The sequence below is a fragment of the Cimex lectularius genome, unplaced genomic scaffold (genome assembly GCF_000648675.2).
Source record: "Cimex lectularius strain Harlan isolate CLEC.00 unplaced genomic scaffold, Clec_2.1 scaffold115, whole genome shotgun sequence".
In the NCBI taxonomy this organism is placed as follows: Eukaryota; Metazoa; Arthropoda; class Insecta; order Hemiptera; family Cimicidae; genus Cimex; species Cimex lectularius.
In genome coordinates this window covers 1,255,285-1,326,399 of record NW_019392707.1, presented here as the reverse complement: position 1 = coordinate 1,326,399, position 71,115 = coordinate 1,255,285, and the positions used below count along the sequence as shown (strand labels likewise).

Below are 71,115 nucleotides of genomic sequence, written 5' to 3'. Positions count from 1 at the left end.
AATACTTCTTTGAGAGGAGAAAGACATTGACTAACTGTTAGATATTAACAACATCAAGGCGCACTGGCCAGAGAAAAATAATTTACTCCCCAAAAGCGGACTGTATCATGTTCTTAACACAGCCTGTTGGCGAGCTTCTCATCCAGTGAGCCAATCAGAGGTCAGAGGGCTTAAAATAAGGAGAACAGATTTGAATATTAATAAGAATTTTCATTGACTAATTTTTAATAAGAAAATAAAATTAATTGTGCTTCAGCATCAACATTATCTTTAAGTATAGGTGTGTAGGTTCTGGGCTTATAAGTCTTGCACCTTATGAGGATTTGTTGTCAGTGCAAGCAGTGGAAGAGAGGGAGACTAAAGTCATCAGAGATCCCGGAGAAAAAAAAATGCATCTTTCAAATCTTTTACTCCTACAAGCCTTTATTCAAGTTCAGTTAATCTATAATTTTCTCTTAGTGGTCATAATTGACTATATTAATTATTCTTTTTATATAAGATTTTTGGTTGAGATGAAAAATTAGTACCACGAGCAGGATTTGAACCCATGACCTTCAGCTTAATATGCCGCTGCTCTAACCACTTAAGCTATTGTGACTTCTGAAGGACCACTTTATGACCTTGCGCTACCAATATTGATCGATTGTGCAATTTCCATTATTGTTTAGAGCTCTTCGTTAAGCTTAAGCCTTTTGTTATCAGATCCCAAAGATTTGATTCTTGCTTCCTATCAATATCTGCACAAGCTTCTGCTCCTCCGAGTTGCACATATGCCTCTCGACTCTAATGCCCAGTCAGCAGTCCTGTCATTCTACTCCTTACACGCCCTAGGTTTAGTAGTTCTGACATTAGTTTTTTTATGATGGTACTTTGATGAACTTTTTTGCATGTCTCTGTCCTTGACCTTCCCTCTCCCAGGAGCAGGATTCTTCTGCGTTAGCACCATCAGAAGACAGGTTCTGCTGTTTCTTATTCTTCCTGACAATATCTGCTCAGGCTTCTGCTAAGTCTACATACACTTCCAGAGTCTGAAGTATCTAGTCAGGAGTCCTAATATCATTTGTAATATTTGTAGTTCTGCTATTAATTTCTGTCACACAATTTTTTTTTTCATGTTACAATTCCATATGCCACTTTTGTTAATAATGATTTCAGCTATGATTTATCAATGCTTGTCACTACAAAGAGACCTTATATTTCAGGTAATTTGCTGGTAATGCCCTTTTACTTGTCCTCTTAATCTTGGATATTGCCTATTGTTTGGAATGATTGCATTTTGTGAAAATAGTGGCCAAAGTATGCAAATGATGAGTGGTTATGCTTCTTCTGATTTTACTTTTCTTGTTTCCTTGATTCAGTACTCAAAAAACATTCTCCTAAGATATACTTGGTCTTTTCTGAACAATTTTAGTTTGCCTGTCCTCACTGTTTTGGTCTCAAAGTTGTTCAGCTTTACACCATCACTGCTACTAGTTCAACAATGTCCATTTTATTGGTGGTCTCACGAGTTTAAAAAATTATAACAAATGACCAAGGTAAGAGTTCATGGAGAAGAAATCTGAAAATTTCTCAATGTTTCCAGACCATCCTATGGGTTTGTTTGTCATCCTGCAAACTAGTGTCTGACTTATCCATCAACTGTCATCTGCCAACTTTTTTCCTAGTCATTTGTATAAATTTTCTTACTGATGAAATCAGCATATAATTAGTTCATTACACCCTTTTAGGTTCACAATGGGTTCTCCAAATTTTGTTCCTTAGTTGTCCCAATCCAGCTTCGTTAACCATTATTAGACCAATATAACCATTATTTTGTAAGACTATTCCACTAGTTTATATCATGGTCTAATCTTTGTTAATATTTTAGATTTGGGATTATGATGGTTCAGAATCAAAGCCATGGAAAAGTGTAGCTGTTTGGAAAGATGCGTATGGCACTGTATCCCATTTGTCCTGGGGACATCCACAAATAGGCCAATTCCTTGCAATGTCCTGCTGTGACAGAAGAATCATTATTTGCAAAGAAATGTGTAATGTATTTTTTTAATTGTTATTAATTAAAGTTTATTGATAATTAATTAACAAAACATAAATAATTACGTTTTTTAAAATATTTTTTAGCTTCCAAGTCTAATTCTATATATTTAGAGCTCCAATCGTGGAAAAATGTATTTACAATTGTTTTACCACATTTCCCGGCTACAGATATACAGTTTTCACCTATTGAAATGGGCTTGATATTAGCTGTAAGCACAACAGATGGAAAAATATGGCTGTATAGTGCGCCTTCAGACAATCTGTATAATTGGGAAATGGTTCAATCGGTTTATATTCCTTTCAAATGTACAAAGTTAATATGGAATCCTTCATATAAAAGGTACTATTTTAAGAATTCTAATAATAATTAACTTTAAATTAAGCTCAAAGCTTTAAAATTGTTAGATATAATTGAAAGTAGCTATTAAAAAAAGTTACTTGTAAGAAATTATCAACAATACAATCAATTCCTTCAAAAAGTAAGGAATAGTTTATGACATTGATTCGAATTCATGAAACTTTTCTTAAATGTAACAATTTTTATTGTTTAATCATTTCTAGAGAAAAACTCCCGAAAAATAGATCTATTATTAAAGTACATCAAGAACAAAAGAAACGCCCACTTCCTAGAGATTATATAAGGAACGCTTTGAGAATAGGAAGACCAACAAGGTAAATAAATTATACAGACATTATCTCACAGGACAAAGGATTTTGTGGTGATACTATTCGAAAAATATTAGACATGTGTCAGAGCATTCTTGCCAATGGCCCCCAGGAGCTAAAAATATTATTGTTGTTTTAGCATAATTCAAGTAACATTTTAAAAATATGGCTTTTTGCCATTTTTGTGTGTATGTATTATATATATATTTTTTTTAGTTTTACGCACCCTTTAATACAAATTTTGATAGCATATAAAAAATACACATTTTTAGAGTCTATTAGCATGTGGTAATTTTTTTTTCTCAATATCCGTAATTCTGCGTAAAAATTAATAACTCCAAACTCCACTAGATTTTAACCAAATTCAACAGTATTACATCCGTTGTAAAGCTGAATATCTCCTCTTTTAGACTATTTCAACAATGTTTAAATTTTAAGTCATCACAAATGAGAAAAAAAGACAAAAAAATGAAAAAGGTGTTTTTCTACCTATATTACCTCTTTCTTGAGCCCTCCTCATGGCTTCAACAAATTAAGAGAAAACAATTTTTTAATTTTTTTTTTTAATTTTATTTTTATTTATTTTTTAGAACAGCATATGATCCTAATGAGCTACCCAAAATGCCATTCGTCCCCACTGACAACGACCAATATATTTTAATGTAAGTAAAATTTATTTCATTTATTCACATGATCCTATTTACAATTACATAAAGTAATTATTACAATTTGTGTAAAATTGTTAGGCTATTCTAATTTTTGAAATCATTACTAAATTAGTTCGTAAGATTATATTCATAAATCTTTCATTTGCATCATACTGGCAGATGAAGTCAGAAGATGTAACACTAGTAACTGGCAACATGTAATAAAATTTAAAAAAAAAAAACCCCTAGATTGCTTGTACCGTCCTTTTTTAACAGGCTTTGTTACTAAGCGATATCGTACCCAAGAGCAAGTTATACTACACGAAGTGACTTGACAGCTTTGAATTCAGCCAGGTATATAATGTAAAAAATGATGCAGTACATATTTTACCCCGATTTGAATCATAAGAAACCTGGTTATCTCAACATTGTCATATTTTTGTTGTTTCATGTAATAACACTTGAGAATATTTGTTTCAGCCCGCAACATCAAATGTTAGCTGCTATATCTGATGAACCTTCCAAAAATGGCAAAGGCCTAATTAGTTTTGTTCAGTACTTCCCGGCAGCAAAACAGTGGTACCCTTTGTCTGTGAAATTCGATGGAAAAGAGCCAGTTTATGATCTTTCTTTCATACCGAGGCTAAATAGGTGTTACGATATGTTTCTTGTCGCAAGTGGTCAAATTCATCTTTACACACTGTTTCAAATTTTGTAAGCCATTCTTTCTAATTGTTAATCTGTACACACCTTATTATTCTATAATGTATCATTTAGAAATAAGAATGGCGTCGTTCGCTACCAACTCAATTTAATCAACACATTCGCCAATGAAAAGGAGGGAATATTTAAAGTTAGCTGGGACCTCATTGGTAGTTCTGTTTTCTCGGCTGGAACCGACAAAAGTATACGCCTCTGGCGAGAAAGTGAGTATCTTATTTTCTCATTATAAAATGTGTAAAGCGCTATTTTATTGGACGGCGTTATTTCAGATGAGAAACACAAATTCATTAATACAGCTGTAGTGACACCATCATAAGGCCAGCTCAAGAAAAGTTAAATTTAAACTTAATTATTTTTTACTGTGTAAAATATATAAGGCCGGCTCAAGAAAAGTTAAATTTAAACAATTATTTTTTACTGTGTAAAATATTTAATATGCAAAACTTTTATTTTTTTATTATTACATTTTGTAATTAATCATATATCATCATTGTCATTTTCAACTCTAGTTTTATCTTTTTGCAGAAAGCTATTTGCATTTTGTTAAATAAAAAATGATAAAATGCGATTATATATTTTTATTATACATTTGCCCCATAACAATGTTCATTCTTCAATCTCACCACGTCTTGCTATTAATAAGATAAACAATTTTTAAATCAACTCATAATAAAATTACAAAAGTGTCAAATATTTTCTATTGCATTATTATTTATATTCCTATCTGGAGATCAACTATGCTGTAGGACTGACTTCACAGGAACAGACAACCTGCTAATAATATCTCAGTTGTATCAATAACAACTAAATAAATATGGATGGTTCATTATTCTTACAACCTGTATAAAACCCAATTTAGGTTCAAGAACACAATTAGAACCGACTACTTAGGCCATAAGCCCAAGTAAAACTATATTAGTTAAAGCAATCATTAAAAAACTTGTAAATCTAATTTTATGTTTTTGGGCTGGATATACGATTTCTAGTTTTTTGCGTTACTGGGTTGTCTTTATATAATGATTTAGTCTAGGGTGGGTTTGGTTAAGTAAGCTTAAGCTTAGTACGCACTGAGATTCTTTGAATCGATTCATGTTGCAGGGCAGAGTCGGGGCTGCGTAGATTCATTGTTGCAATGCAGCCCCGACTCTGCTCCGCGACAAAGAACCATGTCCAGACCAAGATTCAGTTCACATTCATCAGTGCCTGCGAAAATGACGGAGGAATTAGCTCTCAGGAATTTCCCTTGCTCTTTTTTGCATTGTACGTAGTGGATCCAATTGGAAGTGCATTAAAATACTGTCCTTTTAAAGAGTGCATTTTTTTTCAATTTCGGCGATGGAAAAACTGAATTTTTGGGTTAAACTGTTCAATGTTTGGCTTTTCAAGTCCCGATTACTGTATTCCATGAACGAATCCCACAAACACCGATGGGAATGCATGTATTCAATAAACTGTAAAGTCAACTCGGTACTCCACAACATACCTTTATACAAGACAGTATCAAAATCTTCAAGAAAACACTAGAATGTCAACTAAACAAATGAAGCAAGAGTGCTTGTTCCAATTCACGTCCGCACTGGCAAATGTTGCGCAACATTGAGTCAAAGAATCCCACATCGGATGGGATTCAAAAGAGTTCGAAAATGCTAGCCCGCAACACACCAGATTCATTGCAACAATGAGTCGGGGCAGGCCCGGACTCAGGCTAGACGCAGCTGAGACTCTCCGGAGATTCAAAGAGTCGCCTCAAAGAATCCCAGTGCATACTAGGCCTTAGAATATGGTGTACATAAGGTAGACAGGCTATAGGTTAGGCACGCTTGTGATATAGGTTAGCTGGCTTACTTACAAAGGAAATGGCTATGATACCTGGGAAAACCATTCTACAACCTCACAAATCTTGCTATTTTCCTCTGAGAAGAATTCTATACTTCATAAAAGAAAGGAATATCACCTAGGAAATCCATTAGATGGGATTGGCACAACAGACAAAAGTTGTGGCAAACAGAAAAGCACTAAAGGAAAATATCCTTATGACTCCATACTGAAAGGATATTGATTAGGGTTAGGTTAGGTAGGCTTAGATGATGTATGAATTAGATTAGATAATACTGATTATTTAGGTTAAAAATTTATGTAAAATCGTATGTCTAGGCTAACAAACCATGTAGCTAGTGGTGGTTGTTGGTGTGCAAATTGGTGAACATTCATTTAACTGGTCACCACTTGATCACTCTACTGTCTTGTCCACATAAAAATATTTTGGCTTGTGAAATGCACACTGAGTGATGATAAGTGAGAGAGTAGACAAGCCCAGTAGTGATAAAATGCCGATCATTGACATGTAAAAAAAAATTTGGTTCAAAAACTCTGTAACATAAAATGTTACATTAGTAATTTTACTAGTAAACAAGTAAAGTAATTTCTGTTGTACTGGAAGGTTTAATTACTCATTGGTTGTATTGAACAAGGGGCCACACTTTTTGATTTTTTTTTTTTCAAAATAAAATTTGAAGGGTTAATTTAAACAACTTGGCCTCCGTACCTCCCCCCCCATTTTTCCAAAGTAAAAACGGATTGAGTGGTTGCAATTGGAGGCTACTTTAAAAAAATCTTGAATTTTTGAAGATAAAAGAAATTTTTTTGGATGGATAAAGGGAACTGAACATTTTTCATAGTATATCTTAAAATAAATTTAAAAATAATCTTCTTTTATAAATATTTTTTTTTACATTTCACATCACACCAAAATTTACAGTATATGCTTTAGTAATAAATACTATATTGGTGCTAAATTTTGTCAGTCGTTATCAGGCTTGAGTTGCTCTCCCTCCTCACTTATATTCCAACTATCATCTTCCAAAAGATATTCACCATAAAAAACCGAATCCTGTAAACAAAGAAATAGCAATAGATTAAATACATCAAATGTTATCTTACCTGATAAAATACTCATTTATATCAATAAATAGCATGCAAATGTACAACCTGTTGCACTGACTTTTCATAGTGACTCATCTCTCATAACAAAAAATGTGCCAGAATAAAGAATAAATCAAAATTAGAAATAGGCGATGTTGATCTTGAACAAAATCAGATTCTACTTAGAACCTGATAAAAGAGAACCACCTACCAAGAATGGTTAAATAATGGTACCTATGTCCTATTCATCTGACAGATTTTCACACTGGAAAAGGTCATTTGAATTAATTCGGTTGATGATTTGATCAGTCGAAAGTCTATCGAGCCAATTTTAGACTTATGTTGAGGTGAGCGGCCCCAAAAGAGGGCTTCTTCTGCTTGGGTTTCTCCTGGGGCCGCTCACCTCAACATAAGTTTAAAATTAGCAATTGATTATCCAACGGCCGACTAAAACAAGGACATGTCTATCGAGCCATTCAAATTTCACAAAAAATGTGTTTTAGCCAGGACCAAAAGTATTGATAAATTACACTTTTTAGTCTCAGATTGATTTTATGCAATTTTACAGCTATATTAAAGGATAAATAAAATATGTAGTTTTCGAGTAATATTTTAAGCTTTCGCAAGAAATAAGCTTTTCACATTAGCGTTTTTTAAGATGTTGAAGACCTTTAACTTCAACCACCAACTTGATCACAGTGCATCAGGAAGAAACATCCTATAAAAATAGTATCCAATTATTTTAGAAAAATTGAATTTTTTAATTAAATAAGATGAAAAATGGGTCCAAAAATATATTAAATAATTTCGCTGGATATGTAAAATTATTTTTTATATTTTCAAAAAGTTTTAACTTAATGGTGACTTGGAATGGCTGATGATTATGTGTTCTAGTTAAAAACAAATAACAAAACAATATGAATATAAAGAAATATGCTGTTTCAATGTACATAGGCAAGTCCGTTTAATTTTTTCTTTTTTTTATATAAACAATTTTACTTGAAACAAATTTCCTATTATAATTTTTCTTCTTTATTACGAAAAATATGTATGCACATACACCTGTATGAATGTTTTTTTTTCTTTTGAGAAAACAATACAATTTAGAAAAACAAAAACCATCAAGAATGAACAATAAGAATTTAAAGAAAAAATATATATTTTTCATAAAGAATATAAAAAGAATGAAACATAGCAAGCTAAACTAAGGAATAGAATAAAATGTGAAATCGTAACAAGATCACTGATTTTTTCTTTTCTTTAACAAACATAAATTACATAAAGCTTTAGTTTCCAATACAAAAACATTACACGATTAGAACACAAAAAAATTAAGCGAATGAAAAGTACATATAGCATAAATTGTCTTGTATGTACATATAAATATGTATTGTATCAGGGAATAATATAATTTATGCTTTTGCATAATGGGATTATTAGATAATCATATTAACAGAAAAATATTGGTAAAGTGAAATTACATTTAAAAAGACAACAAAATACAACACACACATAAGGAGAGATATTTAAATAATCTGACCTTATGGGGTAAAATAATTATCTTCGATGAAATACTCATCGACTTTGTTGTCGATGAAGGACAATAATTCATGGAGTAATAGCATAAAGTGCTCTTCCGTTGTTTCGTCAAATTTGCTGAAACCTATGGCCCAACCTAGTCTGACGAACAGTCTAAGGAAATGCACGGCACCATAAATTTTGGACATTTCAGCATCTTCTCCATGCTCCCTTTCAATAGCGTTATATTGAGCTTCCTCACTCCGATACATTAACTGCGGTCCGACCATTATGTCAAAATATTTTTTAACACCAACTGCCATCTGCCGCCTGCTTAACGTTATATCTTCTGGTTCGCCTTGCTCTTTTGCCTCGGTAATCTGGAGGAAGTCTTGTAAGATTTGATGCACCGTTATCGGTGGAGGTAGTTTCACGAGCATCTTCTCTTTATTAATAACCCTCCAATCTTCAGCGAGGCAGCCAATCAGGTTTGCTGGCAACTCGATATTAATCGTGTTTAAAACCTCATCATCATCCTCCGAATCTGAATCAGAATCAGCTGAGAGAAAACGATCATCAGAATCATCTACTTTATCTTCATCAGGTGGTGGCGAAGGTGCTGGTGGCAGCACCGCATATTCTTCCACCAAAGCTCCTCGCTGAAACCAAAAACAACCTGCTATTCAATTTATTTAGAATATTATCTCATGTGCTTGTGGCTTTGTCAATTTTAATTTTCAAGCAGGTATAACAGCCACATCAAATTTAAGGCAAAATATATCTAATTTATATAACTCATTTTTCTTTGTCACTATCATAGGAAAAACTTCCTTGATTAATTAAAAATTATTTCCGTCCTCCATTTTTTGTCCAATTAGTAAAAAAGAACAACCAATATTTATCATTGTATAAAGCATAGCTGGGTGATTCAAAACTTAAAACCTAGGCTGGGCACAAAAATTGCAAATATGATATAACTGGGGATTTTTCTCACAGAAGATTAACACTATTTTCAAAACAATTAATTAAGGTTAGATACGCCAGCCGAAGATCGTGGGTTCGAATCCTGCTCGTGCCAATAGCTTTTTTTCATCTCAACTAAAAACCTTAATTAATTGTAATGATTTAATTGGTCAAGCAGACCACGAAATTAGTGAATTTATTTTCAAAACGTTGGCACGATAAAGAAAATGTTTTTCTGAAACCTACATCACACCAGACCGCATCTCACGATTTCTGAATAACTATTTTCAAATTTACATTTCAAGAAATGAGTACAAAATAGAAAAGTTGAAAAATAGAAATGCAAGCAAAATAGAAACCTATTGAGAAATTCTACTAACAAAACTATAATTAAATATTATGAACACAATTTAATTAATCAAGCCATGAGTACAGGGTGATCACTACTCATGCAACAATGTCAGGCTGCTTCTACAACTCAACTCCAACAATTAAGTTTGCATGAACCATGGTATGATCTCAACCCTTTCACAGATATTCATCATTTTTTCAACTATCTGTTTTTCGTCATAAATCTACTCATAGCTCAGTTTTACCACCCAATCAAATCGTTAATTCTGTATACTGCAAACAAATAGGGCAAATAAAGTCAGCGATTGAAGAAAAATGACAGGCTAATCTCAAGGGGGATCGTTTTCCACCAGGTTTTCATCCTCACTCTTTACAAATGCGCCAGAACTTAGAGCTTAGTTATGTATTCGATTTTGCCATTTCAAATTTTTCATTTATTCTTGGCTCTGTTAAAATCTTCTAATCGAAAAGCTTTAATTCACATGAGTTCTTCGCTCAAAAACCTGAGAAGTTCTGTGAAGGATGGACTTACAAAATTATTGGAAAGATGGTAAAGGTATTGGGTGTATGCATTAATTTTTTTGCTTTTAAAAACCAAACTTTAAAAAATATAAATGTATTTTATTTTTAATCCAAAATGTAATTTCCTTTGTTTATCTATAGCATACTTCCAACATTCTGATAGCAGAAATTCTTTTTGTAAATGTATGATAGTTTAGACGAGAAGAAACCTGTACGTCTGATTTTCAAAGCATTTTTGTTCAAAAATTCCCCTACATTTTATTTGGTTGTCTAAGGAGTGGAATAAGATCAAATTGGAAGAGCGAGGTCAGGAGTGTATGGAGGGTGGTGCAACCGTTGCCAGCCTAACTCGATGATTTTTCTCTGCGTGTAGCTGTATGTGGCCTGGCATTGTCATGGTGAAACAAATGTCGGGTCTATTCACCTGGGCAGGACACTATTCTTACAACACTGCCCCAAGGCACTAAGGCCCTAGCTGCACACAGTATACCTCTGTTGTAAGGGTTTGATTATGTGGTAATAGTTCCTAATACATTATTCCTCAAATATCCCACCAAGCAGACAAAAGGCCCTTACAAGTGGGCGATACTGCTCATTATGTTAGCATTTCATTTTTCTTGCAAACAGTCCTTCGGCATTTAACATTTTTAACATAAAGGACCCACTTCTCATCCCCAGGACCAAAAAGGAAATAAATCCTTCTGATCCAAATGCCACCAACTATACGGTCTTTCTTGTTCCTGAGGCAATTCATCACAATGTAACCCAGAGATAGAATTTTTCTTTCTATTTTTGTGTGATGTACCTGACATCTCTCTGATAGTTAATCTGTCCTCATCCTCCAATGCGACTAATAAGTCATCGCTTTTAAGCTCCATGATGATGCTGGTCTTTGATTTGTCTCTCTCCATTATGAAAACGGAACCACTGTTAACACACTTCAGCTACTATGTTTCACCATAAATACTACATAAATTTCAACTGGCATCTGCCGCTCTATGTCCCAGATCAAACTTCAACTCAAAATGTTATCTGCTTCCAGCTTGTACAGTTTATTCTAGACTGGCTTTTGACATCGACTTTCTTAACAGTCTCTTTCAATAGAGCTTTTCCCACGATAGGGCTAACAAGGCTAGTAAGCAATAATTGATCGTCTTTGTAAGGATGAAAGTCAAAATTTGAAAAAAGAAACAACTTATGCAAACACCCTAAATATATGAATTTATCATAAAAAACAAGACTTATTTTACAACCCGATACTTTGATATTACTTGTAAAGTGCATTTTAAAGTAATATATTTTTTTTTGGTCTTTTTTCTCTCACAATAACAACCCTAATTTTCCTTGCTTAAACTACAGCTAAGCAAGGTTTTCATTCAATCTTATCAAAATTGATCTAAAACCGTACAATCAACAAAAAGATTTTTAAGTTCGTACCGTATCTTAAAATGATTCATTTTAAATAAATTAAATAATTAAAGATTAAAAAATCAATCTGAGACCATACTGAAATCATTTTATAAAAGATAAGAAAACGATATGATAATGGTTTCATAAGAAAACTTGAAGTTAATAATTAAGTTGAATTGATTTCAGCTACTAAACATTTATTCTACTTATTTTTAAAATTATCATCAAATGTTAAGATGCACTGGTGGGATTTTACTATTGAAATATTGAAAATTACACATTTTTTATTGTCTTATATTTAAAGCAAAGCATTAGGACTACGCTAGACTGCAACGCCTCTAAAATGCAAAAATAACTTTAAGATACTGAATGTGCCATCAAATAATATAAACATTGTTACACTATTTTTTTCTTTCAAGATTTATAATTGTTTATTGCCCGGAGCCTCCCTTTGATGGGCAGGGTTGCTAGTAACACTAGAAAGTAACAATGGACATAGTTGTGTGTAATCCTTTTAAAAAGATAGTTCTACTCAGAGTAAAAAGTATTAAAGTTTTACTGTGAGTAGGAACTCTTTTTAAAAGGATTGAACACCGCACTCACTCTACCATTCATCATTATATCCTACTCTCAGACAGTAACCAACAACACAACACTGATAATGGTAGAAATTAAAATGGCATCTGGTAGTCAAAAACTACCAAGCAATTTTCCCTCAAATTCAAAATTTTCATACACTAGTCTTATCCTTAATTGAATTAAAGATGAAATTCATAATGGAAAAGTGAGACGAGTTAGCACCAAGTTTACTTTTTTCTAATAGGGTCAGTAAATTAGCTGTTATAGATAAGCATAGGACTGACCATACCAGGAAGAGAAAACAGAGAAAGCACCTTTTCATAGATCGACCATTCAGAATAACTTGTCATATCCTTGAATTGTCCAGATAGTAGGCTAGATAGCTAAATATTCCTCTTGGGAGAAAAATTGTAACACTTTCATGGCGAATGAAGTGAAAATTGCAAGATGGACAATTGTGCATTTTTTTAAAATTTTTATTGTGGAAACAAGGAACTGGAGAAGTTCCCCATGAGTACTGGAGCTTTAGAAAATTCAGGTTCTCTTGAGACCCAATCCCACCGGACCTTTCATTCAATTCCACTCTATTTTCATTGTGGCCACCGCTCCCCTTAAATGGTGAGAAAAAACACAAAAAAACAGTGAAAATTAAACCACGAACGCGAAATCTACTATTCAAGAGTCGCCTTAACCACTCGGCTACTACGGCTCCCTTCAACCAGAATATCCTTTCACAACTAGATGAATGAGCAAACCGACATCATAGAGTTACCTAAGTTGAAAATTAACCAAGCTTGTTTGTTATGATATGATAAGATAAGCTAAACATCAAATTGAAAGGGGAAGTTTTTAAAATCCCTGACATAACAGAAAGTTAGTTTAACTGACTTGCATTAGTCCTAGGCATGATTAATGTTTTTGTTAGTCATGACAAAAAATGCTGTCATGGGCGCCAGATTATTTGAAAGATCAGTTTATAGGTAGAAAGTAGGTGTTAAATGAAGTTGAAACCAAAGCTTGAAATGTTTAACTTGACTGATTTTTGCTTGTAAGTTAAAATTAAAAAAAAAAAAAATAATAATAATGGTGATAATGTAAAATATGCCAAAATATGAAAGGAAATTGGTAAAAGTGAGCAGTTTTGAGTTACCTCTTCTTCGTCTTCCTCTGACACTTCGTCGGCATCCTTTTCCTCGGCTGCGATGGACGGTCCCGGATTCTGCGGCTTGAAAGCTGTGATCCTCAGCCGTTTGTGCTTGTCCAAATTGGTCAAGTTCCTCCTCATAAGCCTACTCTCAGCCATCCACTTTTCCCAGTGGCGTCCGGGCCCTTTGTACGAGACCCTGCACAGGATTTCCTCCCTCTGCTCGTCGTACTTGGACTCGACGCAAATCGCCTCGCAAACGACGGCCCCGTGGAAGCAGAGGACCTTCTCGTTCGTCCTGAATTTGAAACGGATCTCTTCCATGGCCGAATCTATAAAAAAAATGGTTGAAATCATTTAGAGGCTGGTTATAGACGAAGACGGTTTTAGTACTGCCTAGGAAACTACCTTATCAACGTCACAAGGGCTTTCGGATAACGCACAAACTAACCCAACCCCAACGGGAATGAGACGAGATCCCGAATGAAGAAAAGCAACAAAACGACCGCTAGCAACTCTAACGCAAGCCGTGACAACTAAACACCACTATTCCTAACAAGGGTTACGATATCGAAACAAAGTATCGAGAGAGTAGTATCGATACGCTTAATAATCCTACCACAAAGTATCGACACTTTCCAAGCATTGCATTGAATGTTTTCTTATTAATTTTGTTTTTCTATCATCCACATTATTAATTTGCTATACTATTTAGTTGAGCCGTTTGAGAAGGAATAACGGGGAGAATTTGAAGGTGTTTTGCCAAGTTAGCAGTATTAACACTTCAGGTTCTTGGATCATTACTTAGCCGAATCTTTATCTAGGCGAGTAAAATAATTGCGAAGAGTAGTAAAGTTCCGTAATCATAGTAAAATTAATTTCATTTAATATCTCTTCACTAACTCACTTACCACCCTCTCCCTCACAAACTTCCACTCCCTCCACCCGTACATAACCCCCTACCCCGAACCCTAAACACATCTTCTCGAACCTAACCCTAGCATCCTTAACTTCTCTACCCCGAACCTTAAACCCTACTCCCCGAAGCTAACCTTACCATCCTTAACCCTTCTCTACCCCGAACCTTAAACCCGGCTCCTCGAACCTAACCGTTCTCTACCCCGAACCTTAAACCCTACTCCCCGAAGCTAACCCTACCTCCTTAACCCTTCTCTACCCCGAACCCTAAACCCGGCTCCTCGAACCTAACCCTACCTCCTTAACCCTTCTCTACCCCGAACCCTAAACCCGGCTCCTCGAACCTAACTCTACCTCCTTAACCCTTCTCTACCCCGAACCTTAAACCCTACTCCCCGAAGCTAACCTTACCATCCTTAACCCTTCTCTACCCCGAACTCTAAACCCGGCTCCTCGAACCTAACCCTACCTCCATAACCCTTCTCTACTCCGAATTGTAAATCCTACTCCCTGAAGCTAACCTTATCATCCCTACCAGCTAACCTCCCCCTACCAGAACCCTAACCCTTCCCCACCTCGAGCCCTAACCCTTAAATTTTTATTTCTGTAGTCATAACAATCCTAGCAGGGGATTGTAAGATCACATACACACTTAACAAACAGCGATCGAGAGGAGAGATGCTGGCCGGCGAGGACAGGTAAGTGAGTGAGAAGGAGAGAGAGAGAGAGAGAGTGAAAGAGGTAGCGACTAGCGTCATATGAAAGACCAAGGCAAGCTTATATTATATCAATTTTCAAAAATTTCTTTTGTCCAGTTAATCCCTAACCTCCTTTCAGTACTAGAAAATAAAATGTCATTTCAGTCTACAGTCTACATTTTTCTTGTATTAAGTATGACATACCTACTGTTTAAAAACGAGGATGAAACAATGTAGAAAATTTTAAATAAATTATTTAACAAAAACAATAATAAAAACTGATTTAAAAAAAAAATCAGAATTGACAATATTCTGATAGGTTTTGTGTATGCAATAATAATAACGCGTTGTGTTGATTTTTTTTTTACATTTTTATTTTTTTAACATCCTCTGTAATCCAAATTTTTCAGTAATATGAATACTCCCTCCTCCTCCACAGTGATTACGTAGCATTACTAAGACAGCAGTGATTTGACCCCTTGTCCGCGATACCTTAATAGGTGGTTAGTTATAAAATCCTACTAAGAAAAATATTTTAAGAAATAAAAATAAACAAAAAATAAGGCAAAAACAATTATTTTATTGATATCATATAAATTTGTGCCAATACCTAAAATATGTAAAATATTTTTTTTTTTTCAAAATGGTTAATTATGCCAAGCCCAGAGACTTGCTATAATTCAGTTTATAAGGTCAGGTATGAGTGACAGGAAGAAAAGTGAGACAAATGTCCATGCCATGGATAGCCAGTTGTTTTGTTGTGGAGCTGGAGGGTTTCCATTAACTTGTTCTTCGTCCGCTGGCCCTGCTCCTTCCACAACAGGTTCGTCCTGAGGCCCGTATCTTAGTCTGTATCTTTCAATTTCAATGTAAAATCTGTAAATTTCAATTTATATGGAACTTAAAATATTGAAAATAGTAAAAAAGTTCACTCACAGTAACACCATCATAGTAACAACCAACAAGAACCGGATCGGAGATGAATAAAAATAGACAAACATAAACAAAACTCCAAAACGGAAGTATATATATATCCATTCAAGAAGATCGCGGTTAAAGTGTTCATCTTCCTCTTCATTTTCCCCTACAGCTGCAGGCTGGGGGTGAATTTGAGCAGCACCATCTAAAATTAGAGATTCTGCTTATTCTACTGTACATAATTGGAAAAAACCTGACATTTTTTAACAATATAGGAAAATACTTAGTAAGTCAACGCCTTTCCCAAGAACACATAAATAAAGTAAGCACACAAACTTTAGTCAGTTTTCTTTATGTAGATTTCTTGATGTTTTCCCAAATTTGAAAGAAAAATAAAGCCAAATTTTTGTATATAGGGTAAATTCATGTCTTACCATCTTGCTCAACTCCTGCGGGCCTTTCAACAAAACCTTCTCCATCTGTTCCTGAACTAGTATCATCAGAGTCGTGTGTGAGGGGAATGTTATACATCAATTCAGTCCTGATAAAAATTAAAACTTTTTTATATTAAGAATTCGTCCAAATTACAAGGGAATGTAAAAAACTTACATTCTTAGATAGCTATTCAAATAATTAATGTATGCTTGATGCACCCATTCAAATTCATCCTCTTGAGACTCTGCATTTCTGTTACCGGATAAACGATTGATGGGACACGAATACCAAGGTGGGTTGGTCAGCATTGATGGGTAATAACATCCGGTGTTTTCAGTAGGCTCTAAAGTGACAAAACACTAAGACTGTGTTATAAAATAAACATATATATATTTTGTAGCTACCAGGACGAGTTGAGGATGCATCACTGCTGGCCTGGAGTGGTGATGGTTGAGTTGGATTTGTAGTGACATTTGTTGTTGCAGGAGCAGGAGATTCAATACCCACATGAGGACGAATTGGGTTTACAGACACCTTAACAGCACAGACTAAGTGAATTGTATTAATTTCCTGTCCATTGTAAGTTTTGATGACATCTGACAGCAAAGTGGTATCAGTAAGTAGTTGCCCGGAATAAATCAATTTCTGATCTTTTGGTAGCTGAAATAATACAAAACAAATAAAACCAAACTTTCAAACAAGCTTAAGAAAAATTTCACATCTTACCGGTCGATTTGGGTAGACTTCGAACAAATGCTCTTTGAGCTGTTTTACTGTCCAATTTCTTTGGCAAGTTATTTTTTGGTCACCAATTAATTGGTTGGGTGCTTTCACCAGAATAATAAGATCAGCAGAGGCCATCTGAAAAGATAAAATATCTTCAAATTAATAAAATATACCTCCAGATCATGACAATAAAAAGTGAAAATATATAACTGCTTTCAACCTATAGAAATGTTTTCCGAAGAAGTAATTAGTTCTTTTACAGAAATATAAAAACAATTTTCTTCTAATTATTGATATTTTTATTAAAATTGTAATAATAGAAACTGAATAAAGAAATAATAGCTTAATCAGAGTAACTTTGTAACGGCAACACATTGGGAATGTCCTATTCTTAGGCGTGCCAAGACAGTTTCTGGGTTCTTCGAATGTCTCTTAAATTGAAAATGTTCCATTAATAACGAATGTGTCTGACTCAGTAATTCTTAAAAGCTCAGGCAAATTGAAAGAGGTTCCTCCCTTGCCATGAGAAAACCATGGTTAAGGTATGCCTATTCTTAGGCATGCTCCATGTTTCTTCTTTACGGCATGTTCAAATTCAGTCAATCACCTTCTGTGATGATTAATTTGGCTGCTCTGTTTGCAAGAGAATTACCACGAATGCGACTATGCCCCAGTATTGTTCAAAGTTCCCCTGGTATAGAAGGAATACGGGAAAATTGCTATGGCCAACAGCCCTGCCAAAAATCTGTATATTACTCAAACCAATAAAATTATATATTAAATTAGATTTTAAACTATTATAAATTGCACATGAAATGCAATTTAATCTATTTAAAACTCCATTGAATTAAAAATTATACTTTAACCATTTAAGTTATTAAATAGTGAATCATTTTAAAACTTGATAATTGATATAAAACAAATGAAATACTGAAATGCATTATGAAATTAATTAATAATAAATTAACCGTAAGCATATATTACGTACAAATAAACTTTCCTTCCTTGAGATCTAGACAAACAACTGTGTTTATCAAGAGAACCATTTCATAAAAAAGTGCCTTTTGAACAGAATGTTTATCCGGATTACAGTAAATACAGTGGTACATTGCCATAGAAAAGCACCTTGCCAGATCCAACAAGTAGAGGCATTAAACATTCGACAAAAACACAAACTGTCATAGTTTCTCAAGAAGTGAACTCGAAACAAGAATGTTTTCTCAGGTTTAATATAACAGAAATAATTTGGAGGTAGCTCATCAAATATGCAAATTATGTTGAAGTTGATGTTAATCAGTGTGTAAGAATAAGATCAATAAATTGTGGATTTGTGTGGGTGTAATGAAAATTTTAAAATGTGTACTATGAATTTGTTCTTATAAATTTTAACTAGTTGCTATGGTATCTGAAAAATTTGTGAATGGTTTCAAAAAAGATTTACTTTTGTTCTAATATAACAAGATTATTTCAATACTTTTGCATATGCACGAATATATTGAACTTTTTTTGACTTCACCATGAATTCACAGATTTACACATTTGCCATTCAATCCAATTAATTCAAACATAATTATAACTTTAATACCTGTCTAATGTTTCACAAATTATCCGCTTCTAAATATTAATAATAGGCCAATGAAACATATGTTCTTAAAAACAATCAAAACATCTGCCATTTTTATTTAAATCATATTCACTGTACACAACATACATACATTTTTTAATGTCTTAATGTAATACAGTACAAAAAAAATTGCAAACTTGGTGAACGGCAATTGAACCAGAAAATACTACACCGACAGGGAAATAACTCCGCCCAATTGATGTTTTTACTTTTCTGGGCTTTGAGAAAAATTCTGTTGTCAATTTTTCTCATTTTTTAAACAATGAACACTTAAACTCTGTCCAAAATTGGATGGAGGATTTTGCACATCCAGCGGCACTTATTAAGGATGGCTGTACCATTAGACATGCTAGTTCCTTGCAATTCTGCAAGATGCAGTTAGGTTTTTCAGGTTCCTACCTTAGTAGGCTCTACGTGCGCTAGGGCAACCAAACCGCAGAACGACTGTTTTATATATATATATATATATTTTTTTTTTTTTTTTTGTTAGAAGTTTAAGAAGTAAAATATATAAACTGCTCAGAAAAGGTTAAATGAGTGGGTTAATGGGGCTTTTCACTCTGTCAGAGAACCTGAACTGCCTAGATGAGCTTCAATTACCAGGCAACCATCAATCTTTAGACAAGTGGTCAGTTGTTCTTTTTATTTGTGAGACAAAATATTTCTCTATGAACTCCGGGTGGCAAATTTTCTCAGTTTTCGAGGTTGGTTTGGGCAGGAATTTGAATGGAGAGTAAGTTGGTTGTGGTTCATAGAGGTTCTTTGTCATTTTGGTATTGTGTGACCAAGGTGACATCAGCAAAAATGTTCTTCATATGCGTGATAATGCCCCCCCCCACCATGTTGCTCACATAGTCCTAATGTTTCTGCAAAAACATGTTAATGTTTTAACCAGTCTTAAATCCCATCAAACATAGGTTAAGCTCAGAGATAAGGAATAACTTGTGAAGCCCTTCCTGATATAGACCAGAATCTTGAAAGGGCTCTTCTAAAAGAACAGAAGAATTTTGCACTTAAATTTCATCTGTTGTGTCTAATCTCTGCTAATGATTTTTCTGGAAGATTTTCAATTTTTTAATGATCTCGCATCTCGATTGCGGTCTAGAGCTCCTCATTACAAGATCCCAACTCTTGTGTACATCCTTCAGGCCTTTTCCTCACCCAGGTTCCACTGACTCTTCTTCCTGGCAATATCTGCCCAGGTTGGTTTCTGCCACTCCGAGTCTATACATATGCAACCAGATCTGCAGTGGCCAGCAGACCTACTACTATTTTAGTCCTAACTCATCCTAGATTTAATAGTACTGCCATTAGTTTCTGATGAATGATCATTTGATGTGCTTTCTCACATGCCTCCGTCCTAAGCTACATTTGAATGGAGGACTTAGTTTTAATCCATTGTCTCATGGACTGAGTCGACTGCTAACTGGCTGTTAGAACTGAGTCAATCTTCAAGGAAATTTGAGATCGCCAGTAAAAACTTAAATATGTCAATCTGTAAACATATTTAAGATTGTTTTGCTCTGATGATGATCTTAAAATAGGTCGAAAGCTTGGCAGTAAAAACTTAATTTGCTTTCTTTCAAGACCATACCTTGATCCAGAGTGTCCATGAATATAGTTTTACTCAGTTAAATTTTTTATTTAGCTATACCTATAGCTTTCTTTAAAAATATCTAGTAAACAACAAAAATATAAAAAATAAGTATTGCACCTTAAAAATTAATAATAATAATAATAATAAGTATTGCAACTATTTACTTAAATAATAATTAAAGAGGGTGGCCATTATTTTTGCATCTCAGTATTGATAGGTTAATTTGTCCCTTAAATGATTTGAAAAGATCTTTAGTACATAAGAGAAGTGCAGCTTTAATCTGAATGTGAACATGTGTCTTGCCATTTATAAATGCAAAAAGTATGTCGGTGTATTATTAGGCAGACAAAACATCCGTTTAATAAATAATCTTTGCATTTTCTCAAGCTCCTCATAGCACTCATATCACCATACTTGACAACCATGACAAATAATAGCCCACAACACTGCATCAAAAATTTTATACATGCACGGATGTCGATTCCACTCCATACCATAACTGACTTTTTGACTGTGACGCATGTTACATGAAGCAAAGCGTTCGCTACACCTTTTCTACACAGTCCCAGCAATATGATTGGCACAATCCAATCTGGCACCCATCTGTGAAGAGAACCACCATTATTCAGGTGTCCAAGCAAGATCTGCGAATAGTCTCCTTTCCACTCAATGCTTCTCCTCTAGAAGAGAACCTATAGGATGTCTAGAGACTAGGCTATTCTCACGAAGCCGACGATGACTATTTTACGGCTCATCCTTACAATACAAACTGTTTGGAGTGACAAAGCAATAAGCAATCGTCTCTAAAATTCAGTGGCCCTTAAACCACTGTATCGTGGACAGTAGAACGCAACACACACGATTTGGGCTATGTAACGCTATGTCCTTCGTTTGCGAAAGCATCAGTCTGCATCTGCTAGACTTAAAACCATGCTTTTACTTAATAATTACTATGAGTTCTAAGTAGTTCCTCTTTTTTCTTACTTATGTAATTTGTTAATATATGTTTTGTGTTCTAAGATGCTATCAAATTAATGAATTCCAGCAGGTGTAAATAATTAATAAAAAGAGGTTTTGTAGCAAACAAAAGTGAAAACAGGTTTCCAGGACATGACTAATATTATAAACAGACAATATCTAAAGGGTCTAAAGCAATTATATTATCAACTAACTCTTTATTCTAGATAGTTTTGTTAAAAAACTTATAAATAATAAATAAATACAAACCAGGAGATCTTACCCTTTGTAGGCAAATGAAATATTGATGCGTAAAAAAAATTAAAAAGCTGTAAAAGAATGCAAAGAACTGACGTGTATATTCTTGTTAGGTAAATGTAAACAAATAAATTCACCTTTATTGATGATCAATGCTGATTCTTAATATTTTATTTCACCCCCTCGAGTTATCCACATCTGGAATTGATATTTGGAGGCATTTTAGTGGAATAGAGATCCACGAGCCATCCCAAATCGGCTGGCAAGGTGACCCACTGATCGATGCCTTTGTGAATATAGGGAATTGAGCCCAAAACAATTGGGCACAATCTTATCTTGGGCTATCTTGACAAATGTGGGTAAAACGTTGGCCAAAATATATAGGGTGCCGATGGCGTATCAATTCCTAAAGTGACGTCATTTTTGGAGATGAGTTTTCTGACTAAATTCAAACTCGCATAAAAAATTATTTTGTCTAATCACAAAGAATATTTGTTTATTTTAGAGATACAAATAGGGCTTAAAGCCCCCTCACACGTACATATCTTAGAAATAAATTTAGTTGTATAAACATAGTTAAATAATACTATTATTATAGCAATAATAATAATAATAATAATAAAACTGATAGTTAATGCTATGTGGTCGATCTGGGTCACTCACAATTTAGTGCCCCTTTCTCAGGAGTCCAGTTTTTTAATGCGTTCACTTAATTACTTGTAAAGTAGCTCAAGTTTGGAGGTTTGCTCTAGCTTGGTTTTGAATGTAGTGCTGTGGAATATTTTCATACTACTCAAACAGCACCATTCTAAATTCCTGCAAATTCCCTAGCATCAGTGGGGCGACTTTTTACCCTCTTTCACAACTCATCTCTTGATAGGGTTTAAGTTGAGACTACAAGCTGGCCACTTCAAATGTAGCTCGTTCTAAATATTCGCCAATGATCCTATCTGGGTGGGGCCTTGTCATGCATAAAAATAAAACCATCACCAATTAGTGACATATAAGGAACAACTTCTGATAACACTCTTCAATGCATGGCATAAGTGTTCGGGAACCCTCGATGAAGATCAAGTTAGAGCGACCTTCCATAGAAATGCTTGCTCAAATCAAAACACTACCACCTCCATAGCTTCTTCTCCAGGATGAAAATGTTGTGGAGATGTATCGCTCTTGTTTTTCTCCAAACCGTCTCTCAGCTGACAGAAGACCGCAAACAAAACCTTGACTCATCCAAAAACAAGATTTTAGTTCAATCTTACTCAGACCAATTGATTTGTTGTATTGCGAAACTTAACTGAACTGTTCTGTACTTTGTCAAAAGTTCTGCATGGCCTTCTCGCACTTAATCCAGCTTCTGAAAGTCTTCGTCTTACAGTGTCATTAACATTTCTAACTTGTTGAAGTTGTTGCTTGATCTTAACAGTGGTAAAATGTCGATCACGGCATTCATTCGAAACAATAAAATGATCAACTCTCTGAGATATGACACAGTGGCGACCTTATTCATGCTTTCTTGAGTAACCTCCAGTATCTTAATAGCGATGGAAGACCCTTTGGACAATTGTTAAGTACCGTGGCCACATACGCTTGACTTCTTCCATTTTCCAACAATGCTATGATTGTATCACTCAAACAAAAGCTTAAAAATGGTACAACTTAAAAATAACAAACCATCGTTACATTAGAAAGAAACTTTACAGAAAAACCAGCAAAAAGAGACTATTCAAAAATTTATGGACGAGTGGAAGATTTTATTTGTGTCTTATTTACCAGTAATCCTTAAAAAAGAACCAAAGTAATTAAGTTAATTAATGGAGGATTATCTAAGAGATAATTCAAAATATTAAGGGTGGCTACTTTTTCCTCTCAGTGTATGTGCTTTATGTAAAGGCCGATGTAGACCTTCTTTTGGTTTTTAAGTTTAAACTCCATTTTAAGTATGTGCTGAGAAGGATTACACAGACCTCCAGCCTCCTGACTTACCAACTAAAAACACCATTGCGACTTCAGTCCTTCATTAGATGATTTATCTCTCTGGAAAAACCAACTATCAAATTTAATATTAAAGATGAGAATAATACTTCAGGAATAGTCTTTGGTGAATGCTAGAGAATCAAGTACATTATATGTAAATTATTTTCATTCACGAATGAACTGCTGATTAGCTTGATAGATCTGTGTTGGATATTTAAAATGAGGGGTGAATTACATTACCTAAGTTTCACTCGATGGTTTGAAAGGAGGGTTGAGCTATGTTCATTGTGTAAATTAGGGGCAAGAGAGGGTTATTATTATAGCAAAATTATGAAGCACTCTCCAGATGACAGATACCCTAGCTGTATGTGTTGTATTTACCTTCTTTTTTTACTAGGTAAATTCATAAATATTCTTACATGAAGTATCTTATTACATTAATAATAATAATAATAAAGCATTCAAAATAATAATGATTTGGAATGAAAGCTCAAATCTGCACATGTATGTACATGCTTAGTAACAAAAGGGTCTCTGCCCGCCACCCTTGGTATTTGTAAAAATTATTATGGGTATAAACGTATTATTTTTTCAATTAAACAAACATAACACATTGAAACAGCAAACTCAGACAATTTATTTAGCACTCTCAAAAATTCTACAAATAAATTTTGATAGCAACAATAAAAGTATAACGGTTTTAGAGCAATTATTGGATGCAAAAAAGTCTACCCACTCTTGGCTGTTGAACAGAGAGATTCATAGTTTAAATTAATATGTTGAGGACCATAGCTTCAGTAAACAATGAGAAATGTACACAATGGTTCAGTAACCGATAACAAATTGTCAAAATAGCACCAATTGAACTACGACTTGATATATGCGAATTAATTATGAAATTACAATCTCACGGCAAATATTTGTGTGCAATTAGTAAAATAGTTGATTATGGGCCCTCAATTATGTGACAGACTGAACAGGTACTGTGAATTAAGAAATGTAAAGAATAGCTGCCGATCAGGCAGGCCGGAAAAACTATCGTGTACATAAACATGTTATTCTGTGGACCATAAGAGACGCTGTATCTCTCCCTGGGTGTCTCTCTCTCCATACTTGTACAATATTCATGAGTACTGAACATTGCGTAAATCACAAATCATTCGTTCATTGGTCAAGGCCATTAATAAAACAGAAAATAACTTCATTTATTTATTTTGATTTGTATAATTGAAGATTTAATAAACTTTTTTTTGGATAAGCAAGTTTTCCTTTTTGTTTCAATAATGGCTTTTCATTTTATTTTTCCCTCATGCCACCTGCGCACTCTGCTTATTGGCCGGACTTGAGCTAGAAGAAGTTGGGCTTGCAGATCCTCCTGAGAGGAACCTCTGAGGACTTTGAGACTACCAATCCTCCAGGAAGTAAGGAGCAAGCTGACACCATTGGAATTTCAGAATCTACCCGCAGAAGAGTAGTCCTTATGGCTGAAATATATATATATTTTTTTAAATTAAACACATGAACAATATGTGAATAAATTATCAATGTAAGGTTTAGACGTGTTTCCTAGTGACCTGTTGTTTCATAATTTGTTGAAGTCGTGAGGAGTGGTCAAGAATGAGGTATTTTAGAAAAACACCTTTTTCTAGATTTGGAGGAATTCTTGATTCAGCTGGTCAAGAGAGTCGTTAAAGACGTCAATATTGTTACTAATTTTTTTTTCTGGTCCGGCTGTTTTTATAAATCTAAGTCCTACTTTAATTTGCTGAAGTCGTGAGGAGTGGTCAAGCATGAGGTAGTATAGAGAAACACCTTTTTCATTTTTTTTGCCGATGTTTTGACCTTTTTTCGGGTCATCTTTAGGGCATAAAGTGTGATGCTATTAAAGGTCGAAACATCAGTAAAAAAAAAATTAAAAAGTGTTTTTCTAAACTACTTCATACTTGACTGCTCCTCACGACTTCAACAAAGTAGGGTTTAAAAATGTGTGTTTCTTAATGATCTGTTGTTTCATAATTTGAAATAAGAGGACCCAGAAACTGATTGCTGTGCTTGAGAACCATTCTTAACTCCAGCGGCCAGCCTACATGGTCTCTGTATGGAGCGAAGGCATGACACGCCTCTATTATATGGGACACATCGAGCAACCTTTTTCTGCATAAGGGGCACCTGCACCCTGCCATCATCCAGGAAGATCTCGCTGTGTTAGGTATTGTTATGACGGTATGTAACCCTTGTTGAATATGGATCTGGCTGCAGGAGGAAAGTACAGATAGGGATTCTCCAGGGTTCTGTACTTGGCCCTTATCTGTGGTCAGTATTGTTTGATGGAGCAATGAAATTACTAACCACAACACGGGATTTAGAGCCTTCGCCTATGTAGATGACTTGGCTGTTATTATTCCAGGTGACACCAAGGCAGAGCTGGAGAGGAAAGGTGCAACTCTGGTGGCTGTACTGAGCAAGTGGTGCCAAACAATCAAACAACTGCTGGCTCCCGAAAAGTCTGAAATTATATTACTTAAGAGATCCCACAACATGCGGTCGGCGGATTAGTGACCGGACTCTTACACAACCCTGGTCCTGACATACCTGGGTGTATGAATGGAAGCGGGTCTAAGTTTTGATGCCAGCCCTTCATATGCGCGAGAAAAGGTATGAGCACGCATCGCAGCCATATGCACCCTGAATGGTGCTTTATGGGGTGCTTCATATAGGACCAGACAAGTCTATTACTCGGTGTTGTGCAAGTCCATCCTGCTATATGCCGCCTCAGTATGGGTACACAGAATCCGGGCAATGGCTGGATGATTCTTGAGTGTGCCCATCGCGCAGCCCTACTTGCTGTCACACAGGCCTACCGGATGGTTGCCCAGCATGTGATTGCTGGCCGACCACCCCTTGATCTGAAGACCAAACCCCTTGTGTGCAGAATGGGAGATGACTAATGATTGCTCACTATGTATTCCCATTACAATGGAACCTGAGGCCATCCCGTGGATGATAAAACAGTGGGAACGACACTGGGACGCACCGACGAATGGAGGGTATATGCACCAACTGTTCCAGATTGTCAAGTGACGACTTTAGATGGGACACATCACAGTGGATCATTACATATCATAGTTGTTGATGGGGCACGGAGATTTTGCTGCAAAATTGTATGCATTCAGGCGAAAGACTGACCTCCTGTGCGAGTGAGGACGTCTAGACGCAATTGAGTATGTAGCCCTCTGTTGTGATAACCACATTGTTCCACAGACATGGTGGCTATGCGAAACCAACATAGAAGCCCTCCGATGTGCGATTGCCACCCCAGCAGAATATAAGGCTACCTCGAAGATGTGGAAAACCATAATGTGGCATAAAGGATGGCCAACATAAGAGCACAAAGGAAAAGGAGGAAAGAAACTCGGCCCTTTGGGCCTTGCCAGGGGGCAAGCCCCCTGGACCCCCGGATGATTTTTTTTTGAACCGACGGCTAAAATTCAGAAAACATGGAACATGTTTTAGCCGCGCAGAATTAATGTAAGTAATTGTGAATAAAGAAACAATTGTAAAACCGATGACTCACCACTATCTCAATCACAATAATTAAACATGCGCACTACCTTTTATTGTTTCTTTGCTTTGACTAATTTCTTATCTACTGTTTTCAGCTCTTCCATGAAAGTGTCCGATGACTCACAACGTTACAAAGCAATCTCAATCAACATAATAGCATTGGTTGTACGAGAAATTTATTAGTTAGCAGTAGGTGTATGGGAAATCTATTAGATAGCATTGGTTGTACAGAAAACAGCTCTTCCATGAAAGTGTCCGATGACTCACAACTTCCGTAACGTTTTTTCCGGACGTTTTTAGCTGGGGGATGATGGCTAAAACATGTTCCATGTTAAAAGGAATGCACGTGTTGTTTTTTCCTTCTCCCTCCTCATCCTACACCTACTCTTTGCCAAACATTCTCCACCTGAATACCTCTGTGAGGCCCATCCTGGACGCAGTAATTGTGACAAAGTGCTCGGCAGGTGGAGTTGAGATGCGACCATCAGTACCAAATGATTCAATGATTATTATTGTTGGTATTAATTAATTTATTTGTTTAATTTTTAATTTAATTTGTAATTAACTTTTTTCTCAGCCCATTCCCTTCAATTACAAACCGCTTCTGTCTATAAAAAAAAAGCTATACAAGAAAATAATAAAGTCTAAGAAACTGTAAAGAGCTGGCAACGGCTTATGAACAGTATGATAAAAAAAAGAAGGCCAAGACCTTGCCGTGCTAGCCAAGTCATCTACTCGGCCATACCTTTACCAACCTAAGTTCTTGGAGGTTAGATTGAGGTATGCTGGATTTTGGTTCGTCTTTACAGACGGGTCTAGGACTGACGAAGGTGTGGCGTGTGCAGTGTACCGCGAGGCATCCACTGCTCCCACTGCACTGTAGCGTTAACACAGCAGAACTGTGTGCATTTTGGCACATGCTTGGGGTGATTACGATGGTGGCTCTGCCTACCTAGTCTGCAATGACTCCCTCAGCGTGGTTACTGGTGTCCAAGAAATACAACCAAAATGGTATTGCAAATTGTATCTTTAGTTTTAGGATTTGTTGTATTTATCAAAAATTCTAAAGATTTACTTCTTTATCAAATAATTTATTTAATAATTACAAAATCAGTTAATCTTAACATCAGTTTTTATTTTCATTATAAAACATAACAAAAAGATCATAAACTAAAGTTTATTGCTATCAATTTTTTAAATTTAATATTGCTGCCATCTGCAAAATTGATTAAATTTAAACAGTTGGCACTCTTAGCATGGATATAAATCTCCCAAATCGATTACTTCTTTTTCTCCTAGGTCTTGTTCTCATAATAAAATATCTATATAATATAAAAAGAGTAATTAAAATTAACATAAAAAAGGCTAGAAGAGGTAGAGTGTCAATGTTGTCATTATCGACATATTCTGCCGTCGGTAGCCAGGCAGTATTGTCATTGGAAAAAAATGGAAGCTCTGCATCCAGTTTAATTGATAACAGTTTCTGGGATTTGTAGAGATTGCTAAAAATAATAACAGATTAATTTAATTTTTACATTTTTTTTAAATTAATCTATCTTGAAATAAACTCACGTAGGAGCAGACTTATTAAGAGGGTAAGCATGAGCCCATGTTAAATGTGGACATGTTGGAAGTTCTCTTATCATAAGTTTTCCAGTGTCTTCTAAATGATTTACTAAAACCTTTGAATACCTGAAAAATAAAAGCATTTATAACACCATTCTTACTACCAAACTGGTAAAGATTTAACTGAGGTCAGTGATAAACGCTGTGGCTGTAAGCGACAGGGAAGCCGATTTACTGTCTAGTCAAAAACTGTGTGCATCCACTTTTGCAGATTAAGGAGGGCTCATAACTCTGTCTGGGGGGCACGCAGGTATGTGGAGAAGGGCCTTTGCCCAAAGGAAGATCATCGGTTTGATTGTGTAGATTGGTCATTTAAAGTGGGGGGGGGGCAGACAGGAGACCCTGTTGAAAATATTCAGTGTTGCTGTGCTAGAGGCTGTTTTATGGTTGTATAGCCTATTCCTCAGCTCAGAAAACGCACCTCTTGTGGTTCAACAAGCTCTAATATCAGGGACTTCAAGCTGTACCGGGTGCACTTAGAACCATTCCCTTGGCCAGCCTCTGCTGCGAGTGTTCCTGCCCGAATTCAGGAAAGAGCAGTTGACTCTCAGTTAATCAGCAGGTTTCTTGGTCAAGCTGGGCAACCCCGTGATGGGCACATCCTGAAGAACAAGTATACCATGTATACCAGTGAATTAGTACTTCGACGAGGCCCTTGGGTGGGTAGCTTTGACTCTGGGTATGATACCACAGTATTACCCAAACTGCTTTCTTAGATCAGAATTCACCGGTTCTAGACCAGTCTGTGAAGACTGTAAGTGGTGTAGCATATGCTGTGTATAATGGAAGTTCGTAGTTTCATGGTTTCTCCCGGAGCACTGCAGCATGCACATGACGAAACTGTATGTGATCTGCCACATGCTCGAGGTGAAGGATTTCCAATCCAGGACAGATTTTTGGTGGACCCTCTTTTTGTGCTCTTGTTAGAGAAATATGCTGAGTTGGGGCGACTCAGATAAATGATGGTTGGGGGCAACAAATGTGTAGATGTGGCTCTCCCTCTAAAAAGAACTACTATGATCCAGCCCAGTGACTCTGTGCAAGCCGAGAAGAATGCTGAAAGCCAATGTTGGCAGTGTCAGTGGGTCACCAATTTCTTGCAAGACAAGAGCCCCATGACTGAATGATGGACCTCAGAATGTTTGAAATGAACAGTAAAGATAGTGCGAACCTGACTGACACACAGACACTTGCTTATGGGTCAAAACCAGCGCAACTGTCTCACTTGTAGAAAAAAATTGCTTAGCCCTGACCCCTTACAGAAAGCAAGTATGCATGACCCCTGACATACAGGTGGTACTCGGGTGGTCAATCACTGGGTCCCCTGTTCCATTTCGTTAGGAAAATGGGTGTGTTTCCTCATATATAAAAATGTATACTCAGTGTTTATGTGTATGTATATTTATTTGCATATGTGTTTATCTGTGTATTTAATCTGTAAATAATTAAATTATTGTGTGTGTGATTAATGAGAAGGCCTATGGTATAATACTGAGTAATCCATTGGTCATAACAATGCATGAGGGGGGGGGGCTGAAATGACTTCATTGTTAAAAACACAAAAAACAAAAGAACAAACTAAATAATAAGATTTTTGAGATTTATTTTATGCTCACCTGTATAAATGATTGCCTTCCATTCTCTGAGGCAAAGTATGAATATCATGTTGCAAAGAATACTGATTCTGTATGAAAGCCGTGGGTATATGGGCTGTGGCGGTGTAATCCAATATCGCATCAAGTAACCAGAAGCAGTCTGAAATATGAGTTATAACTTTATGGAAAATCTATGCAGGGTAATCGTTGAAAGTTAAAACGAATCTAAAATCTACATCTACATACCTCTTTGTAAATGGCTGTTATCAATACAATTTGAATCACCATATACCACAATCCTTCCACTGCTTTTACTATCTTGAGTTTGAAGTAATCCTAAAATTGGAACTTCTTCTTTTCTTGTCCTACCACCCAAAATTTCATTTCCTGTGAAAAGAAAAAACTGAAGTATTGTACACATGTTTGGTAAAAATTAAAAATTTCAAAGAGGTTGAAAGATAGATAAGACAACTTTGGATAGAGTTTAAATTTTGTCCTCATGTACCTTGATCTGTGAGCTTTGCAGAGAGAACTGTCCCTTTACTTGGAAATCTGGCAATGTGGGACCCAGACGAATAAGACACCGTCTGTTTCCCGATAGTATAATCTCCATCATAAACTATATCACCTAAAACTATCCCCCAAGATGACAACAAATCATTTAAAGCTGGAACATTGGCACCTCCCGTATCCGGCATCCACCACTGCCTAAAAACAAAAATGTAATATGTAAATAATAAAAAAAGTATTAGATTCGATAAATGAATTACCTTGTATTTTCATCAAAAAACTTAACTTTCTTCATCACAGTCACATTATACCAGTCAGCAAAAACAATTAGCGAAAGGCCAGCATCAACATCTTTCTTCAATTTGGCAATTTCTTCTGGGAAGAATTCTTCTTCTAAGTCAACCATCAATAAAGTACCATACTGTGATGCATCAAAGCACGTGAATGGTACTCCCAACACTTCGATATAATATCCCGAAGCCCTCAAATGCTGATACATATCCTAATAAAAGTAACAAGTTTAAAATCTGAGTAGTCGATAATTTTATTTACTGCTTACTTTGAAATTTGTATGGATATGATCAGCGTTCCAGTCCAACGGATCAGCTTTCATACGAAGGTTGTCTCGAGGAAAATAACCTGGGGGGTATCTCAAATTATGAAATTGATCCCACAATAGCCTCTTTCTAAAAATTGAAGAAAAAATTAATTATAATTTACAAACACAAACATTGAAAAAAGACAAAAATTTAGTTATTAAATAAATTTAAAATAAAAAAAACTTACTGTTTAGGAGGTGTAGGAATGATATTTGCTCTAATAGGTAACTTTATTTGTGACCGTTTGGGATACAAATCGCCATCATCAGAAGGAGATTCAATTATGAGCTCAATATGACCTTGAGCTGTTCCGGTGTAATCAATGCCAATGCTTGCAACACTTAATGACACTCCCATCCAACCCGACCACGGCCAAAGTATGCTGCTGTATGTAATAGACACCTGTAATAACATAATGATAAGTCAGCCTTTAAACAACAGTTAACTATTACTCTTTGCAGAAGCAAACTAAAGTTATGAAATCAAAAGTGCCAGTAATTTTTAGGAAGTAGTGCAAAGCTGTTTCGTCAAGAGGGAGCACAAGAAATGTAAAGTGTAAATTTGTGGGTAATTTTGTTGCAAGATCTGTCAAAATTAAAAATTATGTTTCCAAACTTTTCTTATTCAATTTTGGACCTGTTTTCTTAAATGCATTCACTCCTATTTACATACCATTCATTCAATTAAGGCGATGGAGTGCTCGATAATCCTCCATCACTCTTCACACATATTATACAACTGACCTAATTAAGGGTCGATGGGGTACTCGATATTCTGCCACCAGCCCTCTCCCATCACACATTCACACTAATAAATACATTCAACCCCTCAACACAACCCTTTACACATTAGATTATATAGAAGCCGTCCTCTTTACAACCTGTGCCTGCAATCAATATTGGTCTATTGTGCAACTCCATATATATATTTTTTTTATATCTAGAGCTCCTCGTTAAGCTTGAGGCTTTTTACCAGACTCCAAAGCTTTTTCAAAGGCTCCAGTGTGTAACCCCCCTGGCTTTTTCTCTTCCAGGATTAGAAATCTCAGCGTACATTGGCCTTCGCCGCACCAACAGAGGATGTGTTCTGCTGTTTCTTCTTCTGATCTGGCTTGTTTCTGCCACTCCGATACATATGCCTCCGGAGTCTGCAGTGCCCAGTTAGCAGTCCAAATATTACGCCCTAGATTTAGTAGTTCTGCTGTTGGTTTCTGTGATGGTCCTTTAATAAATTTTTTCGCATGCCTCTGTCCTGGGCTACATTCCCATTGAGCAGAGGACATAAGAATAGATGTCCGCATTGAACTTTCCTCGGCCAATTTATCAGCCTCTTCGATGTCCCTCTGCCCTGTGTGCCCTGGCATCCAGACAAGGGTAATTTTGTTATTTTCTCCAATGTCTGACAGGGTCCATGACCTTTAGATAAATACGCCGCTGCTCTACCACTTGAGCTATCGCGACTTCGATCCTCTCGGACACCAAAAAATGGCAAAAAGAGGGAAAATTCGAAAGGTTGTAGGTTGAGATGGGGAGTTGGTGTCCGAAGTCACGATAGCTCAAGTGGTTAGAGCAGCGGCATATTTAGTCAAATGTCGTGGATTCGAATCCCCTCGTGACACTATTTTTAGACAGTCATGAGAGAAATCATCACTACATGAAATGTTGGCAGCCACATTACGATTTCTCAGTACAGGGATGAACTACGAAGAACTTAAGTTTTCTACTACGATTTCAGCTCTACGCTTAGGGGTTATCAATACCGCATCTCTCGTTGCATTTGTATCCTTTGTATTGAAAAGGTCGACCAACTGGTTGAGGACCAAATTTCTTTTATTTCTATCGTGGTAATCATTGTCCACCACTTTCCATAAACATGGTAAACTTTCATACAATTCAATCACCTCAACAATAAAATCTTGATAGAGCCAATAGAGAATAAACGTTATTGACTTTTTGAGAATGTACGACGGAGATGTTTGCTCAGTGACAGAAAGACGGAGACTGTGCCAAAAAAAAAAAAAAAAACAGGTTTTCCCATTCACGACCAAGCCAACGCTCCAATATTCTACCGTTCACGCCAGGTTTTCCCATTCACGAACGCACCATGCCATCATCGCGCCATAGATATTTGCAGTGGCGCGATGGAGTTTGGACCGGTCGAATATTCGGCACAGCCCGGCACGCCAGTTCAGTTTTGCCATTGACGTGGTTTTTGGAACGCCGTCGCTCCGTTTGGGCTGTTAGGAGCGATCGTGAATGGCCACCTTTAGGCAATCATGGATCTAACAACCACTGTGTATAGCCTTAGGGACATCTTTGGATTCAGTCCCCAGTTTTTCCCTCAACGGCGTTTGTATCTGCCAATGGTAATCTTTGCTTTTTGTGTGATTTTGTTTAGCTGTTGATTCCATGAAAGTCTGGTCGAAAATAACTCTGCCTCTTTAGAGAAAGGAATTTCAACTGCATTTAGCATAAGGGGCTTAAGCCCTCCTAGTGCCTTTTTCTTGGTAAAGGGAACCATGATGGTTTTGTTAGGATTTATAGCAAGCCCTAACTTTTTATACCATCTATTTGCCTCGTTGAGTGAGTATTGTGCCCTCTATGTGATGACTTCAGCAAAGCGTCCATTCACGCAAGTGTCAGATCATCTGCATATCCTAGGTAATAAAAGTCTTCGTAAGATAGCCTTTTCAGGAGATCATCAACCAATAGTGACCATAGTAATGGTGACAGAACACCACCCTGAGGGCAGCCTCTGGTTGTTTCACCCTTATTGTAGTGTAGCCCAGGGTAGATAAAATTATTCTCTTCCTTAGATTTTCTTACACCCATTGAAATATGGATTTTGAGATCCCTTTTTTACTTAGCTCATAGGCCAGGGATTTGGTCGTGTCATTGTTAAATGTCCCTTCCACATCCATGAACAACGCCAATGCTATTTCCTTGTCATTTAATGCCTTAGATAATAACCTGTTTAAGTCTTCCAGAGCTAAGTCTAGCTAAGCTAAGCTAAATCAGTAAGTAGCATATTGCCTAGTACTGAGTGGGTTGGTTTTCAGTGCTGTGCCCCTAATGTGGTTATCCATCAGTCTCTCTAGTATTTTCTGCATAAACGATGAGAGACTAATAGGTCTGTATGAACTAGGTGTTTGACCTGTGGCCTTACCCACTTTTGGCAAATACCTTCATCATCCTCTATGCAGTGGGTATGCACCTCCAGGCTAGGGTGGCCCAAAAGATTCTCACCAGAGATGGCATTAATACTTCCTGTCCCCTTCTGTAGTACTATAGGGTATATCCCCATAAACTGCCCACCTGATTTTCTCAAGTTTGGCTATGTTAACCGCCTCCTTCCAATCCTCTTTGAAGGCCTGTACCACCGACTCTCTGAACTAGTGGGCTGGAGCACTACTCCTCTCCAAGTATTATAGATCATGGAAAGTGTTTACCAAACCTTTACACATATTATAAAACTAATCCAATTATATGGGATACTTGATATTCCGCTATCGACCTCTCACATCATACATTCACGCCAATAAATACATTCACTATCAACACAAACTAGGTATACACAACTATCATTACTACATACAACAGTGCAATTGTGTTTCCTCCAAGAACTGGAACAGGGGACACAGATACTTGCTGCCATGCTCAAGTACAATTTGCAAATCGAGTGGCATTCCTGCGCATTCTCTGAATGGAGCAAGGAATTGCACTCATCAATCAGGTGGGACACATGAGCAACCTTTCTCTGCATGCCGGACACATATGCAGGGCTTTGGCCCAAAATTAAGTGTCCATGTGTCAACCTCGCATGGCCTATTCTTAATCGGGTGAGGATGACCCTTCTACAAGTCAGATCCTACTAGGGCCATCCATCGACAGTGCTCTTGATACACGAGAGCTTCTCTGTCCATTGATGCTGCCACCCTATTTTAATAATTTTTTTTATTGCATTCTTAGCATCAGAGGGCCGGATCGTGGTGGTTAAATCTGGAGGTTGATACGTCCGCCTTTTCATTACCCTCTAGACCTGTGTCTAGCTACCCAGAAAACAACCACCATTTTGTCGATAGGCTCCAGTTTGTGGTATCTCTTCAACAAAAGGACTATGAGAGGGTCGATGGAAAACCATATATATATTTTTTTTTTCCTTCTTCTTCTTCCTAACACTACCCCCAGTTGGTGCCCAACTTATTACTCATTTTCTAAATAAATTTTCTTCTTAACCACCTTCCACCTCTTGTCTCTCCTTTGAGTGCATCCACCCCCTTCTTCACTGAGCTATTGCTACCGTAGGTTGCAGCTGCAGTCAGGTGTAACAAAATTATATTTCGGGGAAGAGGTTTTAGAGGCCGACTATAAACAGGTCTTTGATCGAAATTCTCCAACCTTGTATAAATAATTAAAATTATGTCTGAAATTCGAGGGATCAACTAAGAACAGATGAGATTAGCTCGAAGGTGGTCTGAACAAGAGGAAAAACATTAATCTCATCATTGCCAATCTTGTTTAGTATGCCTATCAACACTGATTTTGTCTGCTGATGCATTTATGCTGTGTTTTGCCCTTTTTATCATTGTGAATCCCAGAAGATGGGGCAGACCAAAAATTATCGTTATTGATGACATGGATAAATATCTCAATATGAAAACTACTAGAAGATAAAGAAGGAAATATTACATAGTTATGCGTTGTATAAATGAGGAGTATGATACAATATAATATTATATAATTATATGATTAAACTGAAAACACACAACTCTCTGTACGAGTGTAGTATCAAACTATTTACGTAATTTCTAGAGCAATTGTTTAAAATAAATGAAAATGTACTAACCTCTAGATAGTGACCATTTTGAGGAATATAAGGGTACCACTTTGGTTTTTCTACTATCCGACCTGACACACCGAGACCATTTAATATTGTGACATTTACAATCGTCGGCATAGCTCCATAATACAAAGGTTGAGTGCAATAGGGCCACATGTATTGGCATTCTCCTAGATCTATGTAGCTAGTGTAGAGATATAAAGCCAAACATTACATGATGTTAATTTTTCAATGGTAAAATTAAAACAAACCTTGGGCTGAGACTCGCTTGTGGGGTATAGCTGTTCAAAATGTGGTACGCTTTGAGCAAATCAAGTTTCCCATGTCCTTGTTCAAACATGTTAATACCTGGTAGTCTCCTGGCAGATGCCATCAACGCTTGTTTCATACTTGCAGGATTGATTGCATTTCCTCGATGGAAAACCCCGCTATAAAAAACATTTTGGATTTTCTTTTGACCAAAATTTTCTAATTTACAATTTAAGCTAGAGAACTTATGTTACCTTGCTAATAAAGCTACCGCACCGGCTACAACAGGAGAAGCAACACTTGTCCCTGACAAAGTCCGGCAACCTCCTTTTATGCTTGAACCACGAACTGATGATCCATAGGTAACAATATCAGGTTTTAGGCGGCCATATCTAAGAACAAAAATAATTAGCAAATTTGCAAAAATCTAAGTGCAAGGATTCCAAAAGAACACAGACAGTAGTTTTATTGATAAAATATCATAAAAAGGTACGAGTACAAGAGTCAATAAAACACACCCTGGTACTTTCTTTAGTGATTGATCAGCCTTCTCAGTTTAAATATATTTTTTCTTTCCAAAAGGTAGATTGGGGATTCCTGGCCTCATCCCCAATCTACCTTTTGGAAAGAAAAAACACCCAGGTACACATTAATCAAAATTTTAATGACTACCTAACAGTAATACAATAAATTATGGGAATTGATCGAATTGTTGCCAAAGAAAAATTAATAATTCAGATACCCATGAGGCAGTTCCCAAGTAGTCATCCCACGTGAGGAAAATTTGGCTATTTGGTCATCAAAGTTGATACCACCAACTCCAATAACATCCATTTGATCAGCAGGGTTGTTCAAAGTGCTAAAAAGAAACAAAGACTCATTTATCTTTTTTTTATCATTTAAAATCAGATAATCCCTGAAAATATTTAGTTGCCCTCTGGTATGACAGGAATGTTTACGTATGTATTATGTGCAAATCATTAGATATGTTTTTCACTATTTTAATTATTTAAAGGGTCAAAAGGGGGGAGCATATAACTCTGATCACTGTGTATTTAAAAATAAATACAAATAAATGTACGGTGTAGTTTGGAAAATTCTACCATCGTAAGTTCATTGAAGATTGTTCCTGCTGTTCAGTTATATATAACTGAAACTTCAAAATTTGGGTGAAAAAAAAAACCATCCATTCTATTCTTTATATACTACATGAGAATTTGTTCTACGCAGACTCAATTGAATAATTAATTAACAAAAAAGACATTACTTCTATATTTTAGATGTATCTATCATATAGTCTAGTTTAAGTCGGAGGAGCATTTTAGTTAGACTCTAAAATGTTTCCTGGGCCTGAATTAGAAGGAAGTGTTTAAATTGGAAAGGAAGTCAAGCTTGCCTCAGCAAGTTACCCACAGAGTACTCACTTGTATGACTGTTCTGGAAAATGTACTTTTAACAATTGATTTTGCAATACCAGGGAGTGAGCATGGATGGGGTTAGAATAGGTAGGGTTAGGTTGAGACATGTTAGGTTATGTTAGGAATAGTTGTTAGGTAGGGTTAGGATAAGAAAAGTGTTAGGATTAGGGTTAGGGATGTCTTAGGTTATGTCCATATTTGTTTTGAACTCGTGATTAATGGAATATATTCCCCAAAGTTCAACAAAGGAACTCCGTTCTGTTTTCTTTCAAATTGGCCTTATCCCTGACTTTTAATATAAAATTATAATAGTGAAGTCTGATATTAAATATATAATTGCCTAATCTGTTATTTCTTAATAATATCATCAAATTACAATAAAACAAACATTTCTTGAATTTAATTTATTGATAAAAATCTTGACATTTAAACAAAGAACATAAACATAGACATGTCCTTGCAATATCTTATTATGGTTTAGCATTCAGCAGGTCTGCAGGCAAACTGTGCCAAGAATTCAATAAGCGTACGTGTGGGGCGACCAGACATTCCTTTCCTCAAGTACGTAGTTTCTCCAGTCTCCATCATTACACCATAAGTATCAAGATGTATCCAGCGGTTGTAGCAGATAAAATGAGACAAGAAAGCAGCTGTTGTGCAAGTAAACCCTGAATGCCCTTCGGGAACGTTAGTCAGGTCACAGCTTACGTGTTGAGGCACGATCTGTGCATTGTAGATATCCCAGAGAGGGAAGCGCCATAGTCTATCACCGGTATGGATACTAGCAGCCTTGATTGATGTCCACAAGTTATCACAATTTGTAAAAACTCCTGAAGCGGAAGATCCCATGACATACTCCATTTGAGGCGTCATTGTTCCCACATCCAAAATGAACTTAGGACTGTACTTCTGAGCGTAGCACAATGCATCTGCTAATATCAATTGTCCTTCAGAGTCTGTGTTTCCGATCAAGATACTTTTTCCGTTCATGGCTTTAACTATATCTCCAGGTTTGGTTGCACTAGCTCCAGGCATGTTTTCACATAAAGGAATAAGTCCTCGCACGTTTACTGGTAGTTTTAATGATGCCAATGCTCTAACTGTAGATACGACACAAGCTGCACCGGCCATATCTCCTCTCATATGTCTCATCTGCTCGCACGTCTTCAAACATAATCCGCCTGCATCAAAGGTAATTCCCTTTCCAATCAAAATGATCGGAGGTTGGCAAGGATCACATCCGTTATAACTTATTTCCAAAAACACAGGAGGTTCAAAAGATCCTCTTGATACAGCGATGAAAGCATTCATGTTATTTTCTTTAGCCCATTCTTGCACTCTCACTTCAACGTTTACTCCCGTTTTGCAAAGAGCTTCGACTGCACTCAAGGCAAAGGCTGTAGGTGTCATTAAATTGCTAGGAGTTTCCATCAGTTGTCTTGAAAGATTCTGAGCAGATGCCTTTTCCAGCCCTATTTGCCAGCCGGTCCAGTCGCAATCATCATACAGACCGAGGTAAGGGACTCGCTTCTTCTTGCTTTTATTCTTCAAATCCTGATATACCCATAAGGCAAGGGCAGCACCTTCTGCTGATGATTCAGTATGACCGAAACTTTCAATATACAACTTACTGATGTTGAGGTCTTGAACTGCACGACAACCAGCACCGACTCCAAGCCTGATTGCTTCTTTCGCTTCGTCTCTTTGTTCTGTTTTGTTGTAACCGTAGCATTCATTGCCTAATCCAACCATAGCCACTATAGGGAATGTCGGTTCGATGTTGAAGAATAATCTAGCTTCACCCAATTTCAAGAAAGGACCCGATGCTTTTAACTGCTCCAAAAGCTTTCCACATGTAAACTGGTTGTATTTCAATGCAGTTCTTGTTAAAGTTACATGAGTAAGATCAGGATCATCACAGGGCGTATAAATTCCCAATACTAAAGCTTTACCATCTTTCGATTCTCCAGTGCAAGAAAACCCGGGTTCTACTATAGGACTCCATGCATTGCTCAACTGTCCAGGCTTGCATAATGACCCAGCATTCCTTTTGAACCTCAGTGTTGATAATCCAGTCGTTAGATGTAGTTTTCTAAATAATTTATCCATTGTTAAATGTAGAGGTCACTTACAACTTCAACTAAAATTTCGAAAATTTAAAAAAATTTAGAAGCAACAAATCATGTGGTTGTGCCTGAATGCAGTGTTGTTATGAGACAATTGTTTTATTAATTTTGTAAATTAGATAAAACAAAAGACAGTTTGAAATTTTTGTTTGTAATTCAATTGTTTTAAAATAAAAATTGTTTTAATCGCTAAAATAACTTGTATACAGCTAGACTAAAAATATATGAGCTGGAAGTATCAATAGCAATATTTCCTTGAGAGTAAATTAAAAAGTTTTCTTATTGACAGTAAAGTCGATTTTTAGTTCACTGAACCAAAAAAATTTAAACCTTGACCATTGACTATTGAAAATAATTACAAAACACTAGTTAAACTTTAAATCTTTTCTTTTAAATCTTTCATTTTAGGTATAGTTATATATACAAAATTTTTAAAACCAAAACATATGATATTAATAAGTGATTTCACATATGTTCTTTAACACTAATTAATTACAGATATTGTGTTGAAAACTGTGAGGCAATAAATTTGCCATTATGAACCTATTATTGCCATTTTTGTCTGTTACATTTTAACATCATCTCGAGTAGTGGTTGTGTGAAATTAATTCTACTATAAGATAGCTGTAAATGCGTTTGTGTTTAACCCAAACCAACATAAACGTTAACCATGATTTAACAGTTGCATGTTTTGATCAGACGATTTAAAAAAAAAAAAAAAACATACACACAGCCAGCATCATTCAAAGGGTCGATTTGTCTATGGAAATCCTTTTTATTATTACAGTCGAAAATGGGTAAGGAACTCATCCTTTATTGGTGAGATCCTGGTAGATATTAGTGTATATGGTAGTTCCTAAAACTCCTGAGGATTACTTGTGAAAAACTGATCCAGATCCTTTTATGCCAGCATCCTGGTCAATGCTTTTTCCCATTCAGAAAGTTCTGCAACGATTAGAATAAGTGGTAGTCAAAGTCCGGTAAATACGGAAAATGCGGCCAAACATCCCAAGTCTTAATAAATCAATCTGGATCATTAATGATGTGTGGGGGTCAAATTGTCGTGCTAAAAGCCGGTATGTGTTAATCACACTGGCCAATCGCAATAGATTAAGTCTATCATTCTGTTAAGGCACCATCTGCACCACAAGCTGCATACTTTTTATGAGCCTCTGCATCTTGTTTGCTTTTATTTGAATATGCCTTTGAATATGCCAGTAAGTTAAGTTATTTCCTCCCATAATGAAAAATGCGTTACACACAAGTGACTGAAATATTACAAACGAAAACTGGGCTGGATAAACAATGGTTTTGCGTGACTATTTCCCCATCATAAATTTTATGTTACCAAGAAGTGTGTATGAGTTAAGTGAGATTAGATTAGGAATGGTTAAGTTGGATAGGGTCCTACATCCAAAGTAGAATTAGGTTAGGGTTAGGATATGTTAAGACTGGTTAAGCAATTTAGGGACCCACTTCCGGGTTAAGAGTTAGTTTCACTAGTTTCGTGGTCCGCTTGACCAATTAATATCTTACAATTAATTAAGGTTTTCAGTTGAGATTAAAAAGTTAATGGCACGAGCGGGATTCGAACCCATGATCTTTGGCTTGATACGCTGCTGCTCTCCCACTTGAGCTACCGTGATCTCGATCCACTCGGACACCAACCTCCTATCTCAACCACCCCTTTTGAATTTTCCCTCCTTTTTGCCATTTTTCAATGGAAGATTCAAAAGGTGTGGTTGAGATGAGAGGTTGGTGTCCGAGTGGATCGAGGTCACGATAGCTCAAGTGGTAGAGCAGCGGCGTATCAAGCCGAAGATCGTGGGTTCGAATTCTGCTCGTGCCATTGACTTTTTTATCTCAACTGAAAACCTTAATTAATTGTAAGTTAAGTTAGATTATGTTAGAAATGGTTATGTTAGGTAGGGTACTACATCCATCATAGAGTTAGGTTATGTTAGGAATAATTGGGCTAGATAGGGTCTTACGTCCAAGTAGTTAGGTTATGTTAGTAATGGTTAGGAGGTTCGGTAGGGTCCTATCTATATCCAAGGTAGAGTTAGGTAATGTTAGGAATGGTTAGATTAGGTAGAGTCCTACTTCCAAGAGTGTGGGTAGGTAAGGTTTGGTTACATATCAATGATTCAATTGTTTTTCCATGAAACAGAGATAATATGCAAGATTTCCCTTTCATAGTGTAAATTTTATATAGAGAACAAAACTCACCCATAGAGAGGCCCATCATTTCCAATCGCAGAGACCATAATAACACGATTTGCAGTCAACTCCCATACTTTATCAACAAATGGATGATCCATAAAATCTGGACCGCCAATACTTAAATTTAACACATTTATTTTCTTCAATATAGCATAGTTAAAAGCGTCTAGAAACCAAGAAGTGTAAGACACCTTAAATAAAAAATAAAAATATTTTAAAAAATAAGTCAAAAATATTGAAAAATATCCCAGTTTATAATAATTAGACAGGAAAAAATAATAATTTGGCTTATGTTAAAATAATAATTTACCTGGCTATTTGTAAATACCCTAAATATATGTAACTGAGCATCAGGAGCTAATCCTAAACATTCTTTACTACTAGCTATTACACCTGCAACAAATGTACCATGCCCCAGTCCATCTTCTAAACTTTTTTCATGGGTCCAATCTGAACGTTCTACCACTCTCTTGAAATGAGGGTGGCCTTTGGACAAACCAGTATCAAATACGGCCACTTTAACACCAGAACCTAGAACCGCCGAGAAATTTTTTTTCAGTTAATACCTTTAATTAAATATACATGTATAAAAAAACCAAAGAAATTAATCCTACCTGTAATGCCCATGCCCCATAATGTATCTGCTTGAAGTATGGATGTTATTTGTTTATGTGTCGCTCTCATAAGTACCCTTCCTTTTCTCTTATTGGATGTTTCCCAAAACTGCAATAGTTTAGATATTATATTAGTACTATTTCTATTTACATTTTAAATTAAATTGATTAACTTACTTTTTTGACAGGCCGTGCATTATGATTTTCAGTCGAATTTATATATTGTAGATTTCTAACGACCAATCTTTGTGGAGTCACTCTTTTGACTGACGGATGTTCTCGTAAACTTGATAGACCACTACCAGAAATTCCCTCCTCGACCTAAATCAAAAATTTGACACTAAGAAAATGAAACATTGGCATTCTTTATGAACTTAAATGGCAAACTGTATCAAACTGCAAATAGTTCAAGCGAATTATGGAACTCAGTACATTTTTTATCCTATTGGGATGTTTTTATTTTGTGGTATCTCAAAGTTAATGTATACTTGAACTCTGTGAAGACAGTATGACAACCTTAGAATTTAATATAAATGATGAAGGTGGGGTGAGTATGTAGATTCACTTTTTGTAAATGACGGTTTCACTGAAAAATCCGCCCAAGCCACATATACAGCAGAAATGAACAAAATGACTACAACGACTGTTTGGATATTCAGTTGATAATGTGACTCAGTTGATCATGTATGGTACAATGAAAAGGTACAATAAGCCAGAAGGCTGCAGTGCCTGGAGAATACAAACCCCGCTTCCCAGTATCCTTTCCACCATACCATCCTTCCTTCCATGGTACAATGAAACCACTTTCCGTTTTGTGTATTTACAAGGCAATGTCAATTCAACTGTCTGTATGGGGAACTTCGACGCTATCTTGTCAAGTTCTTCCAATACTATGGGATGACTATTGCTTGATTTGATGAGCATTTTTAAAACTACACAGACAGGTCTGTTCTGAACTTCCACAATAAATTGGTCCACGTTTATACTAGATCAGCTTCACTTGCAGTTTGCCTGTCCGACTGCTTGCCTCTTTCGTTCTACACTTATCCGTTGTCAGTGTAGCACACCCATTTTACTTTGCACTGTTTTGATCTGTTTAGACGGAACCCAGCGAGACATTCCATTGACAGATGATGGTACACCAATGGAGCTCGATGGAAACTTACTTTATGTTCAGTACTTTATGTTGCTGGTTGTTGTTTTGAATGTAAGCTTGTGCAGCAGAAATTTCTGCTGTGCAAACTTTCATCGCAATCAGTTTAGTGTGGCGCCAGCCTAAGTCTTTGAATTAGTAAACAGACAAATAACTGACCTAATCAGTACAGGAAACTGAGTTGTGTTCCAGTGCGTCTTGACCAATGTAGTCTGCTTGGTCAAGCGTGATGAACTAGCAAAGGGTGTGCAGGAGATCTAACCAGATCAACCACCTCTTAAGAAGATTAATTAAAGGCCGGCCAAAGGAAAATGGTGGCTTGCTTCAGGAAGGCCACAAGGCACAGCTACCTTAAAAAAAGCACTAACATGTTCTGCTGTTTCTTCCTCCTGTCAATATCTGCACAGGCTCCAAGACTATATGCCTCCTATGTCTGCAATGTCCAGTCAGCAGTTCAATTATTATTCTAGTCCTAGAACATCCTATATTTAGTAGTTCTGTCAAAAGTTACTATGGTGGTCCTTTGATTAACTTTTTTCCCATTGACCAGGCAACTAATTCTTAATACATTGCCTGATGGATCTGGCACTTTGGTCTGTCACACAAGGGTTCAGTGCTAATAGGTGTCATCAGTGAACTTTTGAGTGCACAGCCCTATATGCCAGCTGTATCGGCAAGAGGAAATGGTGCTGACAATTTAAGACATTCCCCTGCACTAGTGGCCAGTAGATGCAAGACAATTTATCAAACAAGGCAAAATTCTACTGAGCTGCTGTATGCCGAATAATGAATTCATCAATGAAATTTGGTGTCATACAAAAATTAACAAATAAATAAAAATTGAAGCATTGTGGTGTTGTATGAGATTAGTTGTGCCAACATAGTGGCAGATGAAATGTCAAAGTGAAACTCACTTGTGAGTAGGAACTATCCTTTTAAAAAGATTGGACAACACACTCAATCAACCATTTATCATTTCTATGACAAAGCATGTCTCACAGATCTTCACATTTTTCAAATTTACTGCTTACCCTAACCCTAACCATGCACACTCTCTGTAACATGAAATTAATGATGCAAAAAACGTTTGTGAATCCAGTCCAAACACATAACCATATTAAAAAAAAAGGAAAAACAAAACAATTTAATCCATTAAAGACACTGAGAGACAAAGAAATCACACAGGGCCAGCACTGAAGGTATGATTTATTAAAAATAAAAGCACTTTCAATAATAAATTCTAAATTATTTTTTATCGTACTATTTATTTTATATATTGAAAATTATGTGGAATAAAATAAATAATAAGATAAAAAATACATTATAAAAACAACTTATCAAAGAAAAAAATTTACATGTGTTTGGGGCTGAAATGACCCCATTGGCAGGGAAGTGATTATCTCCTGGCTATTTGGCTTAAGGGGGCTGGTAGCGTAGCCACCGAATAACTGGGTGGGTGAACTCCTTAATTCACAGACACTAGGGTCAGCACATTGGGCAGTGACAACACTTTGGTGTGAAAGTTCGAATAACAATTAAATCAATTTATGATATTGTTATCGATACTGAATGGATTATGGGAAAGTGAATGAATACCAATTCAAAACCTATTTTATTACCTTATTATTGTTATAGCATAGATCCAAAAATTTAGAAAATGTAATAAAACATAAAGAAAAGAAAACAGATTGACCTTCGTTGTCATTTCTGATATTTTCGGTCTGTTGGGGGAATTGTGTACACATTAAGAAAAATACCATACAACTTGCCTCTAAAGAATGTGAAAATATGAAACGTGTCTGACAGACAAAAATGATCGGAAACAATGAGAATTCCAAAACTTAAATGGCCCCATACATACTAGTGTGTGGGGAGTTCTCTCAGTTAGAATGTCGAGTATTGACCTGAGGCATAGTACCCATCAGTGACGACACAATATTTTTTTTTTTTTGTACCACTTCATTTTTCACCTTTTCCAGAGTTGAAGCAGCAATCAAAAAGGTAAAATGAAGAGTGATTTTTGCCATAAACGTTTTGCGGCACTGTCACATGAATCAATGGAAAAAATAAGCATGTGTAGAGACTATAACTAAAATGTTTGCATCACTTTTTAAATTTGCAGTTCAAATAGTATTAATATCATTACATACCACCACTACATCAAAATCACTGGGAAAGTCACTCGCCGGGTTGTTCCTTTTAACGATGTGCCAAGAGTTGATATCACTCTCGTTTAAAGCTGTCGCTATAAAGATCTCTCTCAATTTCCTCTTGTAATATCCATTAAATGTGACAATGTATTCTGTAAAATGTTTACACTGTTAAATCACATTTCGGACCAGATGAGATAAACTGTGAATGATTTTCTTTACGGACCATTTTTAACAATCCGACTGCTAAATGTGATTTTGACATGCTGAGGATGAAAATTCAAGTCGCATAATTTGTCGTTCGCAGACGAGTTTTGATGTGCAGCAGAATGATCCAGGAGAAATAAAATGAAAGCGATATCGAAACAAAAGTATAACTTCATTTCAGCCAGGGTTTATTGAAGAAATCATTATTTTAAAAGAGAAAACAAAAATCCCATCCGTTTGACTAAAATTCTTGGGAGAGAAGGTCGATTTTTGCTACGGCATCTCGAACAGGAGATACTCGTCTCCAGGGCTTGACTTAGACAGCAAGTCGAGACCGACGTAAAAAAACCCTCGGGGCGACTTTCTTCATTTTCGCCGCAAACCTTCACGGGACGTCTTTTATTCGTGACAATGGGGAAATCCAACACCGTCGGACTGATTCTTCACTGGAGAAGACATAGGACGACAAAACCGAGACGAGTCCTGGACGAACGGATCAAAATACGCGAGCCGTTTCGTCTGGTAGTCGGGAACGGATTCAGTCTCACTGACACGGCCCACTACCGAAGAAATATCTCACTAATGTGTCGACTGTCGGGTCGGTGTCCTATTCCTATATCCTACGAACAAGAAGATGAACGACTAACGAGTACGAACTTAGGAAGGAACTACAGAACGACCCATTCCCAATTCATGTTCGAGTTAACTATCGATCACTACCGGCATCAGTATGTCACCATTCGATAGTAGGATTTTCAACACCATACTTCATGAAAGAAAATAAGGGATTTTTCGCTCTTTTTTTGTACTAAAATTAGAATTTTATGAGAAAAAAAATTATGCGGAAAGGAGATTGAATAAGAAGACTAGCTAGAGTGGGAATGATACTTTTCCAAGGAAAGAAAAGGATAGCTTCCTTTAAAAAAAGTATCCTCTTTCTTCCGCTTCCTATTCGTTCGTTCAAGCTCACAAAAATGAACTGGTGCCATCCAAAATATGCCGCACATTGTCCAAATTCGTTCAATATTGAATTAATTTATGTTTCTTCTTCGTACTAGACGACCTGGAATTTGAATTAAATCCCTATTTTCATACAAGTGGTTATCCAGAAATTGTTTTTTAAAAAATAACAATGACGTAGTTAAAAAAAAGGAAACCCTGGCAAACGGTTAAGAGTCGAGGTTCTTTGTGCAAATAAAAAAAATGACAGAAGTACTGCATAATGTCGATACTCTCTTTATCTAATTTCAAACAATAGCCCACAATATCGATTCTGTATACCGGTATGCGTCTTTTTGTAACCTTTTGGCTACTAATAGACATTACGTGGTTTTTATCATTTTTCAGTGTCTAGTCATCAGATATATAAACAGAGGAGGGTGATCATGTGTATTTTAGCCTAATGTCTCACACAGGGGACAAATCATTCGACAAGACTTAAAACAGTATTCAAAAACACAATATTGAAATGGATTCCGAGACGAAAAAGATTTTGACTAGAGTGTCGATCGACTTCCTTTGCCTAGTCGCTGGTACGTTTATGAAACAAAAAAGATTTGTTTATTTATTTTTTTTTATTATGGGAAGTTGGAGTGTTTTATAAGTTGAACTTTTTCCCTTGTAACATTTTATGGAAACAGTCACTTCACAACCATACAGTATAAAAAAACATAGACTTTAAAACAAAATTACATAATAATAAACTTTCAAATTCAATTAGAATTTTCAAAAGAGTAATTCAAAGAATATTTCGAACTATAAAATTTTATACATGTACAAAATGTATTTGCTAAAAAGTTCCGGTTTTTATTTTTCTAATTGCAGACAGACATCTTTCGCTAATAATTTTAGTTGGCTTTAGTTTATCCTCTTCCGATGATAAGCAGAGTGGAAACTCCTATCAAAGAAATCTTCTTTTTTGTATTTTATAAAAAGGACTTTTTTATTATTATGGAGAATAGCATAATTTAAAAAAAGTTTAAATTGCCCCGTTTTGTAGATGTTTTTTAACACACCTCTTACAGGAGTGCTAAATTATTAACTTTAAGAAGCTTATTAGCTTTTTCCGTGTAGTCCACGAGGTGATGGACTTGTTTGGGTGACCAAATTAAAGACTAAATTCATAATTTAAAGATCATGAGATGTTGCCTTTTGGTGAGTTGAAGGTTAGAAAAAACATTTTCTTTATTGTGCCAACATTCGCTGACATGATCGCTGAAGACGCTCCACCAGAGGACCATGGTGGCCGAGTGATTTATGTCTCTTTATTAACCACGCTAGTTTTTTCGGGTTTGAATCCTGGCAAAGATTCTGGAATTATAATCTGTTTATTGTAACCTAATGGTTAAGTTAACATTTTAAGTCATGTGATTTGATAAGTTTACTAAAATGAGGACGACCAAGTTGGTGGGTCACAGATTTGAACCAATTTTTTTTGGTGATTGTACACTCAAAATATCAGACACATATCCACCACTTCTTATGAAGAATAAGGCCCTGGTTTCGCCAAAAAAATTTGAAAGTTGAAATTTTCCATTTTTTAATATTTTTATTTCCCTGTTCTATTTGCACATATCAGTTATGCGCCAGCATATGTAGATTACAATAAAAATATAGTAAAAGCTATCAAATTTTATCAATAACCAAAAAATGTCTAAAAACCAAATATTTTTCTCGTAAACTAGGTCATAATTTTTTTTCTGTGCAACTAATATGAAATCTGGTTTTACTACCTCTAGGTACCCCTAAATATAAATTTTTGTTTGAAGGAGTATTTTGTTTATTTGTCTTTTTAAATCATAACAAACTATAATATTCTGTGTTGTAGAACATTTTTGTTTTCTGTTAACCAACACTGATAAAAAATAATATTTCTTTAATCTCTCAATAACGAGTTACCCTTTTCCGAGTGGTTTGTACAGATATTTGTACTCCTCGAACTTCGTGGAGTTTCTGATTCGCATAACTGTAAAGGGCTGGTTTCATAAAATTCTCAAAAAATGGTCTTAGTTTTTATATGAACAATACATGTAAATAAGAGATGGTTTCTATAAAGCATAATATATTACACGTATGTAAATTCTGTATATTAAATTTCTATTTCATTAAATAAATATTTACTTTTACAAATCACAACAGTTTAACTTATGATTTTTCCTTCACGAAGGTAACGATAATAGGTCATTACACTGGTTCTTTTTTTTTTTTTTTAAATAAACTGTTACAAAATATTAATGACTGACGACCACTGTTTTAACCACTGCGTTAACTCACTGAGGAAGGATTCAAATAAATCCGAAACGTTGAAGANCTCTCTCTCTCTCTCTCTCTCTCTCTCTCTCTCTCACTCACTCACTCACTCACTCACTCACTCACTCTCTTTAAAAAAAAAAATATTTTATTAAGAAATCATGAGATGCGATCTGGTTTGGTGTAGGTTTAGAAAACCATTTTCTATATCATGCCATTTCGATTTTTATTGAGATCATCTTCGGGGCTGAGATTTATTTTTTCTATCCCTATTCCTCCAAAATCAAGCGTATATAAACAAAGAGATTAATATCTCAATAACACTCTTGACACAACCCACAATAGTGACACATCTACACAGAAAACACACTTTGAGTGAGTACAAACACTTTGATTAAACCTAAAATTTCTGTACTGTTTACATCATTGTATAATTTAAACAATTTTTATAAATCCAAGTCCCTGAAGTAAAGATCAAAACGTTGGCGTAATAAGAAAAATGTTTTTCTAAACCTACATCACACCAGACCACATCTCACAATCTCTTAATAATCGTTACTTAACGGTCACTAAATATTACACATTAATATTTTAATTTATACAATATAAATAAATAAATTCATTTAACCAGAACTATATTTAGTCCCTCCTGTTTCAAAATTAATGAGTTTCAATTTTGTTGAGAATATGGTGGAGAGTTTTTCAGATCAATCGGTTATAATAAATTTAGAATGATGAATTAATGAAGGGTAAAAAGCAAATGGTAAAAATTAAAATATTGTAATTAAAATTATAAATATTAAATTAAGCTATGTCACAAATTTAAAGGTAAATAAATAACTAATCAAGTCAACTATAGTAAAATAGTTATATAGACCTGAATTTTCTTCTCTGGGAAGAATTCCACATGAATATTTTTTCACTGTTATGTTTATGTAATATTACTGAAATGCACTAATCAATGTCAAAATAACTTCTGACCTTTGCTTGTTAACAAACTTAAGGAGTCTTTGTTGACAAATGAGAGTAGGTAATTTCATAAATAGCCCCACTTTTCCAAAAACATGTTAATTATAAATTCACTTAAGGGAATTTTTAATAAATCAACTTAATCGGGTTAATGCAGCTTTTTGCAATACCTCATTTTAGTCGCATTTAAAGGAGCTTAAATTGTTATTTAGAGATTAAAAATATATTAATGGATATATTATGGAGATTAAATTATTAATGGTGGATTAATTTCATTGTTGGTTAACATAAAACAAAAATGTTCTGCAACGCAGAATATTCTAGTTTGGTTTGATTTAAAAAGATAAATAAACAAAATACTGTTGTTTTTTTTTTTTCATTTTTTAACAAACATTCTGCATGAAAGAAGATCGGAAGATGGTCAAAACTTGGATTTGATCTCATTGTTATGATTCTAGTGTTATAAAACCCTTAGATACCGACTTTCACGGAAATTGGTGTAAATTTTTTTTTTTACTGATAATTTTGACCACCTTTTTACATGAGTGAAATTACTAGTGCAAGGTCTAAAATCCTTTTTTGCTGTTGACAATGTGGATTTTACTAAATTTGTTTACAATAATAGAACATCTAATTAAGAATACTCATGAAATTGGTTTTGAATAAATAATAAACACTTAAAATATATGAGAATAAACACATACTAGATATTGTTAGATAGTGTAGATTATTACAATTAATTAAGGTTTTTAGTTGAGATGAAAAGCCTTAATTAATTGTAATGTATTAATTGATCAAGTGGACCATGAAATTAGTGAATTTAGTGTAGATTATGTTTATTTGAAATTTTGAACATAATGATATGCATGCTGCTCATTTTGAATCAAAATATATTATTTTCAGTTGGTGTACCTAGTTTATATCTTCATCTATTTGCCCAACCTTATCAAAGAGGATTCTTTTGTGATGATATGAGCATTAGGTATCCGTTTAAGCAATCAACAGTATCGACTGTTGTATTATACTTTATTGGACTTGGTCTTCCAATTATTGTGGTAAGTTATTTTTTGATTAATAACATTTTAAATAAAATGTACACGTTTGCTTTTCCTCTAGATGATTTTGTTGGAAGTGCTACTTGTGCATAGAAGAAAGAATGCTTGGTCTCCCACTTTTATATTTGGGAAAAGAATTCCCGTATGGGTGATAAATAGTTACAAAACAGTTGGCGTATTCTGTTTTGGAGCTTTATGTAATGTATTAGTGACAGATGTTGCGAAATACACAATTGGAAGGCTCAGGCCACATTTTTTCGATATTTGCAAGCCCGATATTGATTGTAATGCTGCTATGTACAAACAGAAGTACATAACAGAATTCATTTGCACGAGTAAAGATAACACTTCGTATTTAAAAGATTCAAGGTAACTGAAGTCTATGGATAATTTTTGTTTTTATTTAATTAAAAATAAAGTCCAAAAATGTAATTGTTCATTCTCATATGTATTGATTTGATCAACATATTATTTTTAATACTAACCATTTCTAGTTGTTTATAATTTTTAGATAGAGAAAAGTAATGTTTATATTTGATGTACAAAGAACTAACAATCAGATCAAATATAATTCTTTAGATTTTGTAAAATTTCAACTTCACAATTTTATTATTGTTGTAGACTTTCATTTCCTTCAGGCCATTCATCATTTGCTGCTTTTACAATGGTTTATTTAGCGGTAAATATTTAAATTCATATGAATAAAATCTCATGTACTTTATTTTATATATATATTTTTTTTCTGTATGCAATTAGTTATATTTGCAAGTTCGATTCCAATGGCAGGGATCATTTTTACTGAAACGCTTCTTTCAATTGTGCTGTGTAATTATGGCATGGTGTACTGCCCTTTCGAGAGTATCTGATTATAAACATCATTGGAGTGATGTTCTCGTTGGACTGTTTATTGGAACAACAGTTTCATTTCTAACAGTAAGTTGATCACGCTTCTAATCATAGTTGTGACTATTATATTTAAATTCAATATAAATGTGATTAATTTAGAATAAAACGTGCGTATGATCACAAAAGGGCAAACAAACATTAAAGAAAATCCTTCACGGAAAATCATTGAATCATGGATATACAACCTAATAATTCCTAATGTAATACCACTCAACTCTAACGTAACTATTCATAATATCATCCAACCCTAACCTAACCTTACTATTTCTAATCTATCCCAACCCAGCGCTAGCCTAACCATTCCTAATCTAACCTAACCTGTTAGATCAAGAACCCTAACTATTCACAATCTAGCCTAACCCATCTCTAACTTAACCATTCGTAATCTAAGATAACCTATCCATTTTTAATATAACACAACTCAACCCTAACCTAAACATAATTATTACAAATAGCCCTAACCTAACCATCCCTAATTTAACCTAATCCAACACTATCATAATCATCCCTAATTTAACCTAATCCAACCCTAACCTAACCATTCCTAATCTAACCTAACTAATCATAATCTAGCTTAATCCTACTCTAACCCCACCATTCGTAATCCAACACAACCTAACCATTCCTTATCTAATTTACCCCAGCCAACCTAACAATTTCTTACCTAGCCTAACCCAATCCGAACCTAACTATTCATAATCTGGTCTAACATAACCAATCGTAATCTAATCTAACACAACCCCAATCCAACCTCCCCTAATCTAACTTAACCCTACCCTACACTAACCCTACCATTCATAAGCTAACGTAACCCAACCCTAACCTAACCATTCATAATCTAACCCAACCCAAAACTAATTTAACGATTCCTAATGTAACCTAACCCAACCATTCCTAATATAATCTAATCCTACACTATCCTAACCATTCCTAATCTAACCTAACATAGTCATATCTAATCTAATCCAATCCTAAACTACCCTAACCATTCCTAATCTAACCTAACCTGACATAACCATTACTAATCTAGCCTAACACAATGTAACCATTCCTAATCTAACCTAATCCAACCTAACTATTCATAATAGTTAGTAATCTAGTTTAATACAACTACCGAACCCGTAACATAATCCTAGCCTAACCTAGCCCAGTCCAACCTGATCTAACTCAAACCATGCACTCTCCCTGGTAACATGAAATCAATGACGTGAAATGGCTCATTAAAAAAAAAAAAAAAAAAAAAAAAAATCCACTAACAATAAACATTATCAAATTGGTTCATTTTATTTTTCCCTTACTAACACAGTGACACCTTTGGACTTTCTCTGAGTGATACACGAAATGGGTTTGGCCTTCTTAATGGTAGGAGACTTCAATAGTAAGCACTCCATGTGGGAATCAAATCTTATAAATTGTCATGGTATAGGACTCCACTTGAGGTCATTCGCTTCCGACTCGAGCCTATATACCCAACATATTTACCAGAATAGCCTAACATGACACCAGACATACTTGATATATTTATTGGAAACACAATTGCACATCTCTGCAGTAAACCTGGAGTTGTATATGAGCAATATCATCAAACCTGTATTCTTGAAATTAGTGGGACAGCTGCTTTAAAGTATACCTCAAACCTAGCTTCATTCAACTGGGAACTGTTCTTTTGAAAGGTTAGAAGAGCTCACAGACTTGAATATCCCTCTGATGACACTATAAGAGGTTGACCGTGCCATTGCTTCTCTCACATGAAACATCCAAATAGCAGCCAGTGCAAGCTCCAGACCTGATCACTACTAAAATCAAAATTATAAAAGGTGTTCCCAGAACACATAAAACAGCTACATGAAATTAAAAAAAGGGCATAAAAACATTGGAATCACACGAGTTATCCATATCGCAAACAGGTATACAACAGAGCAAAAAAGATCTGAAGAGTGCTCTACAGAAGGTGTGAAACAAATCAACCAGGAGTTATCCACCTAGATACACAAAGTGGCTCACTTTGGTGAAAAGCGAGGTTCCTAACAAAAGAGTATAAGGATATACCTCCATTTAATGCTGGCAACCCATTTGTCTCCTCCAGTACGGAAAAATGCAAACTATTTGCAAATATACTGGTGCAATAGTGAACTAGTGGTGAAATAGAGAACCTCTGCAACTATCTCCATTAAACACTTTTTTCTCCCCAGGGGAGGTCAGAAATGCAATAGCTCGCTCTCCAACTAAAAAACCAACTGGACATGACAAAATAGTGCAACCACATTCGATAAACATGAATAGGAAAGCACTTGTGTTTCTGACACAAATCTACGTTGCCATCCTATATATGGGTTACTTTTCAACGTCCTGGAAACATGCCATTATCATTACGATCCATAAACTTAAGCAAATTAAGAAACGATCCTAGCAGTTACAGGCCTGTAATCATACCTCTATTTTTCAAGAATGTCTCTTACTCCCAAAGCTACGTATCCTACTAGGTGACAGCATCAGCATCTGCAACACACAGTTTGGTTTCAGGGCACAGCACTTTTATATTGCTATTCTAGACACCTACTATCGCCTGAATCATCTTATCTGAGCAACCGGTCGTTTTGTGTGAGATGTAATGAGTTGGTATCTCCTAAGAAGCCTATTAATGCCGGAGTTCCACAAGGTAGCGTGTGGGGCTCATTGCTCTTCATACTCTACACAGCAGATTACCCACACCCCCCTCTATTGTGACTGGCCCACTTTGCTGATGATGTGGCAGCGCTGACAGTCGGCAAATCAGATGTAGTGGTGAGAAGACTACATACATTGCTCGAGAAATTGTCAACTAGTGTGGAAATTGTAGGGTAAAGCTAAATACCATAAAGTCTAAGCTAGTTTGCTTTACGTATAAGAGAAGCATTGATTTCAAAGCGATAGATCTACAAGGTGAAATACTGCAGCAAGAAAGCACGGTGAAATACCTGGGCTTGCACATAGATGGAAAGCTAATGTGAGCTGAACACATCAACCAAATAGTGCAAAGAGTTTGAAACTGTATTATTCAGCAGCACTTTCTTTTAAACCTGAGGTCTAAGCTTCCTCTCAATTTAAACTTAGAATATATAGTCAGTAATAAAGCCAATATGGATGTATGACTGTGAGATGTGGGCTTCAGCTAGCAACACAGGTTAAAAGAGTACAAACTCTAAAAAATAGAGTATTGAGGCTCATAACTAATGCACCATGGTATATGAAAAACTTCACCATGCATAATGATCTAAATATATCACTAGTAAACGATGTCGCTGTAGAAGCCTACACTGGGTTGAAAAGAGCCATGGCCATTCACCCTAACCCCCTATGCCTGACATCACAGCAAATCCGCTGCCAGATCGACCAAATAGGTGCTTGAAAAGAAAAATCCTAAGTAATAAATACATATCTTCCGTGTTAGTATTAATTTTTTGTGTAAAAAAGTAATTTAAATATATTATTTATTGACTAACACTTGTATATTTGTTTTTCTATTCTCTTATTGTTATAAATTTAAATATTTAAGTGCGCTCTGTCGGTGGACAAAACCCCCACATCATTTTTCATGTTAATTAGGGCTGTGCCCATTTAATAAATAAGACATTGTTATTAGCAACTAAAATGTAATAATTAATTACAATAAAGTTCTTTGAAGAAAAAAAATCTATCCTGCCTAAGAACATATGTATGTTCAACTAAAAATAGATTTCATCTGATTTAGTTTGGTTTGTTGGTTGTTTCTGATCAATTTGACCTGTCAGGTATATTTCGACCTGTTCACCAATTTCGACATTAAGACAAAACATAACAACCCAGCTCTGAAGAGGCAAAAAGCTGAAACGCGTTAGACAGACCAAAACAGTGAGGGTAAGAAGAGTAAAATATGAATTTAGTAAAGCTTGTTAATTTTCAAATTTATTGGAAAAAACCTAATTCCTACTCTAGCTTCGTACATTTTCATCCTTACAGTAATGCTAATTGTCCAGGTTTTGTTTTCCTCCTTTCTTTAATCTTTCTATTCTTTAGATGTAACAAAGTCAAGAATTTTATATTCAACCACTCAAAAACTTTAAACAGTAAATATTAGCAGTTAATTTTACATCTCATTTCCAAACTGTTTACAATAAAAATATGTGGTTACACCTAGAAGAAAAATGATTGCATTTTTTTTGTAAATCCTTATTTTCATTTAGCAGTCATAATTGATGGTATAATTAATTAAAAGTTTTTGTAAATGTTAAATACCTCAATTATATATTATTATAATGCATTTTCTTTTATTTTACAGGTTCTTTATGTATCACAGTTATTTGATAAGCATAAGACTCCATTTAATTTTCACCAGAGTGGAGCGGTATCATCTGCTTCTAACCAAGCAATGGTAGAAAAACAAGATCTTACAATCCAGGATGGTGTACATGCAGCACCAGTCGAATTGTAAAAATATCCTTTTATATTGCTTTCCATGATGGTGAATGGGTTTTTCTATATCATATTTTGACAGCAATTTACGACAATCATTTTGCTTATAAGAAGTTAAAAAAAAAAAGGTTTTTAACGATAATATTCATATTAATCCCCATGTGCATTTTGTTTGCTATAAATGTTGTAAACACCTAAGACTGCTATTTATGATACTAATTTATTTGTATTTAATAATAAATACAAATTAATTTTAATTTAAATGTTTGTAGGTAATAATTTTTTTCACTGTGGACATTCCATGTATAAATACGATCATTCAAAAGAACAAATAAGGGTAAACTCTATATCATTTTGATGTTAGCTTCTTCAAAGTATAAAAATTTGTTTAAAAAAATTCCATGTTGCTTTTTTTTTTAAATTAAATTCATTACTTATTTAAACATTTATTTGAATGTCTTTGTAATTTACGCCCATCATCAGTATCTTAAAAAAAGTCTTTCATTATATATAGTTTCTTTTAAAATATTTATGACCATTTTGCATCAACAAGCCACATGGCCAAGATGGAAGAAGGTTACCTATTCTATTTAAAAAAATTTATTTATTAAAAAAAANTAAACATTTTAAATTTATAATTTCAACTTTATTTGTGGTTTATTTGGCAACATATGCAATTATGGTATTCTTTAATTGCTATTTTATTTTTATATTATTTTATTTTTGTTTTAAGGGGTTTACCTGTATAAGTTATTAACAACTTATTAACAACTTATTGTATTATTTATTCTTGTTTTGTTCTTAATAATGTGTGCTCCCATTTATTGAAATTAAATATCATAATTAAAGACATTAACATTATGTAATTACTTTGCTTTATGTATGTAATGATACTATGAATGGTAACGAGCATCTTGTAATTGCTTGTGCATGTGTTTGTTATTTGCATTTTTTTAATTTTCTCTATTTATTTTACAATTGGCCATTATCTGCCAGCTAAATGTTATGTAAAAAGTTACATAAAGTGTATCTCATTTAAAAATTATTCATAACAAACTGTGGCATCTTATCATTGTCATTAATATTTTTATTTTGGATTAATTAATTAATTATTGTTATTATTTATTTATTTTTATTTTTAGAAAATCAATTTAAACTTGACACATTAAATTTGTGAAGTTTTTTATTGGTTGACCTGGTCGTTGTGATTCAGTCTTCATTATTTCTTTTGACATCTTCTGTGCATTGTCTTTCCCTTTGTTCTTTCTCACACACTGGTGGTGGAAATGAAACAAACATAAGTCTGAATTCATGAAACTAGATAATTTGAAAAAAAGTTGTTTTTCTTATGGACTCCAGGAATCAGAAAATGAGTAAACTGTAATAAAACAAAACAGATCATTAGCTTGGTCCATTGGCTTTTTCCAATCATTTTGGCCTATCAGGCATATTTCCGCCTTTCACCATTATCAGTGGGTTTGTTTTCACCAATTTTTAAATGAATAAAAATAATACATCACTTCTGTGTGATAGTCTGAAACAGTGAGTATAGGCAAATCAAAATAATACCCAACTGGTTCATCACTCCACAGACTAGAAGAAACTCAATTTAACTTCCTAGTAAAAAATGTGTCTTGAAAATTAAGTCACAAAATAAATTAAAAACAAATTCTTCAAGACTTTAAATTTCTGTTTACATTTTTCATGGAAATTGCTTATTTTTGGATGCATAATGTATAAATACTCTTTCCACGGTGGAGGCTGGTCGCAATTAACCTTTCAAATTTGTTTTCTATATTTGAATCAACGGGTTGGGTATTAATTCAAGGTAGAAATAATAATGTGAATGTATATTTATGACAGCAACCTCAGAAAATGGCAAAATGCCAAATCGTATCTGACTGACACGTACAACGAGACCAGGAAAACCCGGATGACAGGGACTATCAAGCAGCGCACAAATATTTCTTAGTAAATTTTCATTCTGTTAATTAATAATTTAACTAAAAAATAAACTTCACTGAACACAAAATAAAATAAATGTTAATAGCCTGTAAAAATGTGCTTGCGTCAAACAGTATTGATTTGATAGCTAAATAGTTTGCGAAATGTGATTCCAAAATTGTCTCTTAATTCTGAAAATTTTTGTCTTATGATTTTTAAGTGAGAAACCCTTTATGTTGCTGACAAGTTGCAGAAGGTTTAAAGTGAAAAAGTGTATTGACGATTTCCTCAATAGGAAAAAATCTGTGAAACAGATTAATAAATGAATTACTTTGTTGTATTGTAAATTTTAATTACAAACACACTTTACGATACAAAAACTAACTATGTGAGTTCAATAAATTGAGTATTGCTTTGTTTTTACTTTTGCATCACGGCAGTTTGTAATTAAAGATTAACTTTTCTTTAAGGTTGGAAGGTTAAAAATAGTTTATGTTAAAGCGGTTATTTATTTATCAGTAGTTTTTGATCTTCAGTTGAAAAGTACTTACGAACAAAAGCCATGGACATGGGTTGAATGAACGTTTTTTGGTTGTCACTAAGTCAAAAATTGTTAGATTTTCTCCGAGTACTCTTGCCAATGGGTAGGAGCTGCGAAAAAAAAATTAAGTAATTTAACTTTTTTCAATTTAGTTTTTTGCCTTTGTTGTGCATTTATTTCAAGGAAGTCTAAGAAAGAAAAAAGTAAGCAGGATTGTATTAAATTAGCTCCTCACCGAAGATGCAATGCCGAAATGTATTTGAATACTCAAAAACTCGCGAGTAGAGATAGACCCTGTGTCAGTTCAACATGAGTTCACCGACTTGCAGACCAAAACACGATCGGTTACTTTAATTGAGATTAGCTTAAAAGTTACAAAAATCAAAAGCCGTTTCCAGTAAAGTAGGCCAATAAACATTTTTATTGTAAAAAAATTAAGTTTCTATTTAAGCACCCTTTAAAACCCTTAAATGCAAATTTTCAAAGCACTACAAAAGCAATCATTTTTTGGCTGGATTCGCCAAAAATTAAGAAAAACTCGAATGTTTTATTTTATATCCGGTTCTAATTTTTCTATGGAGGCCAAGTTTAAGCCATTACGTTCAGTTTATATGTTTCTAAATTCCTGTAAACTTCTCATAGATTGGTGGAGTCATATAATAATTTTTGTGATTTTTGAGAAAAAATCAAAATATTTGTTTGGATGATAAAAGAGTGAAGAAAATTTTTTCTCTCTCTCTCTCGCTCTCGCTCTCCCTCTCCCTCTTCCAGAAAAATAGCCAATGTAAAAGTATCAGCTCCCATCACTGGATTGGGCCTAGTGGCAAGAACGCTCGGACATCTGTCTAATATTTTTTGACCTAGAATCAACAAAAATTGTATAACGTGCTGTATAAGTGTATATATGGTTTTAACTTTTGCCAAGTTTAACAGTCAAACAGATTTATTAACATAAAAAGTAATTACATGGTATTTTCAAAGTATATAAAATGCCAATTATTGATATCAAATTAAGTTGTCTTTGGTGTTGGAATACTCAAAAGTATTAGATTCATACTCACTACATAATTAAGGCTAGTTTCTGCTAAATTCAACTTATATTTATGTTATTGTTTGTACCATGCTTTGAATAAATAATTAATTAAGGGCAACTCTGCTAAACTGTGTTGCATCTAATTTAAACATTTGATTTTATCTTGGTTTAACATTATTTATTAGATTTACACAATGTAAAAATTTTTTTATGAAACGATAATAATTATTATGAGAAATATTGTACATACAAAATGTACATTTACTCGTAAAATTTGAACTTTTTATATTTTAATGTGTATAATTATTGTAGCATATTATCTAAAAATGTGGTGTCCTTTAAAGCTTTCATGTGCTTTCAGTTTATTTTGCAATTTTTTTTTCCAAACAAAATCCAGTTCAAAATTATGGACAAGAAATGTATGTTTTCAGAGATCGATTGGTGGCAGAAAAGAGCAAATATTACTCTACTATGACATGGGTGCATAGTTAAATTGTTAATGTACAAATCTGTAAAATAAGATGAGTGAGCATTAGAATTAGTTATCTAGTAGGTGTTGGTTTATTATTATTATTAAGTAGTGTTACATATTAATGCATGAAATTAATTTTTCTTTGTAAGAAAAATAAGTTAAATATTTGTTTTTAGTTGAACAGAACCTGGTAGTTGTATGGTCGGTTAGTACCAGTAAAAGTAAAAAAGACATTTTAAGTTTGACAGAAATTTCCACTCTGAACAATTTAATTTATTTTTGGTAAAGGTTTATTGTTATATCTGTACGTTCTTGTAAGATTTTTAGTTATTAATTTAGTAAAATTATGCTAATTTTGAATTAATTAAAAAAGATTAGACGAATGATTAGAATAGAAACTATGTGTGCTGAGTTTATAGACAATTTAGTTAGCATTAAATTGTAATAATTGATATTCGTTAATTTAGTTTAATTTTTTAAAATTGTTGAGTGAAAATTAAGTTCTACCATGAATAATGGCTTTAATTATTTTTTAATGTTCAAAGTTATTAAGATAGACTTGAGTATTGTCATGTGAAGAAGAGAAATATGTAGATCATGAATTGTTGGTATGTTCAGATGTTTTAAAAGAGTTAATTTTCAAATTTGTCGAGACAAAGTGTCAAAAATGTAGTCTATAGAAAAGGTTGTAATATTTTTATAGTTTTGTCTAATTTATGGGTTTGTATACTAATTAACAATATGAAAAGCACAAGGGCAGTCCTCGTGGTTTATTTTCCCTTAGATTGTAAATGCCAGAATGTACAAAAGTATTAATAATATTATCTTCTTGAATATGATCCCCTTCTTACCAAATGCGTAATTAATCTGCCAGGAATAAATTTTTTAATGTTATTTGATTTTGGCCAAAATACAACTTATTTGATTAGATTTTCATATTAGTTTTAATTTATAAATCAATTTCAGTTTAAATAATTATGTTGATTAAATTTCTGTGAAATATGTTAACTTTTAATACCTTTTGCTAAAAATAAAAACTTTACAATTTTGTAATATTTGTAAAGATGTTAGAATTAGTTTAATGGTAGAGAAATAATTTGGGTAAATATTAAAAACATTACTTTTTACTTTATTTTCCAATTTTATATCATTATTATTTTTTTGTTACTTATTAAAATATAATATGTACAAAAATTTAGCCTTCTTCCAACTACACGAATTATTATTATAACTGTAGAATAGTCTTTGTAAAAATGAAGGGTTTATATTAAGTGCTCTTAAATAGAGCTTATAAATACTCTTGACCAATAAAATGGTTTTTTATGTGTTAGGTCTGTCTGTAATCTGTATTAGCTCAATATTCGAGTTCAGTACCTAACATATACGTTTTGCATCAAGTTTCATTGCCACAGTAGCGTTTATTAACTGATAATGAGTGATTTAAAATATTTTTAGACTAACAGGTAACCAGAAAAGTTTGTGCAGGTTTAGACGGTTTAATAATTTATTCAGGGAAATAATCTCAATTGCCATCTATAACCTTCTTCCAATGAGTTACTTACCCAGTTATACATTCAAATAAATTACATTAAAATTACAAAAGTTTGGATCCTGGGACTTAAAATATAAATTCAGCTCATTTTCTGGCTGTTGGCAATTATCGAACAATTGCGCATATGATTGTCGTTTGCCAAGAAAAAGCGAAAAATCATAGGTGTCCTTATGAAAAATTACACCTTTTCTGTTTCTAGGCATGGGTAAGAGATACTCTTTGCGGTTGGCATTTGTGCAGTGCAGCATATTCCACCAAACACAATCACTTTTTATTGGTGAATTGGTTTTCATGTCAATGGGACAGGGTCATTTGGTGACAGCTAATGGTACAACCTCTTGTTACTGTACAGGATCCATTTTTCATCACATGTGACAACCTGGTCTAAAATAGTCTACTTTGTGCCGCCGTGAAAGCAAGGGAAAGGTAAATGTTTAAACGGTGAAGGTTGTTATCGTCAATTTATGAAGAACCCATTTCTTCTGCTTTTAAGTCTTCCCAAGTCGATGTAAGCTAGAGCGAATGGTCAAGCTCCATGTCCATCCAATCAAGTTTGATAGCTTCAATTCAAGACAGACGAACCAGACTTGGTGCACCTCTAATCCCCACATTCCCAAAAGCATACTCTGAACCACTATTGAGCAGTGCATTCACTGTTTCATCAATGAATGGAGTTGAAGTTTTACAAGCACACACCAATTATGCAATAAAGCCATGAAAAAGAAACTTATTTCATAATTTACAATGAACTTAAGTTTTTTTTATTTTATTAACAGTATTAAAACAATAACAAAAGAAAAACGGCATGAATTTTTCTGGTCACTTAGTATATTAACCGTAGTTTTCAGGTATGTAGTGTTAGAAATGTCCTGTAGATTCGTATTTATGACTGATGTTGCCTTAGAATCACATTTAACATTAACTCGTCTACAATACCTGATAATTTAAAAACATTTCTCTTCATAAATTGTATTACTAGTAATGATATTGTTAATATAAATTATATAACTTCTTGTTAAGTTTTTAAAAACTTTATTTTAAGAGTTATACTGAAACTTAGCCTACACTGATGTTCATTCAGTGGAATCTAGACTAGAAATATTCTGTTTTCAAAATAAAGACAATTAATAATCTCTCTCGGGTGGGAGATAGTGCTGACTACAGTACTTAGAACAACACCTATGTCCCAGCATTGTAATCTAATTATAAATATTAAATTTATAATAATATTATAATTAAATAAAAAAGCGCTAGAAATTTTAAAATAACTATAGCTAGTTTTTTTCAAATTAATGATAAACCCATTTCTTCTTTAGTTTATGATAAATATATTTATGATTTCTTTCCATATGCATTACCAATCTTCTCTCAATATTACAAATGTTGAAGATTTGTTTGAACCACGATCAATTAAAACTAAACAACTATAAAAAATAAATAAGAAAAACCATAGGGTATAGTATATAATAAAGCGTCTTCTTCTGTTAATAATATGCCACCAGTATGGTTTATCCCCTTGTATTAGATTTTTGTAAACTTTTAGTATAAACATTTGGCATACTGTTGTATGCTCACACCATATTTATTAATGTTCAGTGAATATATAATAAATCTGTAAAATATTTAATATATGAAAATCAATTTGTGAACATAGGACAAAACTTATATAGTGAAAAACATAAGTTTTATTTAACCATACAATTATCTACCATGTTTGACACTAATGTAACATAAAACTAATGTTTCTGTTTAAACAGGTCAAAGCGAAATAATTAAACATTATTGAAACAACGAAAAAAGCTGCTTAGTTAATTATTAAGAAAATGATCTTTTCTATAAATATTAGATTTTTGTTTTTGTATTTTAAAATTAGTTTTATGAACAAAATTAATGTTACTACATCAAAAAATAAAATAAAATATGTTAAAAATTCCATACAGTTTATTATGAATCTGCTGTAATAAACAAATATAAATCTCTCATATTCTGTCTCATTTTAAATACAACAACTTGGGGGAAATCCAAAAAGTGTATAACTTCTTCAACTATCCTCTTGCATTTCTTATTTTTTTACTATAATATTAATAAAATATGATTTGTTTGAATTTCAGATTATGGAGTTGGAATGCGAAAGAAATTTTGTTCGCAAACAGAATGAAAAACTTGATCTAGAAGGAACAGGAAAGCCAATTATAAAACATAAATGTTTAAAAAAAACATGTTAAATGTAAAATTGAAATAAAAGATTTGTCAAATGTAATGTATAATTGTTATATTACATTTGTTAAATTTTATTTACATTATTATTGTGCATTATAATTTGAAAGTTTTTAAAAATTTACATTTCACACTTCTGTACTGCAGTGTTGAGTCCTGTTATCTATAGCAGGTAGTTACTAATAGAAACTGAAAAGACTGGCAAAACTGCATTAAAAAAAAGTTTAAAAATAAAAAGTATATTATTTTCAAAGAGAAGGTTTTATAAACAATCTGTAATAACTAATATAATTGAAGGTTGATGGGGTACTCAATATACTATCTTTGCCTCTCTCAGACACATTCACTCTAATATATACATTCCCTTTCAATATGCAAAAAAAGGAAAAACAAATCAATATCTACCAAATAATTATAATGAAGTAAAACAGTTACCTTCAAAAAAGAGAACAGGCCTAAATACTTGCCATGCTCAAGCACAATTTTCATGCTGGGTGGCATTCCTACTCACAGACTACATGGAGCCAAGAAATGACACCCTTTATTAAGTGAGACATGTTAAGTATTTTTTCTCAACATGCTGGGTTCATATACTTTGATCTAAAAGTGTCTGTGCGTACTAGTATGACCAAGTCCTAGTAGGGTGAGTATAATCCCTGTCCATTTATTCAGATACTCTAATGGTCATCTATCGACACCATGCTCCTGATAAGCAAGTGCTTCTCTGTTGATCTGAGCACCGACACTGCCATGCTGTCCATTAGTTCAGGCATGCAGGAGTACTTAATGTAATTAAAATAATGTGTCTGTTTAAAGAAAGTAAACTGCTGTCGGGTGTGACAAGAAGGTATGTGAAAGTTAAAAGTGGAAAGGAGATCAGGACAATCAGTAAGTTATCTATCAGTTTGTAGACAAAGAAGATATCAAAAATAAATCTACAGCTGTACACAGTTTCAAGTTGTGTCAGTTCAAGAAGTACAACATACGTAAACTGATCTAACATTTAATTTTTTGTTAGTGAAGGGAGGAGGGGTTTTTTTGGTTTTAGACTCTCTCTCTCTCCCTCTCTCAATTTTGGATATGGTTAAAGTTAATGAGGTAGGCATATAGTTAATAACCTCTAGTTTTGAACTAGATTTAAATAATTGTAATAATAGGGATTTTTTAAAAGCAGATGGATGTTGATCAAATGAATAAGCTAAATTAAAAATGTGTACCAAAGTTGGAATTATAAATTTAGAAATCTTTTTAAGAACAAAATTATTTAAAAAGATCATGAAAAGTATTATCGTTTTTCAAGCATTTAAAAAGGGGTTCAAGTTCCGAACAAGTTTATTCTTTCAAACAGTACCAATTATGATAAAAATTGAGATTTCAAATGCACTATTTTGATTTTCCTCTTTAATATTCCTACCAATACATGAAAAAAATTTATTAAATTCATTTGCGATTTTAAAATCGCCATCAGAATCAGAAAATAATTTCATTAAAATTTCCTTATTAGGTTTTGGTATATGTTAACGGTCACTAATCACCACACATTCCTCATTAGGTTTGTCATTAGTTGCTGATCTAATCAACTCCCAAATCTTGTTCAGAAGCAACACCATTTGTTAAAAATGGTTATGTTTAGTGTTTTCCTTACTTTAGTCAAAAGATTTTTGTATTTTTTAAATTTAGGTAACAATGAAGTGTTCCTTCTTGCCTTCGCATAATACATTCACACACACACACACACACTCATTCATTCATTTGGCACGTTAATAAAATATACTGAATTATGAAAAAGCGAGACTACAAAGATTTTAACGATTTTAACTTAATTCGTTAAATTACTGCAGGGATGACGATAAGCCTTACTTGAAACGCCGTGAAAATAAGATACCTACAGTAATTATTACGGGATATTGAAAAATAGTACAAAATGCTTGAGTGTCGGAATAACCCGAGGTCCGACAAATAAATTCAGCTATTTTATGGAGAACAGAAGCTACCTATAATAGATGATTTTTTAACTAAATGACGAATGAGAATTGGCACAAAGTTGCTTAAAAATCTAAACGAGTTATTGTCAAAATTGACTCCCCCTCCCACGTTGGGAAACACTGGTCTAAACGATTGTAATCCGGTACAAATATGCAAAATTAAAGGATGAATAATGTGAAAAAATAACAATAAATACTCTTTTTTATTTCCCTTTTAATTGTAAATTGTGGTATTTAAAGGCAAAAAAGTGGAACTTTTTGTGAGTTGGCGACTGTAGGAAATAACAGCGGTCGTGCTTCCTTACCTTCCTTTGATTAGCCGATTGGTTTTGTCGGTTTTGTTTCTGTCATGTTTTTGCTTTCGTTAAACATCTTTAGTTTTTCTACCCCTGAGATATAAGTGAATTTCTTTATACAAACAATGAATTTAGGTAAGATTAAAATAAAAATATTTTATGAAATTTGGCATTATTGTTAAGGCTTAATATTTCTTTTTGTTTATAATTTACACAAATAAAACAAATGAAATGGTCGCTCCAACATACCATTTACACAAATATAATAGATCTTGTACGATACTTTTTATTTATTGTTTACAAAAAATTCAATTCAAAGAATTTCTAATTTCTACTTTTAACCCTCATAACTAAACAATAATTATTTACTTTTAATATGTATGGTATGGAATGGTAATAAGAATACTAGGAAGCGGAGTTTGTGCTCCCCAGGCACTGCAGCCTTCTGGCTTATTGTACCCTCCTAGTTCTTTAGGGCAGTGAGGCTCAATCCTCTTCTTAGAAGTATCAGGTCATTGACTGTCGCTGCTGCAATTTCATCCCCTAGATTTTTTTCGTGTTAGGTTAAATTTAAATTGTTGCTTCGCATTCTAAGTTTATATTGGTGGCTGTGTCCTCCTTATTGCAGATGGGATCATTGTATATGCTCATGTTGTGTAGATGTTTTCTCAGGTGCTAGTGACCGGTTAGTAATCCTACCTACCACTCCTCTGAGTTTACCCCTCTCCAATTTCAGCAGTGATTTTGCCAGACATGGTGAGGGTTGTTTCATCTTAAGTTTACTGTGTCTAGCGCCGCTAGAGTTTATCCACTTCTCCTATTGTTTTGTTTGGATCAATTCTGCGATGGAGGGTTCTATATTTGTTATCCCAAGTATAGGTACAGGGCGTATGTATGGTCTTGCGGGTCCTCCTCTGTCCAATGTGTCCAAAATTTGTGTTTCCCCAGGTTTTGGAAATTTTGGATGCATTCATTGACTAATTTTAATTCCCTAATTTCGTGGTCCGCTTGATCAGTTAATATATTACAATTAATTAAGGTTTTTTTTAGTTGAGATAAAAAAGTCAATGGCATGAGCGGGATTCGAACCCATGATCTTCGGCTAGATACGCCGCTGCTCTACCACTTGAGCTATCGTGACCTCACGATGAGGTATAATTAATTGTAACTAATTTTAATGTGTTTTTTACGTGCTAATGCTTTAATAGCTGCTTGGCTATTAGATCTTATGAGGATTTTTTTTTGCCAGTGTAACCTCTTTTAAGATTTTCCAGGGCACTAGCATTGATTGCATGTATTTTTGCTTGAAAGACCGAAATGTACTTCCCTAGTGTGATTGCTCAAATTTTGGGCTAGTACAGTAAACACCCGATCCGGTTCCTTCGTTTGTTTTGGAGCCATCTGTATACTATATCATTGAATCTGATGCTCTCCTGTATTCTTCTTCTCTTTTATAGTCTTTGAGACATTATAGGATGTTGTAAAGAATGTTTCCAGAATCATATAGTCAGTCCTCATTTCTAAAAATGGGTGTGAAGCCTAAATGAGTTTCCTAGCCTGTCCTTGTATAATATTTCCAGTGGAGGTAGGTTTAACAGAGTTTCTAATGCACTTGTAGGGGTTGTTCTCATTGCCCCTGTGAAACATAGGTTTGCCAGTCTTTGTATTCTGCCTAATCTTTGAGTAGATACTTTTATTGAGCCACCAGATTAATGATCATAGGTTAATTTGGATCTTATTACAGCCGTATATAGCCAATGGGCCATTTCCGATTTTAATCCCAAAGATTTGCCTAGGGTTCTTCTTGTGGTCATTAGGGAGATTTTACATTTTACTATAGTATGCTGCAGGTGAGGGTTCCAGCTTAACTTCTTATCAAAGATTATTCCTTTATATATATATGAGGTATTCAACCTCATTTTTTAATTGCAGCATTTCATTATAGAAACGCAAGCCTTATATTTCCATGTTTCTTTTCTTCGTGAAAGCAATTAGGGTAGTTTTTGAGGGGTTTGCATTTACAGACACACACACACACACACACACACACATATATATATATATGTAAATAGTGTAAGCTACAATACAAGAAAGGAGGTAGGATGGTCTTGAGTTTCCATGCAATTATGTCCACAACATAAATTTACTTAATAATTAATTTAATATAAAAATTAATAATTGATTTAATATAAAAAAAATTCTGATCGGGGATAGTATAAAACTGGATCGCCTCTGCCATCTGGGCCATGATTGGTCATTGAGGTTGAAAATATATTTCATCACTTGTGATTCCTGTACAAAGTGGATGGTGGCATTGAAAATGCAGGCTAGCAAACATACAGTCTGGGCTGTTTGGGTAAAGTGGCGCATCTCATTTTTTTTCTCACTTTTTGGCTCACAGCATTTGAAAGTACGTTATCTAGTGCTAATTCAGTTGTAACACTTTTCCCATGGGCCTGGGGAATACAAACCCCGCTTCCTAGTATCCTTTCCACCTTTCCCATGGGCAAAGAACTTGAAAAATAAGGTAAAAATAATGTAATACATAATTTCCTAAATGAAAATTCTCATACGTTCAAATATATTTTTCAACAAATAACATATTTTTCTTTTTTAAATTTTCTACAGAAGAGAACAAGTTAAACTTGTCGGGGCAGTCTTTGAAGAAGATTCCGAAAAACCTGCCAGCAGACATAGCAAGCAAAGTGACCGAGCTCCACCTTGATAACAACGAACTTCAAAGGCTGGAAAATATTTCACAATTCCCCAATGTTGTTGAGGTACGCTTAACTAAAAGTATATACATTTTGAAAAGTCGATTTATTTTAATTATCGTTATTTAAATTTATAGTTATCAGCCACACATAACCAAGTTCCTAGGATGTACCCAGTAGCTCCTCTCCACCATCTTGTACGACTTGATTTATCACACAACAATATCATGTCCATCGAGGGACTGAAAGAACTCGTCCATCTTTCTTATTTAAACCTTTCAAGTAATAAGATTAAAGTAAGTACTGCTTTTTTGCACGGCCTGCTTCCTACCATTTATACTTTTTTTATACTGTGCCTCCACTTCACCCGCTACGAATTCCATTTGAAATTGTCAGGGTCTCTTCAGAATGGACAAAAGTGTCTTTGGCTACTGTTGTTTCAATTTTTTTAAATTTTTTTTGTCGGCTCCTTTCACCTCAAAGAAGCCGACTCCTTATATAAAAATGTATTTTTATTCCCGACTTCCCTCCTCACCCCTTAAAAAATCCAATGTATACAAACATAAAACATCAATATCTCACTGGCAGACAAGAATGACACATCTAGACGGAAAACAAACAGTTTGAGTGAGTACAAATACTTTGATTGAATCTAAAATTTTCTAGCATTGTATAACTTCATATTTTTAATCTAAAATTTTCTAGCATTACATAAATTCTTTTTTTTTTAATCTAAAATTTTCTAGCATTGTATAAATACATTTTTTCACATCCTACATGTATTTGTAAAATTTAAACAATGTTTATAAATCCCAGGCCCTGAAGATGATCTCAATAAAGATCGAAATGTTGGCACAATAAAGAAAATTTTTCTAAACCCTACGCCAAAAGCAGACCGCATCTCATGGTCTCTGAATAACTATTGTAGAAAGTTGAAACGACTTTTATTCTACTACACACTCAAGTTGTGTCATTTAATTTATATCTCTTAGATAAATGTAATAAAAATTTAAATAAATCATTTACACTATTTTCAAGTACCAGAGATTTTACGTGATAAAAACAAAATGACCAAGGTTGCAATAATTGTGTTATTGGCCTTAGTTTCTCATATTAGCCAGAGTATACATACTTATTTTTAGGGGGAGGGGTCAGAAATTTTAGGGATCACTGCGAAAATCAAACCCACGACCTGACTCTGATACCGTGGTCCCCTTTTGTAAATTTGTTCCTTCTCACTGATTAATCTTTATTATAATTATTTTTTATTCAATTGGTTTTTGTTTCA

The 71,115-nt window shown here is 34.5% G+C and overlaps 6 protein-coding genes and 1 pseudogene across 16 annotated transcripts in view; 3 read left to right on the top strand and 4 right to left on the bottom strand.

Annotated features, from left to right (window-relative positions):
* The window catches only part of LOC106666892 (nucleoporin SEH1-like), an 11,110-nt gene extending 6,469 nt beyond the window's left edge, over window positions 1–4,641 (top strand). For both annotated transcript variants that reach the window (XM_014394417.2, XM_014394418.2), the window contains exons 2-8: window positions 1,868–2,030; window positions 2,122–2,377; window positions 2,599–2,709; window positions 3,294–3,365; window positions 3,831–4,064; window positions 4,128–4,276; window positions 4,343–4,641. In XM_014394417.2, the coding sequence (XP_014249903.1) occupies window positions 1,868–2,030; window positions 2,122–2,377; window positions 2,599–2,709; window positions 3,294–3,365; window positions 3,831–4,064; window positions 4,128–4,276; window positions 4,343–4,389 (1,032 nt within the window). In that variant the 3' untranslated portion in view covers window positions 4,390–4,641. The remainder of the gene's footprint in view (window positions 1–1,867; window positions 2,031–2,121; window positions 2,378–2,598; window positions 2,710–3,293; window positions 3,366–3,830; window positions 4,065–4,127; window positions 4,277–4,342) is intronic.
* A 3,495-nt stretch (window positions 4,642–8,136) lies between these two features.
* LOC106666924 (mortality factor 4-like protein 1) lies at window positions 8,137–14,027 on the bottom strand. The gene is made up of 3 exons (XM_014394463.1): window positions 13,891–14,027; window positions 13,489–13,814; window positions 8,137–9,172 (listed from the first exon to the last, which is right to left on the bottom strand). The coding sequence occupies exons 2-3, from the start codon at window positions 13,804–13,806 to the stop codon at window positions 8,537–8,539; spliced, it is 954 nt and encodes a 317-aa protein (XP_014249949.1). The 5' UTR covers window positions 13,807–13,814; window positions 13,891–14,027; the 3' UTR covers window positions 8,137–8,536.
* A 1,698-nt stretch (window positions 14,028–15,725) lies between these two features.
* Window positions 15,726–21,982, bottom strand: LOC106666925 (homocysteine-responsive endoplasmic reticulum-resident ubiquitin-like domain member 2 protein). 5 transcript variants are annotated; one of them, XM_014394466.2, is made up of 8 exons: window positions 21,751–21,973; window positions 21,626–21,684; window positions 17,178–17,312; window positions 16,856–17,111; window positions 16,626–16,794; window positions 16,451–16,557; window positions 16,035–16,221; window positions 15,726–15,974 (listed from the first exon to the last, which is right to left on the bottom strand). In XM_014394466.2, exons 3-8 carry the CDS (start codon window positions 17,310–17,312, stop codon window positions 15,779–15,781), a joined length of 1,050 nt encoding a protein of 349 aa, XP_014249952.1. In that variant the 5' UTR covers window positions 21,626–21,684; window positions 21,751–21,973; the 3' UTR covers window positions 15,726–15,778. The 5 variants fall into 5 exon arrangements, with proteins under 5 accessions (XP_014249952.1, XP_014249951.1, XP_014249955.1 ...); XM_014394465.2 differs by having other exon boundaries at window positions 21,639–21,684; XM_014394469.2 differs by lacking the exon at window positions 21,626–21,684 and having other exon boundaries at window positions 15,726–15,947; window positions 21,751–21,982.
* Window positions 21,983–28,255: 6,273 nt separating this feature from the next.
* On the bottom strand, window positions 28,256–47,149 carry LOC106666878 (membrane-bound transcription factor site-1 protease). The gene is made up of 18 exons (XM_014394387.2): window positions 46,483–47,149; window positions 46,257–46,408; window positions 43,131–43,274; window positions 42,954–43,062; window positions 42,650–42,870; window positions 42,346–42,530; window positions 37,315–37,431; window positions 36,827–36,964; window positions 36,575–36,751; window positions 36,330–36,507; window positions 31,672–31,886; window positions 31,445–31,571; window positions 31,146–31,387; window positions 30,881–31,083; window positions 30,622–30,762; window positions 30,397–30,535; window positions 28,727–28,846; window positions 28,256–28,656 (listed from the first exon to the last, which is right to left on the bottom strand). The coding sequence occupies exons 1-18, from the start codon at window positions 46,637–46,639 to the stop codon at window positions 28,389–28,391; spliced, it is 3,033 nt and encodes a 1,010-aa protein (XP_014249873.1). The 5' UTR covers window positions 46,640–47,149; the 3' UTR covers window positions 28,256–28,388.
* LOC106666879 lies at window positions 38,380–40,230 on the bottom strand (annotated as a pseudogene).
* Window positions 47,150–47,757: 608 nt separating the features above from the next.
* LOC106666883 (putative phosphatidate phosphatase) lies at window positions 47,758–64,834 on the top strand. Of its 5 annotated transcripts, none has more exons than XM_014394395.2 (7): window positions 47,758–47,995; window positions 51,585–51,736; window positions 51,798–52,105; window positions 52,358–52,415; window positions 52,493–52,669; window positions 56,940–57,088; window positions 58,937–60,809. In XM_014394395.2, exons 1-7 carry the CDS (start codon window positions 47,932–47,934, stop codon window positions 59,043–59,045), a joined length of 1,017 nt encoding a protein of 338 aa, XP_014249881.1. In that variant the 5' UTR covers window positions 47,758–47,931; the 3' UTR covers window positions 59,046–60,809. The 5 variants fall into 5 exon arrangements, with proteins under 5 accessions (XP_014249881.1, XP_014249883.1, XP_014249884.1 ...); XM_014394397.2 differs by lacking the exon at window positions 58,937–60,809 and adding an exon at window positions 64,727–64,834 and having other exon boundaries at window positions 47,759–47,995; XM_014394398.2 differs by lacking the exon at window positions 58,937–60,809 and adding an exon at window positions 62,815–62,828 and having other exon boundaries at window positions 47,759–47,995.
* A 2,288-nt stretch (window positions 64,835–67,122) lies between these two features.
* Window positions 67,123–71,115, top strand: part of LOC106666910 (centrosomal protein of 97 kDa) — an 18,541-nt gene continuing 14,548 nt past the window's right edge. Inside the window, exons 1-3 of one of the 2 annotated variants that reach the window (XM_014394446.2) lie at window positions 67,123–67,248; window positions 69,742–69,893; window positions 69,965–70,123. In XM_014394446.2, the coding sequence (XP_014249932.1) occupies window positions 67,239–67,248; window positions 69,742–69,893; window positions 69,965–70,123 (321 nt within the window). In that variant the 5' untranslated portion in view covers window positions 67,123–67,238. Of the gene's footprint in view, window positions 67,249–69,550; window positions 69,641–69,741; window positions 69,894–69,964; window positions 70,124–71,115 lie in introns of those variants that run through there. The other variant, XM_024226276.1, reaches the window with a different exon arrangement.

What these genes read in the sequence shown, in the direction of transcription:
- LOC106666924 (XM_014394463.1), bottom strand. Translation starts at nt 13,806, where the DNA reads ATGGAAGAGATCCGTTTCAAATTCAGGACGAACGAGAAGGTCCTCTGC. An exon ending in CAGAGGAAGACGAAGAAGAG is followed by an intron (nt 9,173 to 13,488) that starts GTAACTCAAAAC and finishes TTTTGGTTTCAG; the next exon opens with CGAGGAGCTTTGGTGGAAGA.
- LOC106666878 (XM_014394387.2), bottom strand. Translation starts at nt 46,639, where the DNA reads ATGAAGTTATACTTTTGTTTCGATATCGCTTTCATTTTATTTCTCCTG. An exon ending in ATGGGGCATGGGCATTACAG is followed by an intron (nt 42,871 to 42,953) that starts GTAGGATTAATT and finishes CGGCGGTTCTAG; the next exon opens with GTTCTGGTGTTAAAGTGGCC. An exon ending in TAACAGCCATTTACAAAGAG is followed by an intron (nt 30,536 to 30,621) that starts GTATGTAGATGT and finishes CTCATATTTCAG; the next exon opens with ACTGCTTCTGGTTACTTGAT.
- LOC106666883 (XM_014394395.2), top strand. Translation starts at nt 47,932, where the DNA reads ATGGATTCCGAGACGAAAAAGATTTTGACTAGAGTGTCGATCGACTTC. An exon ending in CTTCCTTTGCCTAGTCGCTG is followed by an intron (nt 47,996 to 51,584) that starts GTACGTTTATGA and finishes TATTATTTTCAG; the next exon opens with TTGGTGTACCTAGTTTATAT. An exon ending in TTACAATGGTTTATTTAGCG is followed by an intron (nt 52,416 to 52,492) that starts GTAAATATTTAA and finishes GTATGCAATTAG; the next exon opens with TTATATTTGCAAGTTCGATT.
- LOC106666925 (XM_014394464.2), bottom strand. Translation starts at nt 17,312, where the DNA reads ATGGCCTCTGCTGATCTTATTATTCTGGTGAAAGCACCCAACCAATTA. An exon ending in TTGAATAGCTATCTAAGAAT is followed by an intron (nt 16,558 to 16,625) that starts GTAAGTTTTTTA and finishes AATTTTTATCAG; the next exon opens with GACTGAATTGATGTATAACA. An exon ending in CGCAGGAGTTGAGCAAGATG is followed by an intron (nt 16,222 to 16,450) that starts GTAAGACATGAA and finishes CTCTAATTTTAG; the next exon opens with ATGGTGCTGCTCAAATTCAC.